At 41.2% G+C, this 70,636-nt stretch overlaps 6 protein-coding genes across 13 annotated transcripts in view; 2 read left to right on the forward strand and 4 right to left on the reverse strand.

Annotated features, from left to right (window-relative positions):
• Positions 1–24,352: 24,352 nt before the first annotated feature.
• On the reverse strand, positions 24,353–29,940 carry cbx5 (chromobox homolog 5 (HP1 alpha homolog, Drosophila)). The gene is made up of 5 exons (XM_056384514.1): positions 29,385–29,940; positions 28,689–28,869; positions 27,853–28,078; positions 27,105–27,205; positions 24,353–26,036 (listed from the first exon to the last, which is right to left on the reverse strand). The coding sequence occupies exons 2-5, from the start codon at positions 28,817–28,819 to the stop codon at positions 25,895–25,897; spliced, it is 600 nt and encodes a 199-aa protein (XP_056240489.1). The 5' UTR covers positions 28,820–28,869; positions 29,385–29,940; the 3' UTR covers positions 24,353–25,894.
• Positions 29,941–30,081: 141 nt separating this feature from the next.
• hnrnpa1b (heterogeneous nuclear ribonucleoprotein A1b) lies at positions 30,082–34,278 on the forward strand. 4 transcript variants are annotated; one of them, XR_008828603.1, is made up of 12 exons: positions 30,082–30,197; positions 30,746–30,862; positions 31,296–31,442; positions 31,549–31,759; positions 31,852–31,944; positions 32,064–32,114; positions 32,203–32,256; positions 32,338–32,469; positions 32,553–32,690; positions 32,782–32,845; positions 33,013–34,106; positions 34,191–34,278. XR_008828603.1 is itself a non-coding variant. In XM_056384513.1 (11 exons), exons 1-10 carry the CDS (start codon positions 30,186–30,188, stop codon positions 32,832–32,834), a joined length of 1,008 nt encoding a protein of 335 aa, XP_056240488.1. In that variant the 5' UTR covers positions 30,082–30,185; the 3' UTR covers positions 32,835–32,845; positions 34,048–34,278. The 4 variants fall into 4 exon arrangements, 1 of the variants encoding a protein (XP_056240488.1); XR_008828604.1 differs by having other exon boundaries at positions 34,048–34,106; XR_008828605.1 differs by having other exon boundaries at positions 31,852–31,935.
• On the reverse strand, positions 33,167–37,573 carry nfe2 (nuclear factor, erythroid 2). Its single transcript, XM_056384512.1, is given in 4 exon segments — positions 33,167–35,617; positions 35,620–35,724; positions 36,504–36,641; positions 36,746–37,573. Coding segments are annotated over 4 exon segments (1,473 nt in total). The 5' UTR covers positions 36,794–37,573; the 3' UTR covers positions 33,167–34,435.
• Positions 37,574–44,153: 6,580 nt separating this feature from the next.
• On the forward strand, positions 44,154–49,104 carry copz1 (COPI coat complex subunit zeta 1). Its single transcript, XM_056385642.1, has 9 exons — positions 44,154–44,242; positions 44,717–44,785; positions 45,833–45,914; positions 46,001–46,092; positions 47,086–47,141; positions 47,249–47,326; positions 47,458–47,509; positions 47,785–47,823; positions 48,511–49,104. The coding sequence occupies exons 1-9, from the start codon at positions 44,225–44,227 to the stop codon at positions 48,556–48,558; spliced, it is 534 nt and encodes a 177-aa protein (XP_056241617.1). The 5' UTR covers positions 44,154–44,224; the 3' UTR covers positions 48,559–49,104.
• A 10,861-nt stretch (positions 49,105–59,965) lies between these two features.
• znf740b (zinc finger protein 740b) lies at positions 59,966–67,485 on the reverse strand. Of its 4 annotated transcripts, none has more exons than XM_056385523.1 (7): positions 67,359–67,475; positions 64,343–64,493; positions 63,929–64,156; positions 63,251–63,385; positions 63,034–63,163; positions 62,492–62,610; positions 59,966–62,237 (listed from the first exon to the last, which is right to left on the reverse strand). In XM_056385523.1, the coding sequence occupies exons 2-7, from the start codon at positions 64,385–64,387 to the stop codon at positions 62,088–62,090; spliced, it is 807 nt and encodes a 268-aa protein (XP_056241498.1). In that variant the 5' UTR covers positions 64,388–64,493; positions 67,359–67,475; the 3' UTR covers positions 59,966–62,087. The 4 variants fall into 4 exon arrangements, with proteins under 4 accessions (XP_056241498.1, XP_056241499.1, XP_056241501.1 ...); XM_056385524.1 differs by lacking the exon at positions 67,359–67,475 and adding an exon at positions 66,981–67,339; XM_056385526.1 differs by lacking the exon at positions 64,343–64,493 and having other exon boundaries at positions 67,359–67,485.
• A 944-nt stretch (positions 67,486–68,429) lies between these two features.
• Positions 68,430–70,636, reverse strand: part of csad (cysteine sulfinic acid decarboxylase) — a 4,531-nt gene continuing 2,324 nt past the window's right edge. For both annotated transcript variants that reach the window (XM_056386161.1, XM_056386162.1), the window contains exons 8-14: positions 70,568–70,636; positions 70,378–70,442; positions 70,159–70,240; positions 69,869–70,068; positions 69,333–69,384; positions 69,163–69,252; positions 68,430–68,975 (exon numbers count right to left, since the gene is read on the reverse strand). The exon at positions 70,568–70,636 is cut by the window's right edge and continues 48 nt beyond it. In XM_056386161.1, coding sequence (XP_056242136.1) covers positions 68,802–68,975; positions 69,163–69,252; positions 69,333–69,384; positions 69,869–70,068; positions 70,159–70,240; positions 70,378–70,442; positions 70,568–70,636 — 732 coding nt within the window. In that variant the 3' untranslated portion in view covers positions 68,430–68,801. The remainder of the gene's footprint in view (positions 68,976–69,162; positions 69,253–69,332; positions 69,385–69,868; positions 70,069–70,158; positions 70,241–70,377; positions 70,443–70,567) is intronic.

The raw sequence follows: 70,636 nt of genomic DNA on the forward strand, positions 1-70,636 counted from the left end.
ATTTGTTTGGTGAAGGTGTGATTGACAGGTTGAGACCGGAAGTGTGAGCATGTGTTGTGGGGGAAAACTTGACAGAGAAAAAAGCGGGACGACGACAAGAAAAAGCACAGCGGACACGCATGGCTGCGAGCGTGAAAGTATACAGAGATAACAGTTAAGTGTAGTTTTCAGTGTCCAAGAGATTGTCTGCTCGACTCTCGGAACCCGGACATAGAAGCTACTGCTATTTAGTGTACAGCTTGAGAAGATACAGCTCGGAACTCCTGTCGAAGCTGCACTGTTATTAGCTTAGCCCAGCTACTGAGCTAACTCGTAGTGTGTTAGCATTCGCTATCAAAGCGAACGGACCTAGCCGTGAGGAGCTAAACCAGCTTCTGCTATCGGCTGTGCCTGTGGTCTCAGCCCGGGAGCACGAGGATTCGGATCAATCGCTGCCAGTGTGTGTGACTTGTCATCGTTGGAGGCTGCCAGTGTGTGTGACTCGTCGTCGGTGGTCATCGTCCCGGGCTGCCAGGGAGTCTCCATCGCCTGCTCACCGGCCTGTCTTCAATCCACCTGCAGTGTCGTCTTCAGGACTCGGACCGGGTAAACTGCTGTTCTTTGGATTGGAGGTAACACTTTTCCTTTACTGTTCCTGGATCGTTGGGAATAAAGTTGGATTTCCTCGCACTCAAAAGTCACCATATCAGGCCTGCAACGGGGTTATTTTGTTTTGCCGGCTGTGTGTATATGTGTGTGTGAGTGTGGGCCCACTGAGTTGTGTTTGAGTTTACTACTGAAAGTAACTAAAATCTAAATATTTGGGATTTGAATGTAATTTGAGTAACGTGAAATTAACTTTGCATCTTAAAAGGTTTTTTGAGACTTAAAGAGTAGTGTTGTTGAAACTTAAAGGAGTAGGCTATACATTTTGGGGAACTTAAAAGTGTTCTATTTCACTGAAAAGGTATTTTTTAATTTCATGATCTAGCCTAGGTGTTGGGATAAAAAAAGAAGACAACAAAGAATTTACTCAGTTAAAATGTATTGGTGGTTTGTTTAATGCATTTAAAATTGAAGTAAATCATTGATTTGTTTATTTTTCTAAAAGAGTCTCGTGATATTTCCTTCGCTAGAGTTAAAATTGAGCATAGTGACTGCTTAAGGTGAGTTATCATATATATTGTTATTTGGAGAGTGTGAAGCAACACAAAATAATTCAAAGTTATTATATTTCATGTTGTAAGAGACAGACAGCCAGGTAAAAAACACTTTATTCAGAGTTCTAAGATTACGAGGGTGAATTCATCTAGGTGTATTAGTTGATTGTGTATTAAAAACGAAATCCAAATTATTTTCAGAGAAATTACTTAAAAAAATTAGGGTTAAAATACAATAAATGAACCCAGAAACCTGCCCTTAGTAAAAGGTCTATTGAGGGGAGTGCTACACTGATGTTAGGCCTCTGGGACTCGTCTAATGTTTCCAATGTTACCGTATTGCAGACAATTACAACATAAGTTGAGCTCCTCAACCAACTTAACATTAACGTTAGCCCTCTGATGGTTCCATCTTCTTTATGCTAAGATAATATTAGGAAGGTTAATGCTGTGATAACCACAACGTAATTAATATGCTTTGTAACATAAGACTACTTCATGAAACAATGGCATGGCAATTTAGCTAAAATGGGCCTATGTTACTTATGATTATAGTAGTAATTATGTCGCTTGAGAAGGCGGAAAATACCAAGCTCACTGAAAACGACAGAAATTACCTTGAGAAACATTTTCTTGTAGTTGTATTGGCTGTATATAGTATATTATCGTCACCTTCCTAAAATAATGGCCTAAGTCATGTTTTGACAAAAATGTTTTTTTTGCCTAAATCACCCCCTCATGATGCTGGCCACCTCTGGTAAAATCGCCTGAATCCTCAGTTGAGGGGAACATGCAATTCTACCCCCGGTTGTATAATGGCCTATGTCAAAAGTGTGACTCTTTTGTTGAGTTTTTTGTGTTTCCTGAAAAACCTGAAAAAATGACTTAGGCCATTATTTTAAGAGGGTGTCGTTATACAGTATAACTATATATACACATACACACACACACACATATATATATATATATATGAATATTCTACATTATGTATATATTACTCAATTATTATTAATGATGGTTGGAAGAGCGTATATTAATAGTTGTATATAATATGGGGGAGTTTATTCTATCATATTGTTTCATATCTTACAAGATTATCATGTTTTTATGCAAAGTCTGAATCTGAAGAGTCATTTGTGCACACCTGTCAAAAAAATGTAGTGCTTGCAAAAAGTAATTGGTAAAGAATAAAGACCTCAAAATTGTGTCAAGCACTGAAATGATGTCAGTTGACAGAGAACTAATCGGCAGATATTTTGATAATTGATTCATTGTTTCGTTTTTTAAACAAAAATGCCAAGCACTTCTTTGTTCCAACTTCTCAATTGTGAGCATTTCCGTATTTTCTCTGGTTTACATACCAGTAACCGCAAATTTAACATCTTTGGATTTTGGACTGCTGGTCCAAAAAAACAAGCAATTTGAAGAGATCACGTTGGACTATAAGACTTTGTGAAGGACTTTTTTTTTTACCCTTTTCTGACACTTTATGGACCAAATAATTAATTGATATACTGAGAATATAATCTCCAGGGATGCTACAATGTGACCCTGTGCTCTGCCTGTGAAATGAAAAATTTCTGATATGACTTAAAAAGTATCACATTTTTATTATCATTATTCCTTCTTTACTGTCAGTGACGACAGGAAGCAGGATATTGGCTTATTCTGCTCTTAGTGCTTAAAAGTTGCATTACTTAACAGCATCAGCAAAATGCCAAAACTGTGAGGCAAACTGAATACCTCAAGACTGTATTTCAAAAGGGATTCCACATGGACATGCATTTTGAGCTCACAGTGGAGCTTAATCTGGACCTAAGAGACTTATTCCATCATTTATGATTCAGAAAATTGGGGGGGAACACGACATTCATCACCTACTTCAGCTACATTTCTGATTTAGTGGTCAAATGGATGGATATTGCCTCTATTAGTCCTCATTATTACTGTAAATTCTGCAATACCGCCAGGTCGGCTCGGTAGGGATTATGGACCGTTATGAGCAGAGTGGAGACAGAGACAGAGATACCTTCTCTACCAGATGCAGAGCAGGCAAAGTGGAGGGGCAGGAAAGAGGAATACGACCAGGCTCCATATAATGGTAATACAGGAGACAGAGCTCTGATTGGGGTGTAACACTGTCCCATTCAGCTATACTTAACAGTATTATCCATAACAGCATCCCTTGCTTCAGAGAGCCAAATGTCTGGATGCTGGACATTGCGCACACGCACACACACACACAACACATGCACGCACGCACACACACACACTGCCTACCTTCCAAATACCAGTGCATTACTGCCCTGGTGCTCATTGACAGAGCTGCCACTCACCACAAAGATGGATGCTCCTCCTGGGACGATTCCAACCCTCCTTCACTGACTCATTTGTTTTGCTGATCTAACTACCTTTGAACACAATGCTGAGGTGAGTGTGTGTGTTCTCAAAGAGGGGGGCATCCGTGTTTTTGTGTGTGTTGTGCCAAAAAGTGATCACAGTTCCCACTCCCTTGGCACTGGTAAAACACCCTCATGGGGACTGCTAACAGTCGGCAGAGAATTAAAGGGCCTGCCACCAATCTTTCCTCTTCTAACTTTAAACTACAAGTGATGCTCTCCCTCATGAGATGCTGCACAAATACATCCTGTTGCTCATTTATGCACATTTCCTTCCAAGTTCCTTGATTAAAAACATGTAAATGACTGTTTTAAGATCCCAGCTTCCCTGAGCATTATATTAACCCTAAACAAGCCTTTAAAATTTGCATTTTCATTTGATCTGAGGAGACTCAAGGATCCTGCAGCCACCAGTCTCTCTTCCGCTTCACACCTCCAAAAACATCTCTTATCAGTCTCCCATTGGAGTTTGTCATGACCATGGACTATGCACACACTCCAGCAGACAGCCCTGCATTCATCACACACTCCCAGCCTTGTCAATAGTCACCAGGCTGAGCAGGCTCATAATGAATCTGAAGAGTTGCACACCTATAGCAAAGTCATTTACTTTATCAGTCCGATAAAAGGAAGTGATAAGATAGTGGCTCGGCACTGTAAGAGTATCAGCCTTACTCCGCTATTCATCTCACCAAGATCTACAAATGGTGAAACTCATCACTCAAGGCAGCCGCACTGAGCCTTTATCTATGGAATTTAAAAAAGGCCTAATATCTCATAAGAATGTGTGCTTATGAAAAGCATCATTTCCATATCATTATCAACCTGAATATCTGACTGCCATGTTAAGAGGCTCCTCTGGCCTCTCTGTATCTATTCTGCTTCTGGTTCAGGGACTGCTGGGAGAATACAGGTGCAAATATGATTTGGGCCTATTCCTCTTATGAAGTTGACCCCCTGTAATTGACACAGACACACTGGCAATTTGATTAGCTCTTCCTGCTGCTTGAGGGCATTTGACCATAGCAACCTCATGGCCTGTTTTATGTACATAGCTCCACCTATTGGTGAAGTCGAGGAACAGCGCACTGAGCAGAACAGACCTGAGTTCCCTGACTCACATTGTGTTTGGAATCGAGCCACTGGGGCCAAATCCAAGAATATTTAACAAGCCAGGCCACGGCTGAACCACACACCTAAACAAATTAATGCTACAGGATCATCTCTGCAGGAGCAAGGCTACATAATACATTTGGGAATTATTGAAATGCATTGCAATTTTGTCATGTGTTGCATTATCAAACAATATGCATTTTTATATTTTGATATTTCTCTCTCATGCATCTCCAGATATATGTATTTGTGTCTGTATGTAAGTGAGCATGCAGACATGACATGATTCGATGGCAGATACGGGTGTGCGGGTGGGCAAGTGTGTGTGTGTGTGTGTGTGTGTGTGTGTGTGTGTGTGTGTGTGTGTGTGTGTGTGTCTGTCTGTGTCTGTGTCTGTGTCTACAGCCAGCCTGTGGATATGTGCATGTGCCACTAAAAGTAGTTCATCCTGTTATTAAAAAGAGAGCCTCTTGAAACACTTGAGATAAGCTCGCTGGCTTAAGTGCATTGACATTGTCACCAAACACGTAATGCGTAGGAATGCAAGTAAAGAAAAATGGGCAAAACACACACACATACACACACACACACACACACACACTTCAATAGCAGTTTTATTCATAGCGTTGAACAAGAATGTGCCTAATAGCAAAACAGTGTGTCACATGAAGTGAAAATTACTGTACATCTATTCATCAAGATACATCATTAGGGCTGTCAAACATCAAAGGCTCTCTGATCACAGCTCATTCTTGAGAGACACCAATAGCCTCATTTATCATATTTGTTTGAGCAAGGAGAAACAGTGAGGCAAGACAAGAGGAAGAGAGAGGAAAAGACGAAAGAGAGTGCTGAGGGTAAAAGTCAGGAAAAGTAAAGGAAATTAAAGTTTATAGGAATGAAAATTAAAAAAAAAAATATAGAGTGGAATATGGGAAAAAACAGAGACAGCAAAAACAGAAAAGAAAGATATTGGGAAAGAGTGTGAATAAATAAAGGCGCAGTGCCAAATGAGGGATAATTAATAGCAAGTGGCAACAGAGTTTTGTAACACCTCTGTTTGTAGTGGGACGCCACCTGGACGGAGCCCTAACCCCCGAGGCTCTCCGACCTAAGCATACTGGTTCAGAGCTTCACACACCTGCATGCACCGAAAATGTGCACTAAACTCTACAGCTCCCTCCTTCATATTATTTTTATTATCTGCATCGCTCACCCTCACCTTTATTTGACCTCATAAGACTTCCAGCACATCCCTCACTTCAGTCAAGATTTATTGTCATTTATCATTTTATTAACATGGGAAACATTTTGGGGGGAGGCTGTATTGCTAATTTCTATCCAAATAATGCTTGTAAGAGGACATCTTTAAAGTTTACGCGGCTCGTGATCAAATGGTTTTTATATATCCCCAGGCTCTTGTATTCTCCAAATTGCTTCAATAAATAACTTGTAAGTCTAATTATGCAGCAATTAATTGCAGCCAACATGGAATGCCCATCAATCTTGTAACTTGAAAAAGTCTTTTCCAGCACAGCCTGGCAGTCCAAATAAGAAATTTGATTAGATTTTGCAAGCACGTATGGGATTATGTGTGTGTGCCAGTTCGTCATTATGTGTGTATGTGTGTGTGTGTGTGTGTGTGTGTGTGTGTGTGTGTGTGTGTGTGTGTGTGTGTGTGTTTGTGTGTGTGAACATGTGCGAGTGCCCGTTGAGGTTACAGCCAGATCACAGTAGCAAGAGCTCCATCCCAGCAGCTCTCTCTGCAGTCTGCTCTCTCTCTCTCTCTCTCTCTCTCTATCTCTGTCTCTCTCTCTGCCGTCTCGTCCAGTTGCTATGGCAGCGGTAGTGAAGGCTGTATCCATGGCCAAAGGAGGAAGCTGGCATCCCCCAATAAACAGACCTCCCACCCCTCCTCTCTCTCTGTCTCCCCCCACCAGGCTCCTGACCCGCTGGTGAACCTGCCTGGGGGTCGGAGGTCAATGGCTCAGAGCTGCCGAGTGACAGTGAGGGATGATGAGGGAGAGAATGAGAAAGAGAGGAGTTACACCACACAGATGGGGAGGAGAGATGAGAAAATGAAAAGATGAGACCAAATTTGATTACTATCAAGAGGTGGGGGGGTGTGGGTGGCGATTCCGCATTTTAGAAAATGGCTGCTGTTTTGCCCGGTGATTTTAAAATGGAGGTGGAATTCGGATTCTCTTGGCTTTTTTTGTTCTTTCTATTTTGTGTTTGTTAACTATGTGTTTTCTCATGTAAGCGTAGGCTGAGCTGAGGGGTTTTAAGAGGCAAGGGACAAGGAAAGAGACAGGCTATTTGAGATGGGGTCGGGGGGGGTTGGGGGGGTGTGGCTACTGTCAATCACATCACATCCACTTTTTTGTTTATTGATTCTGTGCATCTGTGTGTGTGTGTGTGTGTGTGCTGCATGGGACACAAGAGAAAGTGTTTCTCTCCTTGACTGTGTGCAACCCGTCCAGGGAGAGTAAAGGTATGTGTGAAGGGAGTTGTGTGTTTAGTATGCAGTCAAAGAGGTTGATATGGTCGAGGGGGGGTCAAGTGAGTTGACCCCTGACCTCTCTGCCTCTGAGAGGTCAGACAGTCTTAGGTTAGCTCAGAACACGACTTCCTCACCTTGAAGAGATTTGTGTGCTTTCATACCTAGGGGTCTTTAAAAATATGCAGTTGTTCATCAGCATTTGTCAGTCGCAATTTCCCAAAGCAAAGATTTGCTGACATCCAACAATGAAATGTGGCTTTAATTTAATTGAGTTTACCTGAACGTAGATGTGGAAGAATTATTTTCAAATATCGTTCCAATTCAGCATGCATACACTTACACAAATGGTTTGGTAAAATCTCTTGGAATGATCAGAAAAAAGAAGGAGGTGGGGGAGTGTGGATCCAGGAAGGAGGGGCAGAGGAGATGACCCCCCCCCATACAGACACACACCACCAACACCACCACCTGCATTGTTACAACCTGTGATAATACATTATCATCAACCCTTCTGCCAATATGAACCAGGAAATCACCCACTGCTGCCCGAGATAAGCACCACAGTTTCTTTGGAGAGCACAGTGGCACCTTTGAATACTGTGAGGATAACATTACCCCCTAGTGGCTAATCTTTGCAACTGCACCCTGAAACTTGTGTATGAGTGAATGTCAACAGCCACTCATACAATCAATCTCCATCCGTAACACTCTGTGGTCCATACAGTAGCTATGGAAAAGGGGCTCTAACACTCTGCCTGTTCCATCTGATACATGCAACATGTCAGCACTATCAGCCCTAACTACAGATTTTCTAATTATTATCATTGGCTGGTGTAGGAGTGCAGGAGCCAGGAAGTTAAGATTGACAACCAGAAAGCCACACAGTAGCCCAGAAGGCAGAGCAGAGGGTGTATGTTGCTTCACACACACACACACACACACACACACACACACACACACACACACACTCACACTCACACTCAGGGCGCTATGCAGACACTTTACGCAGTCCCTCTTTCTGCTGCATTCTTTTTCTTCTGCGTGCTCTTCAGATGTCGTGTCCTCTTCGTCACCCCGTTCCTTTGCTCCGCTCTGCTCGGTTCCCCCCCGCCCGGAGACTTGTCACAGCCCCTAACCGCATCAGGAGCACTGCTAGATTGGATATACATGATCTGTCCATCCATCAACAGGAAGAGGGAGAGCGAGAGACGGAGAGAGAAATGGTAGTCTATCTGTGAAGAGTGAGATATAGACGCGAGGAGAAGGAGAAAAATTGTCATTTGCAAGCATAAACCTCACACACCAAAGAAAAATGATTAAAAGACAGACATAAACAGAAACATATTAAACTGCTTTCTTACACAACACACGCATGTGTGCTTCCAAAGCTTACGATCAAGTTCACACAGGAATAAAGAGAACTGTATGTAGTGCCCGTGATGCTTGGATGCATGATCCTTATCACTATCATTGGTCAGTAATGGGATTAGTGATAATGTACTTCTATGGAGATGTGGACTGGCTGGCAGACCTGGCACGTCTGTGTTGCCATCGAAAGGTGTGCACACCCTTCCCTGAAAAGTGAGAGACAAAAGTTTCCGACTTCATCTGTTGTGTCTCTGTCCCTCATCTTCTGTCTCTCCACTGAGGGTTCACCTGGTGATGCTGGTTCACCTGGTGATGCTGAATCACCTCGCCACTTTTGCTCATTCCATTCCGTGAACTGAATGAGCTGGAACACGTGTGTTATGGCCCCTGTAAAATGTGTAACAACGTGGGCACACGTTGTGGAAACCTCTGGGAGCTGAGCTAACACTTGGCTCTACGCATTTTTATCTGCAGGTGTTCCAGCCAGGCAAGATTATTCCCCCGTTGAAGACCCCGTTAATCACGCGCATTCAGATTCTGCACAGAATGATGAGCTGATCTGTGTGATATTTGCCTTGTGGTTCCAACTGCGTTTTGCATGCCAGCTATTTATGACAACTGTAACCATGTTTGAAACATTATATGTTAATGATCTAATCTAAGGTATGATATTTGTACATAATTATAGACTATTAAGGTTTTTCCACAAGTCTTCAATACCAAACGATAATTCTGGAGGTGCATCTGTGTCAGTGTGGGTTTAAAAGACAGACCCCCCCCCCCCCCAACTGTCAAATAAATAAATCTAAATGCAAAACACTACATCTGACTGCAATAAAAACACAACTGCTCCTTCCATTTCTACTTGTGGTATTGCTTCTTATAGCCACAGACAACGTAGTGTCATATATTTGTTTGATGTTGAGCGTACAGTATAAGCAGGGTTCAATCTGAGGTTGCCCTAACACTCCATCGTTTTATCTTGTGATATTCATCTATGTCTGCTCCTCTATCTTTTCCATACATTTCCAGGTGATGCGTTATCACGAGCACATCTGCACAACTCCTCCTTCTCCCCTGTCTCCATCTTGCTCTCCTTATTCTCCCTCTCTCCTCTCCCTCTGTTTTTCCTCCCACCTTTACCTCTGCCTTCTCCTATCTTTCCTTCCATTTTCATACTGTCGCCCCCCACGCCTCTCTCTCCCTCCATCCCTCTCTCCCTTTCTCTCTGTCCCCTCTCTCCTCTCTCTCTCGCTCTCTCTCTCTCCGCTGTGCTCTGATGAATTGCCTTCCCCTCCCGGTGAACTCGACCGATAATCCTGGGGAAGCAGTAAAAGACCATCGATCAGCCCTGCAGACAGGCCCACAAGCCACAGCACAGGAACAACACGCTAACAACAAGCCTCTGCACTTGGCTCTCACTGTATATATATATATATATATACATACATACACACACATACATATACACATATATATGTGCATGTAGGTATGCATGAGCATGCATGTGTGTTTACATACGCATGTGTTTGTATACATGCAGGCATGTGCATACGTGTACAATCTGAGGTGGCATGTCCAACTTAAAACAGGACATGGTCTCGTTTTAGTATGTTTATTAATATGCTCCTTCACACATGTGAGCCACATAAAATACTAATGAGTTGAGGAGAGTACTCTAGGACAGTCTATCACTGCTGGTTGTATTTCATATGCTATGTTTAGCTGCATGTGTCACCAGCATGCTTAGCATACACTGAAGAGTTCCCCCTGTGCTCATCCTGTTTCCACACGTGAGCCGTCCCCCGCTGTGTGTCATCCACTTGAATGTGCACATATATGTGCTAACATGCATCTGCATATACAGTATGTGTGTGTGTGTGTGTGTGTGTGAGTGTGAGTGAGGCTCTGTTGGTGTCTGTGTGTCTGCCTATTAAGTGTGTATGCTTGTCAGCATGCGTGTATAGTATTTGTATATGTATGCAGCACACACAGAGGCCATAAATCATCTGGCATTCTCCGAGCCCATCCTGAAGGAGAAGGGTAGAGAAGGCACATGATCTTGGGCATAGCTTGATGGCTATGAAATTGACCAATTGATTGATTGAAACAATTAATTTTGCACCATGCTTTTATGGCAGAGAAGCCAAGCGATCATTAGTTTGCAACAAGCAACTGAAGACAGCTGGACTGTTTTATAATTTCCACTGAAACATAGCAAAAGACTAGCTACTGCTCCAGGCAGATAATGATATGCTACCATCTATTGGTTTAAGTTATACGACATGATATGATAGCTTGGACTGTGCAAAATCATGTATGAAGTCCATTCATCTTCATCCTCCATTTTGCACACAAAAATAAGCCAACTTGAGCGATTCAAGCCCAAGACAGCCAATGGTCATTATTCTATCCCCTTAAATATGACAAATGGAAGACTGCTTCTATTGAATCCCATTCTTTACATGCCATATTACAAAGCACTGTTGTTCGCCAGTGTGGAGGAGCTTGACCATAAAAAGCCAGTTGCTTGGAAAATAAATCTCCACTTTGACAACTGGTGAACTGCTTTTCATTGAGGAGGCTCACCATTCATACTTTATCTCCATTTTTATTTTGGAACTGTTTGTGAGTTGTCCTTCAATGCCTTTCTCTCTGCTGCCTTTGTTCCTAATGTACTGGCAAGGCTGACTTCATTAAGCCCTGTATGCAGCAAACACATTTATGCCCTATTTTCATTTTTCCTATTTCGTTTTGCAGTGATACACCACAGCACTGCCACCAAAGCGGAAAATAAAGCCCCTGTCAGGCTTGAAGCCATGTTCTCTTTGTGAACAAGGTGACACCTTGTGGTCACAGCAGAGAACCGCGGCACACGCTGAACTCAAGCAAGCACAAAAGGAGAACCAGCTGACATGCAGTAAAGTACAATGCAGAGAACCAGCCTGCAATTATTAGTTATTTTGAAGAGAGAGAATGAGCCTTACACAGAACAAGAGCAAAGCACGCACACCACCCCACAGACCTCAAGAGACACCTGCAACAGGTATCCGAGGCATTTCACAAGTATGAGTAGGCGTTTCGTGCCCCGATTCTTCTAATACTTGGGGAATGACTTAATGTGAGGGTGTGTGTGAAGGTGCATGTGTCCGTGTGTGTTTTCCTGAGAGTGAAACGCCACCACGGACATTGACAGATCGCAAGGGAATGTTCAATTGCAGGTTGTTGCGTCCTGCTGTCATTGGGCTCATCTGTCACAGGGCAAGGCTAGCTGGGAGGCAGGAGCAGGCAGGAGTGAGGGGCGTCACTCCTCCCATAGATGATGATCACACCGGGGCTCCTGCCAAGCAGGCGGCTGGCCCTGTCTTGCTCCTGTGGTCCCTTGGAATTCCTCTAATTCACAGTCAGTTCCAGAGCAATAATATTAAAGCTTTGATAGAACACACTGTAGACAGCAGCATGAAGCAGAGAGGGATTTTCCCACTAGAATACACTACAGCTCTGTGTCTATATCTCTCTATCTTTTGGCCATGGCGCTGAGTTGACTGCATCGAATCTTTGTTGAGATTAATTTTGCATCTTGGGGGATTATTTAGGCTAGATGATAAGATATTTCTTTCTACAAATGCCACACACAGATGCTTTGTTTCAGAGATGAGTCAATACAGAGCCCTGCAGGAATATAACTGATCTGACCTGCTTTCTCTCTCTCTCTCTCTCTCTCTCTCTCTCTCTCTCTCTCCCTGTTTCTCTTGCCCATTTTGCACTCCAGTAACCTTTCTTGTGTCTTTCCCATCTAACCATTGCTTCCTCATCCTTCCTTTCTCGCCTTTGTTTCTTCTTCCTGTAAAGAATCTGTTGTTGTCATACTGGCACAAGGCTGCACTTTCACATGTGCACCCTCTACAGTCAAGGCCGGGAAGTGCCTTTGTTGTTACATGAGAAAGGATACAAACAGGAAGGCCAATTACAGCCCAGCAGTCATCTATCTGTCAACCATTTGACAGGAACATAGCACAGCCAAATATATGACTCCCCCATAAATCACAGCATCTCACTCTAACTAGCCTGTCTTGAGTGAGTAATTAGTAGTATCATGCAGAAGCATTTCGGTGTCCCGAAATACCATTAGATCATTTTACTTTTGATTTTCAGTCACTTTTCTCCAAAACCCACATACTCAAATAGCCAAATGTTCCTGAAAATTATATGCATAAAACTGATTTAGGAGGCACTCAGGAAATCGATCATGCAACAGAATCGTTTAATGTTCAAGGAAGGGCCTTATGATTTGTGGATGTTGAAACAGAGTTCATATTCCACACTTAAAGATTAGAAAGAGGACCTTGTATTTTCATAGTGAGCCCTAACCGCCTCGTACCCCCTTGGAGCAGTCCCACCCTGAGAGCTCCATTGCTATTGCAGATGCTTTATGACGGGCAATTTAGCTTCAGCTGCTATCTGAGCCATCTCAGGAATGGACGCGCTTAGAATCAAGTGCAATAAAGCAGAGAGGGAAGTGGAGAAAAAGACGGGGGGAAGAGAGAAAATAAAGGGAGACAACAAGCTCGTCTGGACAACCCCTCTGGACAAAACGTTTGGGGGTAGGGTCTCCTGTGGACACACACACACACATACACACACACACACACACACACAAACACAAACACTGGTTTCCCAGGCACTCGGCTAGACAAGGAAGAAGCATACCTGTTTGTTTTCACAAGAGCTTCCAAACAAGGCCAAGCGTGGGTGAATGACTGAATGAACACATGCTGGCTTTATCTGTATGTGTAATGTGCTCTATAAGTTTTTTTCTCCGTCTATACATTTTCTGTGTGTGTGTGTGTGTGTGCGCGTGTGTGTTCGTGCGTGTGTGTGAAACATTTGGTCCTCCACACCGGCTAGGCTTTGTTGAGTCTGCTGAGCTCCAGGAAATCTCCTGAGACGGGGAGACAGATTTACACCCTTCCCCCTGAGAGGGCTTTACAGCCTGGGACCCAGCAGAGCAATGGAGGGGCCAAGAGCGCCAAGTGAAGAGCAGGGTGATGAGACAGAGAGGGAGAGAGGAGGAGAGAAGGGAAGGATAAAGGGAGAGAGGGAGCATGAAATATCGCAGAGGAGGGCGGGGGCTGTGATATCAATGGAATGCAACATGGCTGCTATTTGCTTGCCGCCCTTTGCCTCTGCTCTCATATACTCTTTCTCCTGTACCTTGTGTGTCTCTCTCTCTCAATTTATCCCTCCTTCTCCTGCACACACATGCATAGACACACATGCACAAAGTAAGGCCATAAATCTGCCAGTGAGTGCTGCTGGGATAGAGACACCTAAGACAGGCCTATGCTGTGTTTGGAGAGAATGCAGATGTACCTGCCTCCAACACATCATCCTCTGTCCATCTTCCTCGTCCTCATTCTCCTCCTCTCCGCCCCTTCATTTTATCCTCTCGATCTCTCTCCAGAGTTTTCTGTCTCATGTTCTTAACCTCTTTCAACCTCAACTCAGCTCGTCTCCTCTCCACTCTGTACTCCCTTTTTCTCTTTGGTCTCACTTTAAGGACCGAGGCTCTCCCACTTAGGGGGAACAAAATGCTCCAGCCGAGTCCCATGCCATTGTTGCGCCGAGACAAGGACAAGCCAGGGGACAGGACAATAGGGCAAACAGAAGGGGAGACACAGCTCGCGCCATAGGCGGCACCTTGTGGGGGTATAATGGTAACAAATACAACGTCTATGGAACCTGTTTGCTGCAGTTCCTCTGTCTGAGAGCCAGTATCCATCATCTAGTGACAGGTCTAACTACCTACTGAGTGATACCTGATGTCCTCAGATGGGCTACATTCAAAGCCATCCACATCTACATGATATGTCTGGGATAAAGAAAGACAGGGACATCACAAAAGAATCAGGAAAAGTCTTGAGTAGGTTTCATGTTAGCTCATAATGCAGAATGGTGACGGCAGGTGTAGGTATTGAGGGGATCTATAAAAAACATCTTTGTTAGTCAGACAGCACAATAACTATGACTATAGCTAGTGTTTCAACCCATCTGTACCAGCCGTGATGTGCCTCCAGACAAAACAGACCCACAAGTGTTATGCGCACGCCCTGACATTCACGACAAAACATCGACATCTATGCCTTGACATTATCACAAGCCAGCCTCACATAGTCTTCCAGCGAAAAACAAGGTCTCAAACACAGGCACACACGCGTAAACATACCCCATCCAAACAGACGTGGCCCGTATGACCTGATTTACAACGAAGTAAACGGTTTAAGCCGCACATCTCACTCCAACACCTAAACACCTGACAGGCCTCTCATAAATAAGGCTGGCCAGAGACTCCCACATAATTTACACCTTGGCTATCTCCTAAGCTAACATGTAACAGGTCTCCACTCCATATTTCACCACCCAGAGCTCACCACTCACTGGAAAAGATAGACGTGCAAAAGTTAGTCCAGCAGAAGGGGGCAGGGGAACTTCAAAAGCTTAAGAGAAAGGTTTGGATTTTGGGGTGATGTGGTGTGAGGATTGAAGCTCTCTGGGCCTGGAGTAATGTATATGCGTGTGTGCTTGTGTGTGTGTGGAGGAGAGTGCATGTGAATGACCCTGGCCTGGGGCGTAGCCTAGCCTGGCCTAGCCACAGCCCAGCTCAGATCAAGGCCCACAGCCAGGAGTTCCACTTCTACGTCTGCCATAAATCGTCCAGCCTTTGTCTGTTCTCTCTTTCACTGGCTGAAACTTATCCTCTTCCATTAAGAGTGATGGATCAGCAGCTCTCAGGGCATAAGAGACTCTGGGGTTACAGGTCCTTGCAAAGATTGTACTTTACACTGCAAATGTTAAAGAAATGTACACATGGGCATACATCCACAAATGGCCCCACACCAAACAGACAGCATGAGCCATAAAATAAGATGATCAAAAAGGAAAAAAGAACTGGAGCTTGTTTGATGTTAATGATAATATCACAGCAGCTGATATGCATCTGCAATTGTAATTATTTCTAGCATGTGTAAGAACAATGGTGTATTTTCCTTAAAGTCCTTTTAGCTGCAGCCTAATGGTTTCTAATTGTCAGGTACTTCCCGTGGATTTGACAGCATCTGTGCTCCCTCTGGTGGCTGCTTCCTGCCATGACCACTTCATATGTTTATCTACTATAACTGTGTGTTCATTCGGTCTTAAATAATAATAATCATAAATTTATTACGTTCTGTGTCAGTCATACATGTAATATCACATTCACACACAAGGAAAGCTATAATTACTGCTTTTTGTAATTGACAGATCTGAAATTATAGGCCACTGTTAAAATAACATACATTATATCTGCACAGGTAAACAGAATGCAAACCAAGAGTTGATTCTTTTTCAGCCAAAGGAGTTGGCTGTAGGTATAAGGTTGATTTTCCCACAGCACAAGAAAGATAATAGCTTGGCAAGAGATGTTACAAAACTTCTCCACATGTTGCAACAACGACCTGAGATCAGCAGCTGTGTGTGGTGTGTGGGTGGGTGTGTTTACTTTAAAACTATGTAACAGTAACACGTGAAATATGTCTTGCTATGTTTTTAAGTGTTAAAATGATGGTTGTTGAAAAGATTAATAGCTTTAATATCATCTCAGAATATTTTGCATTTAAAATGCCAAAGTTAATATACATTGGACTGTTCTGTCATGAAAACAAAGCAGTCCTCGCCCAGAACCGAGGCTGTGGGATTTATGGCAAAGTAAGGGCATTGCAGTAACCCTTATATCTGCATGCAAATGCAAAGTGAGAAAACTCTGTAGTTTAAATGTTGTAATCCTCGAGCACAGAACACATCTAGACAGCAGAAGCAAATAAATATTCTGACACAGTATATTATTTGAAGACCTAGTGCTGTTGCATCAGGCTGCAGCTGCGGGCCAGCTGAGTGATGTTGCCCTCAGGTGGTGAGAGTGTAAAACAGCAGCAGTGAATGTGAAGTCCATCAGCCAGCTGAAAGATTCACTACTGATGCTTTCATCTGCTCGCTTGTATAGTACCCCATTTGTGTTTGAATGAATCGTGTTTTTGATTTAGACTGTGTGCGTGTGTGTGTGTGTGTGTGTGTGTGTGTGTGTGTGTGTGTGTGTGTGTGTGTGTGTGTGTGTGTGTGAGTGAGTGAGAGAAAGAGAGAGAGAGAATATGTTTGGGTGTGAGACGAGCGCGCATGCGCAGTGGTCGGGTGAGCGGTGGCCTTTTGTCTAGGAATGTCGGCCTCATGCGCTTGCGCGTTTCTCCACCGGACAGCGGAGGCACATAAAGCCTGGTAAATTGCACCAGGGCAATAAAATGGCAATAAAATGACAACAACAGTGCATTAATCCATCACCAGGGAGCGCTGAAGGTACTGTAAAGAGCTCTGGCTGGAGTCGGGAATGATTTCTTGGGTTTATCAGCTCAGCGGCTGCAGCGCCCATTCAGCATGCCAGGGGGCAGTGAGGAGCTGGGAAGAGCTGAGATCCTCCATCCCAGTGGACTAGGTTTATATTAATATCAGCCAGGTAGGACACGGTAATAAAAAGATGCAGCAACTTTATATTGATCGAGCTTCTTTTAATTAGAAGACAGAATTAATATAATGAAGGGATGGAGCTTTGAACAAGCAGGGGGTTGGTGGAAATCCCCAGCTCTCTGCCTCTTTTACCTTAGCTGTATTTGGAGCAGTACTTTCCAAAACATGTTCTCACAAGGAGGCAGAGCTTCACTCTTGTAGCAGTACAGCCCTTCGGGCGTGCAGCCTCCCCTCTGGCTCCCCGTGGCTCCTGGAGAAAGAGAGCTTTATTCAGGAGCACCTGGATTTATGTGGGGGAACCAGAAGCAGCAGGTGATGGAAACTGCCGGCCCAGTAGGTTGGCCGTTGCCCAGGGGGTTCTGGCAAAGTAGTAAGTGGGCCCAGTGGGTCACACTGTCATTTCCTGTTTCTCTACCCTTTTACTCTCTTTTTACCGTTCCTCTATCCCAGCCTGGCTTCCTGCCAGAATCACTTCCTCCAATAGGAAACAGATGAGTAGCTCCGAATCTGAGGTGGCCGTGCTTTGCCCTTCCTATCATCAAGGCAACACATCTGACATACATTTTCACATAGGTAGTTGGGGCTAATATCTGCCTCTTAAAGACAAAAACTATTAAAGGCTATTTTCTTGGCCTGCTGACATCTACGTGAAACTTTACTGTTTTTAACAAGATTATTGATGTTGCCTAAAGAGGACAGCATTCTCTTCAGGTTTCAATATGGACACTAAGCACTGGTTACCTGGCTTACCACTGATAATGAATCTTTGATTCTGTGCCTGAATCGCAGCGTTTTTCACTGCTGACGTGACAACAAATTTAAGAACACACACAGAATAACGTTTGAGAGAGAGAGTCTGCGGTGTAAACATGTAGACCTCCTCTCCCCAGATGAAACCACTAGTTGGTTTGCCGTCAGCTATTCCACAGAAACAGCATTCTAAACTGAACCAGGTGTGTACATGCCACAGAGGAGAGGTCAAAAGTGGAAACACATGATCCATTCTTTCTTCTTCTCCTCTTCCTGCTCTTCTTCCTCTAATAACTGTTGCCTGCTTTAAAAAAAAAAAAAAAAAAAAACTGTGCTAAAATGGCCCATTAAATCTTCAAGTAATGTTTATGTAATGTGTAGCTCAGTTCATGGTGAACAGATTTCAAACCAGTGCAACATGAGTGCAGTGAAATTGCAGGGTTAGTTAGTAAGTTAGTTAGAAATCAAGATCTCCTTTGCAAGAGTGATTACACAAGACATTTTATTCACTCAAAACAACCATCACACACACACACACACACACACACACACACACACACACACACACACGGCTGCATTAATTGAAACAATCACAAACATTATTAGAAACATGAGCAGGAAAAACTTTAAAGTCTCTCAGAGGAAGCTGTGTTGAAGTTAATACCAATAATAAGGTGCTAGAAAACCAGTCTTCAAACAAGTTCAGAGCTGGTATGTGGAACCTTTAAGGCAAATCTGTCCTGTGAGCTGGTGTCATGATTATTAGCTCTGAACTCAACTGAGGATGTTGAATAACTCGGCGGCTCAGGTAGCACGGCCGTATATAGAGCTGCAAACACAGGTATGCTGATGCCTTCTGTGGATTGACTGAGAGAAAGAGAGAGGGAAAATCAGACAGATGGAGGGTCAGGTAAAGCGGAGAGACGCAGCACAGAGCAGAGGGATAGGCAGGGGTAGGAGGGAAGTGGGAGGTGTCTGTGTGGTGGAAAGACATCTGTTTTGTCTGCTCTGCTTCCCAGATTCTCTCACGTTTACTGGACCCCTGCCACGCTGCTTCGCCTGGGTTTATTTCTGGCCAACAGTTGAGATGAAGGACTCAATGTTTAGACATGAGCTGTTTGGATGAATTGGTTCGTATGTGTTACAGATCCTTTAAGCGAAGCTCTGTATCACTTCTGCGCCCTCAGAAGTTTGACACCTAAGACACATTATATTTCACCAAGATTCGACCGTGAATCAGCGAGCAGACCATTTGCCTCTATTTCACTAAGTTTTATTACAAATGTGTTTACTGCTAATCAGTGTAATGGACTAGACTGTGAGCACTTTAAATGTGTGTTTAACGTATATATCCTGTGGGCCTCGGGAGGATGACGGGGGCCTTACAAGGATGGTGGTTGTAATATTGAATTATAAAACCTATTCAAGAACCTGTCAAGAGCCCCTTTATCCTGCGTGGAGTAACATCTATGCCTTCTTTTATGTGTTAGATTTGTTATGCAACATGGCTTTATAAAGTATTTATCAAGGCTTTATAAGCCACTAAAATTATAATCAGTCCGGGAGCCGCCTCCAGCAGCAGACCAGCCCATGTTGTTGAAAGCTCTCTGTTCCGAGGCCTGGGCAAGCCTGCAGGATTTTAAGTTCTGCCAGAACTATTCCTTGCGGATCAGTTAATATGAACTCCAACATCTCCCGCTGAAATAAATACCATGACAGAAAATCCGAGGGATTTCATGGCCTCTCTGAACTCTAATCCTTGATGGAAATAGAAAGGACTGAAACTTTATGTTCATTTGACATCCTACGATTAAAATGTAAGATGTGTAGTGTTATACAGTAGACAGATGTGATTTTTTTTTTCCCTCTCTGCCAAAAGGAGGCTGTTGCAGCTGGACTTTTCTCGCTCAGTTATAAGCCTTGCATATTGGACCTCAAGAGTATAATACTTCACATTCATATACAGTGTAACATTAGATAGTTTATGGCGCTGTATTATGTCGAGGCTGGCTATAGCTGGTAGCGGAGGCAGGAGAATGTTGTGGTCAGCGATGGGTCAAAGAAAGTCAGGGCTCAGGGCTGGCAGAAAGCCAGCCCCGGGTACGTGTCTGCTCTGAATGTTAATGGATTAACGCTCGCCACACATACAGCTAGACTGGGAAACTCAAGATGACTTTTAACGTGAAAGGCCGCCAATAAGTCGCCATCATAAATTCAGGGACACATGCTGTCTGTAGCAGCGTGGCAGTCAGGCGTGTTTCCTCCGGGAGGCCAGGGGCTGAGGGACTGTGTGATAGAGAATGGGGGAGCAGGTGGGCTCTGCGTTGGCTGACCTTGCCTCTCAAGCCCCACAAGATATGATCAGAGTATGCTGGCAGCTGCGGCCTTGCTTAATAACACCCAAGGTATCATATAGAGCAGGTACACCGATGCAGTTTTCCACCTACAGACAGCTGTGCTAGTCTTACTGTCATTTCACCCCACAGTGTATACAGTGTTTTAAACTCAGACCCTGCTGATTTAGCATTTTCTACCACAAGAGAAGCTCATTCTGTTCCATCATTTTTCCCTTAATTGCTTTAAGTGAGTAACTTAGGCTTGTCTAATGTGAATTTCCACATGGCAAAGAGAGCTGCAGTTGTCGTGCTCAGACACTGCAGCGACAGCCCCAATCACTATGTGTAATTTATCAGCAGGGGACAATGAGCTAATCTTGCAGGAGAGCATATACTCCCAATTTAAAATCAATCAAGATGCATTTGGATTTTTAGGACCTCCACTTGAGCTGTGCTGTAAATAAGAGCTAGGTTCGAAGCACACAATTGTTGTCTGCCTACGTGGGGGGTCATTTAAAATCCACTGATGGATTCACAGCACATTTCACTGCAAAGTTTCACACACATTTTGACACTAATATGCTCCATTTTTCCTAATCATTTTGCTGCTGCACTGCAAGTAATTAGGTATAATTATGTCAGTGGATGATTTCTAGCCATTTATTGAAGAACTGACTTACAAGTAATCATTAGTAGCAGAATGGTTTTAAATACTTGAAAGAAAAACAAGTGACACATGCAGGAACAGAAAAGTTATGGTGCTGGAATTTGTAATCCAATTATCTTATTCGCGTGAATAAAACACTGTGCTGTGGTTTCCTATGATTTTCTGTCTCTAACCACCGAGGGCTTACTTAATGCCTTCAATCTTTTCTGCTTTCTCTCTTCTCCGCAAATTAATTTATGGTCTAATTACAGGACAAGCCTCCAGATATGAAGGAACACAAATCACTAGTCCTTACCAGATGGCAGAAAAACGGCACAGGATAATTGAAAATCTAGAAGTGGATCAATATTTAGAAGCCCAAGGTTACACGAAGTATGACACTACTATTAACATGGAAAAATGATGCATTGCATCCACAGGCAAATTGGCCCCTGTTATTTGATGGTGAATGAGTACTGACTGAAATGCTGTTAGTGCTGGCTTCTCGATTACGAAGGTAACACACCAGCTTTAAACGATCACAGGTTAACTACTACTACTCAAACGCATACACCCCCAGTTTATTAAAAATGTACTGTTGCAGTCTCATGCACACATACCTACAACCATATGTGCACACTTACACGCATGCAGTGTGTCGGCCAGTGGTGTGTGGATCAGGTCTGGAGGTCTCCTTTCCGACAGAATGTACCATAAAGGCTCACCGTGTCACAGACTACCTCTGGCCCACCCCACCCTTCTCTAGCATTTACCTCTGGCCTGTTAAAAATGATATCAGCTCATGGAGGGCAAGCATTAGCATTTGCATTTTATTGGAAGCACAGAGATTTAGAGCAGAGGATATATCAGCTCTGAGCAGACAGAATTAGTTAACAATGCATTACCTGCCTTTTATGGCAGCTATAACTCTTTCCCCTGGTGGGGAGAGGAGATGAAGGGAGGAGTGTGTGTGTGTGTGTGTGTGTGTATGTGTGTGTGTGTGTGTGTGGGGGGGGGGGGGGGGGGGTGAAGGGGAAACACAGCCAGCAGAGGGTTGGCGGTGAGAGCCATGGCGCAGTGGGGGGGGGGGGGGTTTAGAGGGAAGAAGCTTTGTCTATGGTGCTTTACTGCACATTAAGTGTGATAGCCACCCAAATTAGAGCATCACATCGCAATCACCTTCACACAGATCAGTGCACTGTGCTGGGAGATGATGCGCCAGTCATCACTGCAGACCTTTTCGTCTGGTTGCAGTGAGGAAATGGAGTCTGAGACACAGCTGTTGGGCAGCTGTGCCTATATGATCACAGCACGAGAAAGGCCACATCGAATTACACCAGCCTCTGTGATACTCATGACTTACAACACTTTGGGAAATTTTTCACAGTTTCTCTGAGACACTAACCAAAGACTATGACATTTCTTTTTCATATAGAGTGCGATGGGCCGTGTGTTAGTGTTATCTGTATGAGTGCACATTTATTTGTTTGTTGTTTTAGTGGTACCCTTGAACAAGCTGCACTGATGAGGCCCACTGCAGCAGTGCCTTCCCTTACCACAGCTGCACAGTAGCTCCCCTGACACTCATTCTGTGTAATGTGTTGCAAGACGACCCACCTCTGCCATGGGCAATACCCACTGGAACTCATTTGCACTAGAAGTTACTGGGAAAGGAGGGAGTGTGTTTGAAGTACATGGAGGCTGCTTTGAATAAATAAATGAATATATAAATAAATACTTTTACACCAAAATTGTACTTATATTTTAACACATGGTCCCCATTAAAAAAAAAGGACACTTTGCAAGTCAGACTTGGCTAAAAAAGCAGCATTCTTGAGTTAAAGGAAAATAAGTTGAAATGTGTCATTAAAAATATCAAATCATGTTCAAGTGCATTGTCAAACATCTGTAACTGTGCCCTGAAAAGCACTCAGCTAAACAAGGCACAGACAGCTCCCTACTCCCCCTCCCAGACGCTGGTTCACGCTGATTTCTAGCAAAAGGCTTGAGTGTGATTTTCCTCATTTAGATGTTTAGTGTCAATGAAGCTTCAGTCTGTGTGCCTGTAGACCAAACCCCAGCACTGCCTCTACATCTGTATATGCCACACACATCACAGGCAGAGCTCCCATGAGTGCCACTGTGGCTTTCCCAACCAAACCCTCTGGCCTGGGTTTGTCAGCGGACAGCTCCAGGCTCCATAAAACAGCCTGCTGCTCGCTCCCTTTGCCCAGCTTAATGGTCCCAGGGGCTAGAAATTTACTAGTGACCTTTGCATTCCATTTGGAGTGTAAAAGCCTTTTTGCTTGGAAAATTCCATCACTTTAGACGTAGCTGAGCAGCACTTTGTGTGTGTGTGTGTGTGTGTGTGTGTGTGTGTGTGTGTGTGAGTCACTATAAAAGGCAAGCAAGGAAGAAAAAGGTGGTGGTGAGAGAAGAACAAGGATTAGACTCAACCTTCACTATAGTTTATTACTGATATTGCAGTTGTTCGCTGTAGCAGAGACACTATTCTTAATCTACATTTTTTTTTCTTTAATATAGTAAACAAGAAACAATATTTTCATAAATAACTGACATCCCATTTTTTTGTCACAGTGGCCAGATTGTGATAAAATGGGGGCTCCTCCTCACATCTCTAGCTGTAATAAAAATTAGTTGGTGAACTTTCTCCATCCTTGTCATCAGCAAGTTTCAAATTGCGAAAAAAAAAAAAAAAGATTTTCCTCACACTGCAATGTGTGAAGAAAATCTTTTTTTTTTTCTATTACATATTCTGTATATATGGTTTGTCATTGAAGCTATGTAATGCTTACACTGACACTTTTATGATGGCAAAATTACATCAAACTGAACTGGGGTACCACAGTAAGTGGTTTAGTCATATTTCAGCCAGCTATATTGTATATGGCACTTCTAGAAACTTATTTAAATAAATCTGAGTTTAAACACTGCATAACATGAGTTTGCAGACCCACAGGTTGATGTAAAAGTCAGAGAACATTACATGAATCTATGTCCCTCTAAAAATTGGATAATAATCCATAAAGGCTGATCAGAAAAGCCTAATTTATGAGTTGCTGTAGTGAGCAACTATAAGTTTTTGGATTGTGAATGACTTGCACAAAAAGTAGTTATGACTTTTACATCAGTGTTATTTAACAGCTCCATCTGCTGGTTTAGAGCAGCTGGTGCTCTTCTTCAACAATGAAGAAAAATGGTCCGTTTGACAGAGACCAAATTAAACAGCTTTGGTCTCATTGTAACTTATATATTTTTTTAATTCCCATAAAACTCAGACAGTTTATAACTGTTGTTTCATCCAAAACAATTCATTTCATTCTGCAGTGCGAGTTAATTCAAATTCAAGTAACATGTTTACCTCCAGTGACATGCTGAAATAACAGCCAACTGACACCCACTTTAACATTGAAATTGTTTATTAAAGAGTGCTACTGTACACATTTTTGTTATATTTAATTCACACAAGAAATAGTCTACTTTTTAAAAATTCTGCCCGAGCAAAAACTGACAAAACTCAAGGATCCGAAAGGACAAAATACTTTTAATCAAAGTAAATGACAATGAAATCATGACCTAATAGATATCAAGGGTAATGTACTGCATGTCAAGGGGAGACGGTCAGAGCCTTCATTCATGATGCTGAATAAAGGCAAAAAATTATGACAAAACAAAAACAGCTGATCTCAGTCTGTTGACACTGAACATTTGGTCCTAAGAGTCCATGTTGGAGCACAGCAGATCAAACTACAAAATTGGCATCCATCATGTGTATAAGAACTGACCACCACTTGCCTGGTAGTTACATTGTCCCAGAAAAAATGTAATACTTACAGTCAAGAACAACCATTACAATAAACCATGGGATACACATAACCCGATCAGAAACAGCTTTTAATGTTTGAAATTATCATGACAACATCAAGTATACTCCAATTGATAAGTGGATTAAAAGAAAAAAAAAAAAATTATATCAATGTATCACTAACTGATCATAAAGAGTGGTCACACAGTCCAAACGATCTTCATCTTTTAGCCACAAGGTGGCAGACCCCAACGGCTGGTGTGGATGCTGGTTTAATTTTATCTGGATACAGTGAAGATTGTCTAACCTGTGAGAATGAGACTGATCCAATGATAACACTACTGTTAAAAAGGAAGGGGAAAAAAAAAAAAAAAAAGAAAAAGAAAAAAGGGGGGGTACAGAAGTCAGTAAAATTTGTTTTATTGTCCTTTTCTTCAAATGGTGATAGCATAAAGAAATTAAAAAAAAAAAAAAAAAAAAAAAACACACCACACAACATTTACATGTTAAAAACCTGGAAATAAGAGATAAAAAAATTACAGTTTAAAAAAAAAAAAAAAAAAATCACTACATTATAAAGACATAATTGGCCGGTGTCCTCTGCAAGTTTGCAAATTGAGTAGTTTTACCCCAATAGACAGGACAAACACAAATCTACAAGAGATAAAAAAGTTCTAAAAAAAAGGAAGTGATCATGCAACCAGGGAAGTGCTGTTGTGGTTGCTTCCTGAATATCAATACTACGTTCTTATCATTGGGTTATTAAAAAAAATAAAGGGGGGGGGCACTGCTTACATCAGGATGGGGGTTGTGCACCCAACTTGGGACAAGCTCATGGTTAGCAGCTTGTACAAACTCTGGCTTTATATTCTGAGTTTTAACAGATGACCATCAGTGCACATGCACTGATGGTCATCTGCAAAATTTCTTAATGACATAACTGTATCCTGTAAGCACTAAAACATGATGTGTTCAGAAAAAAAGACAGTAAAGAATACAAAGACAAAACAGCAGAAACCCTCCCCAGTAGCATATCACCCATGTCCGCTACAGCTTCTCCTCCTGTCTGATGGATCCTTCTCAGCAGTCTGGGCCCTTGTGCTCCAACGGGGCATGGATGGAGATAACACAACTGTGTCCGCTGTCTCTGTTGTTGTTGGACATGGTAAAGAGGAAAAATGGGAGGTTTGGTGTGAAAAATGTCTGAATCAAACTTGTCCCTGCAGTGGAGGAGGTCCCGTTTCCTCCTGAGGTGATGCACTCACGCGCTTACAGCATCCTTCTCCTTCTTGTCAGTGTCTTCATGCCAGGTGAGACGTTCCTCATAGAAGGCTATGACAATCTGTGGGCACTTATGATTGGCCTCCTTGGCAAGCACGAGATCAGCCTCATCAGAGTCTTTCCTGCAAGACGTAAACCAAAACGCCTTTAAAATTAGTTCAGGATTGTGCATTTGTCATAGCTGCAAAAGGCAAAGCGATAGGAAAAGTATGTAATAGTATAAAAATAAAGATCTGCTTTCAGTGGAATTTCTGTAACAGAAAGGTGATTTGAACATTTTTCTGTGCCATTTATTATTTGAACACCTTTTTATTATTAAAGTCGGATAATATTTTAAGACCAAATCACCGGCACTTTCTTTTAAATTATACAGTTGGATTATAAATCATAGCCAATGCTTCTTATAGGCAGTAGACAGATGGAGCTTGTGATCTGAATATGTTTACATTTATTTTTCCTCTAAATATTGCTGTAGAGCTTTTTTTTTTTTTTTTTTTTTTTTTTTTTTTTTTTTTTTTTTTACAAAACAGCACCATGGTACAACTGTTACCTCATTTTGAGCCAGCAAACACCCTGAAATGGGCTTTGACCCACCACAAGCGATGAGGTACAACATATATAGATCTAGTTGATGTGTAATAACATCAAATTTTATGATGTGGCCTACTGTTTGTATATGAACGGACAGCTAGACTATTAGTGCTGCTAATGGGTAATTTGCCAGTAGCAATCTGGCACATTGAAAGCTGCCGTTTCATAGAATCATTACAAGTTGCATGCAGAAGTACTACAGATGGCAGCCACTGCAGGAAACACCTAGCAGAGGTTGACACCCAGAAACCACAAGAACGCCAAAACTAGTTTTTTATTCATTACTGTGAATACTTAGTATCTGATTAAGGAGAATGACCAATGCATTCATTGGCCATGAAAAAAAATGTACAATTGTAGCTTATAGTATCTCCATCCTGACTTTGGCATACTACATTTTTCAGATGATCTTTGATGTTTAATAAATAAATAAATAGAAAATGTTAATACCTAAGCTCATGTTTTTTTTAATCACTTGTGGTATCTGAAATATTTCTTTGTATTTGAACATTTAAATAGTGATTAAACTTCCCATAATGCTGACACAAAACGAAAGCTCCACATGCAAATTTTGAGATGACTGTATCAACAAAACCCACCACTTCATAAGAAACATTAGGTCTCCACATGAATCAGTTGCTCCAATGATCTTCTCTGGCTCAAGTCCTCTCTCAAAGCCCCGAGCAACTAGAATGTCATCCTGAAAGACAAGAAAGTGAAATAAGGTTTTAGCCAAATTAATTAGTAAAATATCTTTGGTTCATTATGAAACCGGGGTAGGACTAATTATTAGACTGTGGCACAGGACATCAGTTGAGTAGGCGGTCCTTCAATGTGGCCCAGGACACATTTGTGTACATGCTGCAGATAGAATGTGGCCACATGTGGTGCAGACCACCTCTGGCCCTGTTCAGACATGGCATTAACATGGGTCTGAGTACATCAGCTCACACCTAGCATTAAATTGCATCTCCACGTGTTTGAGTGACCACTTATATGCTAATAAACATGTGTGCATTGTTGTTTTTAGCCAGTCCGATGGGTCCATTGTCATGAGAAATAGGGGATGGGCTGAACAAATCTGCATAGCGCACAACTCTAAGGTGAGAGACCCATCACCTGTTAATTACCATATACACAATGACTTTTTAATCAAGGGCGTAGCAATTGTTTCTCCCAAGAGTGGAAAACTTCTGGAGTTCCCACTGTGCAGCACACAAAGCTTGAAACAAGGTGTTAATCTCACACATGCAAATAATCGCAATAATTGCAGACTTCTATGTTTTGTTTTTTTAATTTTGGTTGAAATAGATTTTGAAATTTGAAACACACCAACATATTATGTACCTCTTTTTTCTTTTTGGGTTTACTTCCACCCTCCTCATCATCATCCGAGCTTCTCTTCTTTGAGCTACTCGAGTCTTTGGAGCGTCCCAAGGGGCCTGCGCTTGATTTGCTGCCCCCGCTGCTAGGTGTGGAGCTTCCACCACTGCTTTTCTTGTAGGTCTTCATGAACTCAGATATAAGCTCAGGGCAATCCAGATTCTTTTCTGGCTCCCAGGTGTTGTGCTTACTGAGAAAGATCACAATGCAGGAAGTCAGTGCTAGTACAGCCATAACTCTTGATCAACAGTACCGATAAGAGATGGATGATCTATTGAAATCAATATTATGATATCAAACTTGAATTACAATTTTATGAACATCACTATATCATTGGATATACTGTTCTTTTCCAGGATCTTTAAAAAGGCATTACAGTAGATTATTTTGATTTATGTGAACCCATCTCACAAAGGCAATGAATGCCCCTGCATACCTGGCAAAATATATCAGGGGTTCAACTAGTGATTGTTTACAACATAACATAGCTTCGTTCTTTCCTCGTTTAGTCACAATTGACAGGAAGTAGTAAAATGCTTATTACAGTTCCTCACAGACCAAGGTGATATTCATATGGCTTGTTTTATTCCACCAAAGTTTCCAAAACCCAAGACACATTCAGATTATTACTATATATTAATGGCTGTTGTCCCATTTTGTTTCTGCGTGGAAACATCGAGCAATACACATATATCATAATATTTTTGTGATATTTAAGCTTATCTATAGCCCAGCATAGTGTTGCTTAATACTGCAGTGGAGTTTGTGCAGGCACTAGTTAGCACACTGGTACAACTTACTCTGAGTATCCTTTCCACTTGAGAAAGAACTCGACCCTGCCTTTCACCACCCTCCTGTCCAGCACCTTCTCCACAACATATTCTTCCTCATCAGAGGATGAGGACTCCTCGTCGCGAGACTTTTTGCCCATAGCAAAGTTTGTTGTTGAACACCACGCTGTTGCAGGCCAAAGGTACTTCCCTGTACGAGAAGAAACGATGGAGAGGCTAATGTTTTTGAGCATATGAATTAATCCCTAATCGATATATTCGACGCAAAGTAACAAGATAGCGTTAAGCACGAAGGAGAAACTTATAGTCGGCGCTGGTCTGCTAAGCTACCTGCTACCACATATCAACCAACGGGATCGTTTCATTGTCGTTAACCAAGCTGCAACATGCACAGCCAAATGAAAAAAATCTTCTCTGATTAGCTGATCGAACACCCGTCGATAACGGTCCAATCGCTTAAACACTTACAAATTAAATAGCCTTACCGATAAACTTAATTATAAGTGCACAAAGCAATGTAGATATGATGTTGTGTCTGCTAAGCGACTAGCTAACCACTGGGCATGAAAAGCAAACATGCCAAAGCAGGTAGCCTGCAAGCTAACGCTTCAACGAGCTAACGCTAGCTAACTGATACCAAATCGCACACGCACAACGATTATTGCAGCAACACTATGCTGCTTTGACGTGTAAACAATTTCTTACCCTTTGGAAGTGTAGACCGCCGGTTTGCACCACTTAACTGCAAGGACGACGCTTGTCTTTTGTGGACATGTAAGGCCAGCGCTGAGGCTACTTTAGCGTCTTCCTTGGTTCACAAAAAGGTGCTGTGCGCTCGTCTGTGCGTAAAAAGCGCGGGTTAAAGGCGCACAATGAACGTACCCGCCCCTCGGTCAGCTGATGACCTACATACACACACCGTGAATGTTGTCCTACCACGATCACAACTCCAGTCTGCAAGACTTAGGGACGGAGTTAATGCAACATGTTTGCATAGTGCGTCTCAACAGAACGTGCACATGAGCGTGTGTATATAATATTATCGACCATTAAAACTACTATAGATGTTGCTACACTACTCCACCCACAAGTCATGAGTCAGAGTCATTTAGGATTGGTGATCTGTCGTTGAATTCGCTATTTTTCCATGCCCTCCCTCTTTACATCCATTGTAGCAACACTGCTGCGTGCATTGTGTGTTTACTTACCTTACACCTTCTTAGAAATACCATTTTACACAATATTCTTTGCTCATTTTTCATCGTCGTGAAATGCCCGCCTACAACCAGGTTATTGGATGCTGGTAGTGATTGATTGAATTCGATCCAATCAGGATTTAATCACTGCTGACGACAGACTGCAGCGGGAACTACAGACCAATCACAGTGTGAAAGAGGTGTATACGTTACTATTTATTGTACTGTTGAGAAGCAGGCTGTGCTCGTCTGACGCAGATCACCTCTGTCCGGGCAGTTCACAAGGAGTCTTCAAGGGTTTAGTCTTAATATGGCGAAAGACGTGAGTAATACAATCTGAGAACATTGCATGTGTCCTTTCCTGCAAATTTGGTGTCGTAACACACATGTTATTAAAAGCCATCATGGACACTCGATGCTTAATGCAGACTGCGTTTTCATCCGTCCTGCCGCAGCTATCAAGCCTTGTAAAGCCGCCATTTTATAGCAGCTGGGCCTCGTGGCCTATTGTTCATGCAGTTAGCTGTGTACAGATATAAGCCTTTCACCAAACGCTCATAGTCTTTAATTACATACAAACGACAAAGAGCAGCACATTGTAACATTCATTTGACGTTTGCATGTAATTGTAGCGAAAAGTATTCAACATAATCTGACCGGTCTGCTAACGTTAATGGCGGCGACGTCTCCCTCCTCCACCATGGCCTGATTTTTGATATGTGACGCAGGGCTGGATTAATGGAAGAATAGTACGATGATAATGCTGATACAATTTGATGTGACCACCATTATTGCAGAAATGGCATTCCGGTGCCTCTTACAAATATTTGTTATTGTATCCTGATGTTTGTGTCTTTGTCCATTGTCCAGGTCCCACGTGAGCCGGAGCAGCTCCGCAAGCTGTTCATCGGAGGTTTGAGCTTCGAGACCACAGATGAGAGTCTGCGGGCTCATTTTGAACAATGGGGGAGCCTTACAGATTGTGTGGTAAGTGGGAGTTTATGAAGCACTGCGACGATTAGTCTAAAGCAACTGTTTTGATGAGCAGTTTTCATATTGGCCACCCTTTCATGCAAAAACATTAAGCATTTGCTGTTTTTTAAGCTTCACAAAATTGGCAACATGTCCCTTTGGGCTGTGGGAAGTTCAAATGGATGTTTTCACTCACATTCCAAATAAACAAAATAACTTGCTTACTGTTTGCACACTGTGTACAATACAACAGTCCTGCAGTCAGTGCTCCCCTCCTGAGGCTTAAAATGTTTTCTAAATTGTTTTTAGAGAGATGCTGTTTCAATTATATTATCAATTTGGAGATGTAATTTGTGATGCTGTTGAACTGGTTTGAATGGTAGTATCAAGTGATTTGTAAGTAAGGTTTATGGGTAAGACTGGGAGTAATTGAAGATTCTTCCTTCAGGTCATGAGGGACCCAAACAGCAAGAGATCCAGGGGATTCGGCTTTGTTACATACTCATCAGTAAATGAAGTTGATGCTGCCATGTCTGCTCGCCCCCATAAGGTCGACGGTAGGGTGGTAGAGCCTAAGCGAGCTGTTTCTAGGGAGGTATGTAAAGCTTAATATGGTACACAATTCAATAATTTACACTAACATGACTTGCATGTAAAGGAAGGGAACACTTGTTTACAGCAACAAATGTCTTTGATCACAGGACTCAAACCGGCCGGGTGCCCATGTAACGGTTAAAAAGATCTTTGTTGGAGGCATCAAGGAAGATACAGAGGAGTCACACCTGCGAGATTACTTCCAGCAGTTTGGCAAAATTGAAGTCATTGATATCATGACTGACCGTAATACCGGAAAGAAGAGGGGCTTTGCCTTTGTCACTTTTGATGACCATGATTCAGTTGACAGGATTGTCAGTAAGTAATAACCTTCAGTTGCAGATTTGATCAAATTTAACTACATCATTGTCTTGACTGGTTACTTACTGGATACATTGTCTATCCCACAGTCCAGAAATACCACACAATCAACTCCCACAACTGTGAAGTGAGGAAGGCCCTGACAAGGCAGGAGATGCAGAGTGCAGGAATGGGTATGAGGGGTAGGCTCCCTTTTAAGCCATAAATTTATATTGATATGCAACAAAAATTTATATTGATATGCAACAAACACAGTTCACGTTGGCAGTGTTCCAGAGCCAATGAGTTGTTTTGTTTTCAGGTCGTAGCAGTGGTGGAAGGCCCTATGACTACGACAGAGGCTTCAATCAGGGTAAGAATTCTCTGATGGAGGTTTATTTGTTTTTAATTGTACTAGTGTAATGTCTGAAACCTAACTTTGCATGTTGGCTTGTTTTTAGGTGGCAGGGGTAGATACGGAGATGGTCCTTACAATTGCAATGGAGGTGATGGTGGTGAGTAGGCAGTTTTTGTCAGATGACAGTATTTTCATCATTGAAGCTCGGCAATGTACTCAAAGGTCATTTATGTTGTAGGCTATGGAGGTGGTCCTAGTGGTCCTGGGGGATATAATAACGGTGGCAACCGTGGTTATAACCAAGGTTACAACCAGGGTGGAGGAGGAGGCGGAGGCTATGGAGGAAATGGTTATGACAGCAACGGTTATGGTAAGTATTTTGGCTCATCTTAACATAACTGTTGTTTTGTGTTCTAGCTGTGGTTAATGGATTTGTAAATTATCTATTTGTAGGCAACTGTGGTGGTGGCGGCGGAGGCGGCGGCAGCAACTACAATAACATGGGCCACTACGATCCTCAGGCCTCTAACTTTGGCCCCATGAAGAACAACTTTGGTGGGGGAGGCGGTGGTGGCGGCAGGAACTTTGGTGGTAAGAGTCAATAGATGGACAGCAGGTGTACTAATGTGCTGTCACTCTGCCTAGTGCATGTAAACTGACTGTTAATTGTTTTTGCTTCCAGGTGGCTATGGAGGTGGCTCAAACAACGGATATGGCCGTCCTGGACGATTTTGAAATGTGAAGCGGTAAGAACTTGAAGGCATGCTTGCACTGTTAATTTTTGTATCATAAAACCAGAGTTTGTGGTTGCAGGGAATCGTTAAGTGCAGTTAACATTTAAAAATTCACTCTGGATCTCAGGTCATACAAAGTCAGTGCACAGTTAACAATGTTGTTCCGTATTGTTCAACAGGACTGAGTACTTAGGAGAGGAGAGCAAGGAGAGGAGAGCAAGCGAAGTGACAGGGCAGCTGCAGGTTTACCTCCTAAATCTGCTCAGCCAAACAGTTGTGGCAGGTTACAGCTGCTGCAAGAAGAGATGTACAGTAGATAAATCATGGAGGGTCTTCATTTAAACGTTTTATTTTTCTTTGTTTTGTTTTTTTTCATCAAAATGTGTTTCTGGAAAGCAAGCATTCCAATGAGGTTTTATGTAGATTTTTTTCTTTAAGGTCTGGTTTTTATTTGTAACTGCATCAAATCAAGCTGAAATAAACCATCTTTCAGTTTTTTTTAAAAAGTCTTGTTAGCCTCTTCAGTGATTTGGGAAAGGGAGGGTTCACTATTAGACACTGCACAAAGTGGGGGAGAGGGTCATATTTTACATGTCATGAGGTGTCTGGAAAAGCTCATTTCCTTGATGTGCAAGAAGCCCCACACTAGGCATCACGTTCTCATAAGTCAATGCATTTAAAATACCAATACAATAGGGGGTGAGGAATGACAAGTGCAAATGCAGTCATCATAAAGAGCCCATCACTTGGTAAAGACTCTACACTGAGTTCTGCAAAGATCTTCTGGAGGATGCTAGCTTACATGCAAAGTCTTTGAGGCTAGCCATGGAAGCCAGCTGAGGGAGAGAAGTAGCAAAACCATCGCCAGGATCATTGAAGCAGGGGAGAGTGAGAACAGAAGCCTGAGGCTAGCAGGCAGCAGCTACCAAAAGGCTTAAATGCTGTCTGTAGGTAAGACCAGACTTCTCAACTACTGATAGTATATCTTGATTTTTGTCATGTAGCTGGTAGAAAGTTGTGTAGCCCAATAATGACGTAACATTTTTTTTTTCTTTTTTTTGTGCAAACAAGTTTTTATTATGACATTACACCATTGACTGGTAAAATTGGCCTCTTAATTGTGCATAGAGGTCCTACAACAAATTGCATGCTGTTTAATAGAACAGTTCTTTTGAAAGATTGCCTGTTACTTATTTGGTATTTCTGCTTTCTAGGTAACTCTACACATGGACTCCAAAACCTGATCTCATTTCAGTGACAATGGCTCAATCAGGTACAAGTTATTAAAATGTTGCACATCACATTTTTCAGTTAAAATTATTTTAACTGGATTCTGTTTTTTGTTTTTCCTCCTCAGGTTTACTTGAACAATGATGCAGGTGCAGAAGACTTATCTTTTTTTAACTTGTTTTTTACTTTTTTAAATAAAATATTTTTATACAAAGTACTTGTGTGGTTTCAGTCAATTTTTAAGAACTTGACAAATGCCCATTGGTGCAGGCATGGTGTTATACATATGAAGGTTAGTTCAGAACCACATGAACTAAATTTGTAACTTCAGTTGGCATGAGCATAAAGAAGTATGGAGACTATCCCAGTTCTTCAGCATTGTTCTCTCTTTTGCATAGCTGTGTGAGGTACCAAATAAATTTTACCATCAGGTGTCTGTTGCAGGGAGTATTCATCTATGGAGTATGGTTGTCCATCTTGATCCCTTAAGTGAGAAAATACTTCTGTATAGAGGTCTGTAAGGCGACATTTAATGAATGCCAAGCTGCGTTGGAACTCGAGCCTTTCCTGTGCGAGGTGCTCTCTTTGGGTCTGCAGCTGGTTCAGTTCTCGTTCAAGGTGTATTATGCTCTCGAGCTTCCTCTTCCTGCAGTTCTGAGCTGCCACCTTGTTTTTCCCTCTCCTCCTAATATCCCTGACCAGTGCTAGTTGAGTATCTGTCAGAGTGTACTGTGTCAGAAGCTCATTGAAGTCGTCTACAGGTAAATTGATAATCTTTTCCATGGGGAAAGGAATCTTCAAAGCCACTGCCCGCCGCTCATCCCTGCTCAGAGGACTGGGAGTGGAGGTGCTTCCTTGTGGTTTCATGTACATATTATGCTGAGAGCTCCCTCTGCTGGCCACTCCACAGTCACTGTACAGGTCATTCATAAGAGCAGCCTGGCCCTGCTGTTTCACTGACCGTGGAGTCGGAGCATTAGGTTGTGCATGAGATAAAGTGGGTTGGGGTGAGAAATAAGATGAATGTGCACCTGAGTGTAAATATGATTGAGACTGATTCTCGTAATCCATTGTGTAATGGATGTGTGCTCTTCTGGCTTGCTCAGTCATGCTGTCTGGTTCACCATCACTGTATGTTATGCCCATGTCTACACTTTGGTAACCTGGTGCACCACCAGCAGGGTTATCTGGAGAAGCCAAAGGTGGACTAGAACCCAGAGACAGACCAGAGTCTGACTCCAGATCATCAACTGAGCGAACATGTGAAATTTGTCCATGTGTAGTCCATAGCATGTGCCGATTTAGACCCTGAGAAGAACAAGCGTTGACTCTCCTGTGCCCTTGACTGGTACCTGACATGATCATCTGTTCCCTAAGAGCCATGAGCGAGGGCTGTGTTTGAGAAGAGATGGGGAGCATTCTTTGGTTGAGCAGAGATTCAGAGTGTCCGTACATTGCCTCTGCATTGCTTCCTGGACGATGACAGACAGGCACCTCTTCAGAGTAACAACCATTGTAAGTGTCGGTAGTGCTGAGCTCACAGGCAGCAGGAGATGCTCAGAATGAGACTGAGCCATCCCGTACCCTCCCACAGGGACCATGGGCTCCATGGTTTGGTACTGCATTGTCTCATAGGAGCCTTCACCGGGGACTTCAAACTCCTGTAACGGAAACAAAAGGGGCTCACCTGGTTATGATTGACAGGCATGTGCATATGTGTGACTTCAACAAGAACAAAATGATTGATTTAAATTCACAAGACCTCTGAGGTAATTAGTGCGTTTTTTCCAAAATACATCTCATTTGCCATAGACACAGTTTGCCCCCACTTCAGCATGCCACCCCGAGCCTCATAGATGTGATCAGGTTTCACCTGGAAACAGGTGTCCATTGTGCAGTGCAGGGGGGCCGCTAGCAACATACAGCACTTGCCCCCTCTCACAATCTCTTCATACTACCATCACTCAAACAGGCCATTGTTGCCCATATCACCTGAGTATGTATTAGTTTTTCAGAAGTAGGCATCACATGAAAATTGATTAATATGTATCTATTCCACTGGAATGAACCAATCATATTCAGTTTAGTTTTTATTTATGAACCACATTGTAGCTGGTGTTTCATACTTTATGTTCAATATGACACTGAAACACTCCATTCACTCATTAACTAATAAAATATATTCAAATCTGCTTACGTTGCAATATACCTCAGTGAGTTCAGGCCCCCACAGAAGCACAGAAATGTGCATTTCATACATCGTTGTCACATGCATTTATTAAATATGATATAACCTGCACCTCCATGATTGTGAAGCATGGTGTGTTGTGAAAACCTACAGTAAATGGCATATCTGGCATAAGACTCGCTACATATAGTAACATTTTGCAATAAAGTTGACTCTTACAGTGCCCTTAGTGTGTCGGTGTTTAAGAGTTACCTGCAGCTCTGAGATGGCCATCAGCTCCTGCCAAGCCACATCTATCTCTGTGTCCGGAGGAGCTCCATGAGACCGGGCTCCAGGGAAATTAGTTGGCATGGACACTCCTCCACACAGCCTGCCTGGAGTAGCTAATACCTTGTAATAGAAAGGAAAATGACTTCTGTTAAAAAACCTCATTCATACGTCTATTCTAGGCTTGATTGTGTGTTGTGGTTTCCCCATTTGATAATCTGACTTACCTCACAGGTTCTCCTCAGTGGGAGAACATAGTTGGCTGTTGAACACATTCAGGACAGGCTCTTGCTGCTAAAAGTCAACCTGGTAAAGACACAAAATAGCGAGATATTATCACCCACGCAGCCTCTGCACTTTGACATACAATAAAGAATAAGTATAAATAAATAAAAACATTCAAGCAAGCTAAGTATCTGTGAACTGTTGGGTCACAGCACGCCTTCAAACACATACATACAGTACATGATATATCTGCTGCTGGTGCTAAATAAATGACTGTTTGGGTGTTGTTTAAGTTTTTTTGGAGCACACGAAGGATTAAGTTCAGTTGAGTTGACTCCTCCCATCAGCTGTCCCGGGGTGCAGCTATGCCAACGCCTGATAAGACAATCTGCGGGAAAACAGCAAGACAGACTGGGGCCTGATGACTGCTTTGGAAAACTTGGTGTATTTCATTAGTAAGCATTAGGCTCTTTTAGCTAACCTAGGCAGTATTCTAGTTTTAGCATTTCCAACTTGTATTTCTGAATTTCTCAGTTTTTAAAGACCTGCAATTATGGAACATCTTACTGCCTGAATCAAAAATAACAGTCAGAATTCAAAGTTTTCAGTACACAGATGAAACGGTGACTTAAACAACTACAGAGGTGTGAACACTGAATGAGTTCTGACACAAACACATACGAGTACATACTGTACATGCATGCTATATCTATATCATGTAGCTATATAGCTGGATATCTTTTCTAATTTGTTTAACCTGTTGTTGTATCACCCTGTTTAGTTGTTTTAACCTGAATTTAAAAGCCTACCCAGGGATGCGGTGACAAATTAGCTTCCCCTTATGTAACAATGTTTTTCTGTGTTAAATAAACTAACTAATAAATAAATGGTAAAAGTCCTTACACTTTGCTGTGGGTTTTTTTTTTTTTTTAAATTCATCTCTTGTGTTATAACAATTTTATTCTCATCCATTACAGTGGACAGGTCACTTTAATAACTTGTCTGTGTTATTCCTAATACTGTGTTGATTCAATAAATATTTGTTGAATAAGCAAGACTCTTCCCATTAATAAATGCATAAAGTGTTGTCAGCAAGCGGGAGCCTCAGGCTACTCCACTGACAATAACAAGATTATTTCAAATTAAAAAGTTGACAAAAAAAGTTATCACAGTCAGGCAGAGGTGTCACAGATTACGGTTTAGCTCTATGGGTGTCACCTCTGAAGAGACTTTAATGGTCTCCATCAAATAAACGGTCTCAGATTTGAGGGAAAAAAAACATACTTGCAAAATTTGGTAAATTCCAGTATAATTTTCGAATGTCATCCATTACCAGATAATATTTCCATGACCTTTTAAAAATTTAAATACACATCAAATTTCCACTTACTGGACTGCAAAACCAGTTGTGGGCATCACATCTGTAATACTGATGATAACTTCAGTGGGAGGCTATTTGCTATCACCTGCTACATGTGAATTATTTTGTTATGTTTAAAGGTTCTGAAACATGTGGTTATAACTACTATATCCTGTTATAACCGGGGTCATGTTGGTGGTGAGTTTTCTTTTTTCCTTTTCTTTGCGGCTGTTTCCTTTACTGTAAGGAATCATAATTCACTGTCAACACGTAAAGTTCTATTCACCAGTTCATTTAGTGAAATAAAGAAAACAAAGAGTCAAATTAAGATTATATTTCACATAGATAACATTTAATTAGTGGAAACCTTATTGTTTGAATACAAAGGAAATCTGTGTTAATACTGAAAGTCTATAATTTGCAACTTAGAGAAAGTTTCCGCAACAACATAATTAAATTGTTCAATAGTCTCACCTTGTTCAATGCTGATGTGTAATGTCACACTATCTGAGAAGTTACATCAACATAAATGTAATGGAACAAACATGGGAAAGTTGTAACCTCTCGGCATTCAGTAGTCAAAGTGAAAAGATCTAACAAATGAGTGGAAGTAAGGTGTGAGTAAACATACCTGAGCAACATTCTCTCCGTCTTCAACAGGTGATGAGTTAAAAAAAAAAAAAAAAAATCCTGGTGGTAAGAGTAAAAGGAAATTCTATTCTTCTTTTGAACATATGTTGAGCTGTTGCTTGCTTTTAACAGTTCACAACAAGTAAAACGCAGGAGTCCTCTTGCTCTATATCTCATTCAACTGTCTGTCTCTCTCTGTTCAGCTACACATACAGCCACCGGCATAAATGGGATGGCCCTGTGCAGACAAACGCAACCTTCCTGTAAAGCACCCACACCACAATTTTTTGCACTCATGTATCCTTAATAGCACACTTGCACCCCAACCTCCAAATTTCCCTTTTGCCCACATGACAAACCACAAACCAACAGTTTGGCATTCACCATGGCAATCATTCTGTCAGTCTATACTGAAGTAGGTAGATGTTTACAAATCCAGAAAAAAAGACTGTAAGCAACTTTGATTCTAATTATGAAATGACAATACACATAAAACGATCAGGATAAAGACTTAAAATCGATTGAAAATTAGCCGGATTGGTTGTTTCTGTCCTGGCCAAACCGTACACGAACTGTGTCCTTTCAAATCCTCCCAAACGAAAGGTATGAGGAGTGTGATGTGGAGCACCTGGAGTCAGAGCCGGCACTGCGGTGAGGGCCCTGTTCAAGCAGGGGTGGGTTGGAGGCTGGATTGAGACTTAGTTTAGTAGAGATGGAATGTACACCCTTCGCCAGGTAAGAAAGACTACATTGTTCCCCTATCTGGCAGAGCAACCACCAAGGGAGCGAGAGGAGCAGGGGGAGAATGGAGGGGAGCGTGTCTTACATAGCAAGTGACCATTAAAATCCTTCACAAAAAATCCCCTCATTGCCCTGATCTGAAACACTGTGAACGGTGAGCTCACAAAGGCTATGTGTTAGGTAGAACTGCCTTATTGTGCAACAGCTTTTCACACAGTTACTGATAGTGGAGATATATTTATTGTTTTGTACAGCAATGCATGTTTTTTCTATTCACTGTGAGAAATGACAGTGGCAATCTGTCTCACAGTGACCTTTCATGCTCTGGAAAAGACCCCTTACTCTGTATATGTGCACAGCAGAGTGGGTAGATTTATATTTGTCTCTTAATTCACCTTCTGTTTCACCTTTAACATATGTTGCGGCCTTGTGTATATTTTAAATAATCCCCGCAAAGTCTTTGTAAAATAAGAAGATGCAAACTCATGTAAAGTTGCCTCTATATAAGAAAACCATGGTCCATTTTCTGAAAAGTAAAAAATCTGCATGTCGTTTGCACATAGAAAAGCTGCAGGGTGCAACAACTGCATGCAGCGTATTCATATAAGCATGGAACTATGCAAAGATAAAAACAGATGTCACAATCACTTCCCGTGAATTATAGTGAGTGAATTAACTTTTAATACGGTCACACAGAAACAAAATAAATTTGAAAGTTGAAATAAATCTGCAGTAAATGGTGCACAAGTAGCCTGTACTCAAACTGCCACAAATGTTCTGAATTTAGTACAAATATACAAAAAATGTATGTACACACTCTTAACACAAGTTAAATGTATCATGTTTATTTGTTCAGCTCATTTTGGTTCTTGTAACAGCAACTGAAATTGAAATTTATTAAAGAAAAATACATAGAAACAAATGTAATGAGCGTAATAAATAATATTTTTATTTGGGGTGCATATAAACACATATCTATGTGATTCACAACAGCATTACACTTACTGCTCAAAAGATAAAGCTAATTTTGACACTTACAGTAATTCAAATAAGATTTGGGACTTTTTTTTTTGCTCTCCAAGAACAAGGAGTGTGAGGATAAATAAGTTTGGGGTATTTGCTCTAAATGCTGACCTGACTCTTTACTGTGAAATAAACATGAATTGTGGGGCCAAACAAAAATGGCGTTGAGCCTTTCAGTAAGGCAGTGTATAGCTTATTCAAAAGCCATGAGAACATGGAAGGTTTTGTCTGGCTCAATCCAATATCACATCCCACTGAGACATAAATCACAATGTTCTCCGTCATTGTTCTAAGATGGAAAAAGTAGGTGGCTGACAGAGTCAAGAAAGGTGAATGTCTACCAGGAATCAAAGAAGGGACTTCCCAACCCAAGTTCCTAGCACCCAGCCCCTGACTCAACCACCGCCACAGTATGCCAAAGAGCACCCTGTTATTACTGTGACCACAGTGGTTTTGAATCTGGACACAGTTCCCAGGTCAACGCCCACGTTCCCTGTTTGTGTTTGTTTGCTTCAATTAGACTTTGACATCTCTGCTTTCCAGCTTGCCTGAACCTCTCTGGGCTGTCAGCCTTTATTTATTGTGCACCTCAGTGCCACGAACAACTGGACTTCAAAAATAGACCCAACGTACTGGGTGGGAACTGCCCACAGTTGACTCACTCATGCTAAAAGTCTCTTAATGACCATTGAATTTTACACTAGAGTGTGTTGAATCTAATCTGAAATTAATGGTTAATGGTTTTTGTTCCCCAGCTCCTCTCTGTATCCTGGTATTTCCATTACATTTAATTTGTTCATTAAAGATGGAGGAATGTGGCATCTTTGGTTTTATCTCAACATCCAGAAGGCTGTATCAGACTTGAGTGGAAAAACCACCTCACTACTAAACAAAATGAGTGTGTGCTTTGGGTTGTGGTATCAAAAAGGAAATATTTTTGGAGTGAGTTTCTGGGAAAGGAAAAAAAATAGAGAGTGCAGATGGAGTATCATTTTTTTAAATTTTCATATTAATTATTAAAATTATGTTTTGAAAAATAAGGACATTTTACTTATTTTTCCATTGTAAACATTTGACATTTATTAAAAACATTCCAAATAAAGGAAACATAAAAATGTTAATATACTGGTACTCAAACGAAATGAGTTTGTGAATTTGAACAACCGTTTGCAAGTACACTGTCTGGTAGATATCCAATTTCACATATTTGCCTTAACCCTGTGGTGACAATATTAAGGAATTTGTACATTATTTTTCCAAAATGAGGTGGAGGTGAAATTGTCTCTGTTGTACAGAGGTCAGACCTGAGAGCAACGTTAAGTAGATAGACATTTGATTCAAAGATAACCTCTCCATGGTTGTTCCTTAAAATGTCTGTCATGATGGTCACAGATTATCACTACCTGAAAAAGAACAAATGAGGAACCTGAACATGCAGCATCATTCTTCTGAATGTCTCAATAAGGCCTGCACTTATCTCAAGATGTTTAGATAAAGATAATGTTATGCAACAGTAGTACTGACTTTCGTTATTATTTTCTGAAAGCTTTATTATAACTTTTACTATAGATTAACATATTATATAATTGGCGTTGGAAAAGGGAATTACAAAATTATTTTTATGTATTTATATATTTGTTTGTTTGTTTAGGGTGCCGTGTAAGTGTTTGTGTGCATGTGTGTTTATATGCGTAGGTAATTGTATACATTCAGTGACTGCAGACCCATGCCATGACTGGTTAATACAGACACGTAGAGGGAAGGCAGGGAAAGGAGGATGTTGACTGGCGGAAGCTCTGCTTAATGCTGATAAAAGGACCACTTGGTTCTTAGGAAGGGAACTGCTAACTGCTGTGGTTGCTGGCATTAACTGAGGAGAGGGTTACAACCCTTATTGTCACACTTCATCCTTTCTATGAATTGTTATGGTGTTAATTTCTACTTTTTTCATCTTTGTGCTATTAGACAGGACTAATAAGATATTGTAAATATTTGCTGGACTTGAACAGGAGATCTATCAGGGACATTATTAGTCTCTTTAACAATTTCCTCACATCGTGCTTTGAAGATTTTCTGAAGAAGTCTATTTATGCTTTATTCGTAAGTTATTCTTCAAGGTCCTTCAACTGTGAAGTGTAGGTGCATACATTTTTATACAGCTTATTTGAAAGAAATGATCAGTGTGATTCCATTTTCAAGTCTGCACCATCAATGCTGTGCACCATCCAGCAGAGGAACACTACTTTTTGTATGTTCTCTCATCATATTTGTTGATTCATCATTCAACTCTCATTCATCCCCACTACCAACTCTGCCAGTCATCATCACTGTGATTTTCTTTAAAAACATATAAAGGTATGACTTCTAAGATGAGATGGCATGATGACAATGACACCTTTATATGTTTTTAACCTTAAGTATGAGCTAGTTCAAGACAGTACACTGTTTCCTCTCCAGTCAGGGTAATTTTGAAATCATAGTGGCTGAATTGTGTAAACATAGTGTAGTATTGCAACATTTCATGGTTTCCTGCAGTGCTGTTATGAATGCATGTCAAAGTTTGTATCTTTTGATCGTATGCAGTTAAATAATAGCTGTACACCATTTGCTTTCAATACTCTCTGTATCCCAGTATTATTTGAAACTTGAGCCCAAAAATATCTTACAGTAAGGTCAAACTGTGATGTCATGTATGGAATGAGATAGAGGGAAATCCCCATCAGCCTGGGTTTCCAAATGCTTCCCAGAAGTGGGAACTAAGATAATTGGAGTTGGTTAAATGTAGGAGGATCCTGAAAAAAGATGTTGATGAGTACAAGCAAGCTAAAACGGTTTGTAAATGAGAGATTGTCTGTTACCATGTTATGTAGGACATTTTCTTGTAACTTGTACTTGTAGTAGGCTATTTCCACACAGTGCTGTTTCTATTTCGAGTAAATGAACTGAGTGCTTCTTTCACCACTTCATAGTTGTAATGCTACTACAGTCAGAGGCTTAACCAGTAAATTTGGGCCCTACGCGTATGTGGTTTGAGTGGATCCCCTTCACCTCTTCATACATCAGTTCTCGCACATGTACAAACAACTGAATAGCTACCAACTACTTACATCTTTGGTGGTTACTAAGATAATCAGTAAGGAGTTTTTTAATGCCACATTTAATCAAATATTACTCCAAGAAATCTGTGATCCTTTTACTGTAAGGTTTGTTTGGAAAAAGTAGGCTATTAAAGAACATTATTTATGTCTTTATGCTGTGTCCTAGACCAACAGTAGATACAAATATTTATCTTCTGGCCTCTTCACTGAAGAAGATTACTGTATTACATAATAAACAACAACTGAATATATAATATACAGGCAGGTGATTGTATTAGTTTGTCTACCCACGAGGGTAAACTAAATAACAGCAACTCCTCTCTGTATAATGCAATGCAGTTCAATGGCAACTCTCTATAACTTTCACGGTATAAGGAATTATTGCAGGACTGTTTTATTAGACTTTATTACTTTTAGCTGTGTAATGAAGTGCCAAAATGTGTGTATCAGTTTATTATTAGCATAAAGAAATGTACTTTCTCTTAGCGCCTCTCCCTGCAATGAACTGCCCTTTGCCCTCTACGCACAACGCAACTTACTGCGTCAGCCAATGGGGAAGAGACTCATTTACCTTACGTATTACGTAGGGTACAGATAGCCTGCTAGCTAGTCTGCTAACGAGAAACAAGATGGATTCTCCCATACTGGTAATGTTAATGTTTGTATCTATTTTACATATTGTCCGTGTTATCATTCAAGCGTCTGTCTATAACTGTTTCGCACAAGCGGTTTGTTCAGAATTGTTTTTCGAAACGTGGCAAAATGTGGTAATTTAATTGTCGAGTTAACTGGTGTTGGCTGTGTTGGCTAACCAGCTAGCCTCGGTGAGGTTAGCTTGTGTATATAAGTTTATCGGTGATGTGGAAGTGTCATGTCTTCCTTTTGACCTGGCGAATAATCGTTTCAAATATTGTTTATATCATTGCAGACAGGTTGGATTGTGTTTGTTTCATTCATCGTATGCTAGCGCTGGGTTGTTTTTAACCAGTTAATTTTCCGATTATGACAACATATGTCTGATTACTGCAGTCACTGATCGATTAGTTAACCGACTGACTGACTCTGTTGTAAATTAATGGTGTTGAATTAAAATGTGCGCTTCTTGTCTGCTACCTTCACAGGAACCATCCTTATACACTGTGAAAGCAGTTCTCATTCTCGACAACGATGGAGACAGGCTTTATGCCAAGGTATGATTTAGGCAATTGTGCGATAAAATTATCCTCAGTAGTTAAAGTTTCTCTAGCATTTGATCTCTGATCCTCTCATTTAGGTTCAGTGTTCAACTGTTTAACTCAGTTATCGTATCTGAGGGCAGATATATTTTTTCTAATGAGTAAGGAGCTTATGTTAATATTTATTTGTCATTAAAAAGATTCTTAAATATACTGTATACTCTGTGTTGCTAATCAAGACTTAACATATTATGCATAATTATTAGGTATCTCTGTACACAGCATGTTACAAGGTCCTATTTATTGGAATTTACACAAGCCTTGTATTTACATTTACTACATATTAATGAAAAAATGACATAAGCTAAGGCAAATATTTGTGTTGGAGGGCCAGATCTGGCCCATGGCCCATATTTTTCTTGTCAATAAATCCCACAAGAAGATTAAAATCATCAATGAATTGATCCTACCTAGTATAACCTGTGTAGTCAAAGCCTGATGCATCTTATTCCCCTTGAGCTAATGGACCCCATTGTTGTCCAAAAACTATTACTGTTATATTACAAACACCTAAGAGCCACACTATTGCTCTGGGTGACATGATCCATAATTACGATGAATATGTATTCCTCTCTTTAGGAATACTCATTAGAGCATCAAATCTACGGCTGAAAATAGTCTCCAATAAATGCACCACTTGCTCCTGACTGAGTATTGTTTACTAAAACAGTGCCCAGTTGGATTAAGAAATTATGAAGCCTTTTAAAAATACATAAATAAAACTATATTTCTGTGACCCATTTCCAATATATTTATGTCCTCAGTAGGGTAGTAGTCCTCACTTGGGGCTGAGTACCGCAGACTAACTGGGGAAGTCAGAAAGTACGGACAGACTGTGAAACACTGCTGGTTTTGATCCTTTTTTTGACAATTTGACAATAAGAAAAATATAGGATATCAGCAGCCTTATCCTTTTAATGGAAATTCAAACGACTTACAGTGTTATGTGGGTTTTGATTAACATGTCGAAATATCACATCTTTAATTTAAATGTATCTGCAGTATTACGACGACACATACCCGACAGTGAAGGAGCAGAAAGCGTTTGAGAAGAACATATTCAACAAAACACACAGAACAGACAGTAAGATATGTTCATCATTTTAAAGAAAGTCACTATTCTTTCCTCAGTACATGTCTAATAACATGGCATGATTTTTTTATCCTTAGGTGAGATAGCGTTACTCGAGGGCCTCACTGTTGTCTACAAGAGCAACATAGACCTCTTCTTTTATGTGATTGGAAGTTCCCATGAAAATGAGGTAAGTTTAATATTTTCATCAGAAGATCAAGAAGCAACCTTTGAGCACTGATATTTACCCTAATGTAGTATAAGCCTGTGTATATTCTCATTTGTCCAGGTCATAGTATCCTAAAGGAGTTTTTTAAATCGAAAACAACTGGACTAGGCTAATGTAGTATAATATTTCAAAGTACTGAAAAACTTACAGGCCTGTACAATTTCATCTGTCTCTTTATAATGAGTTTTAATTTTTACACTTTTCATTCTGAAGTCTATGTTTTGTAGTAATTTATGTTTTTCTTCTTTTTTCTTTTTACTTTTCACCAACTGAAACTTGGTTTTAAAATTAATTGTGTAGCCAGCTATGCATTTTAACTGTTCATTTCTACTTCCACATGTCACTATTTTTTTCTCTTACTTGTCAGATGCAATTACATAGCCAACAAATATATAGATGTATATTCAGACTGAAAATAAACTTTGCACTTGTTATACCGAATGTCATTTCGGACAAATTTTGGGAATGCAAAATACACCAGTTAAACTGAAGACTTGGCCATGATTTATCTAGCAAACTTATTGTCTTCCGAGCTGCGCAACAGTTTCAACTCTCGATTGTGCAGTGTCCACAGTATTATGACATATAGTATATGACGCTTTAGATATTATATCAGAATGATTATCAATTTCAGATTAATTACAAATTAAAATTTGTTTGTTTTGTTGTTTTACAAGTGTTGAATATAAATTTTGTAATTATTGAAGTAATTTTATCCTTTATAAAATGGGGTTTTATTTTTACACTTTGTGTTTAGTTTAGAACCTCAAACACCAAATACAGAGTTTGACATAGCTAGAAATATAAAGAAATTGTGTGCCTTCCCAATTAAAATTTTGTTAACACCATATAAAGTGATTACACACATTATTTCTTGAGTATTTTTTTTCCAGATGTTGACTGTTGACACATTAGACAAGAACAGATTCTGATATATTGTTTTATTCCCAACAGCTTATGCTTATGGCTGTTCTAAATTGCCTTTTTGATTCGCTCAGTCAGATGCTGAGGTACGTTTTAGCAGATGTTATTTATTCCAAAAAATATTTTTGTACAAATCTTTTTCTGATGTCTAGAAAGTTAAACTTGATTTATATATTTTTGTCTTATTCTGTAGAAAAAATGTTGAGAGGAGGGCTTTGTTGGAGAACATGGAGGGACTCTTCTTGGCTGTGGATGAGATTGTGGATGGAGGGTAAGTAAGAACTGAGCGGCTTGAAACTTTTGATTTAAAGTCATCTATTGTTAAAACAACTACAGTGTTAGTGCAGCCCGTTTTCTCTGGGGTTACTAACGTTTAATCTGTCTCTTTGCTGCCTCCTGCAGGGTGATCCTAGAGAGTGACCCGCAACAAGTTGTGCACCGTGTGGCGCTCAGAGTAAGCTCCTCTCCTCTCCTCTCCTCTCCTCTCCTCTCCTCTCCTCTCCTCTCGTCTCCTCTCCTCTCCTCTCCTCTCCTCTCCTCTCCTCTCCTCTCCTCTCCTCTCCTCTCGTCTCCTCTTGTCTCCTCTCCTCTCGTCTCGTCTCCTCTCCTCTCCTCTCCTCTCCTCTCCTCTCCTCTCGTCTCGTCTCGTCTCGTCTCCTCTCAGAAATATTCAGCAAAGTTTGATGTTGCTTTTGTCAGCTTGTAAACATAACATAATCGTTCCTGCAGGGGGATGATGTGCCTTTGACAGAGCAGACAGTCACCCAGGTGAGAAAAACATCCCCGTCTTGATCTTCTCTCTCCTATAAAGTTTAAAAGCTCCATTAGTTTATTGACATTACTTCAGAACCTGTGAATGCAAGGACGTTGTTATTGCATCATTCTCCTCTACCAATACTTTGTCACTCGCCTCTGGGTTGTCATATATTGCATTCTCTTATATACATGACAGCGTACATGATTACTAATTATTTTGTGGTAAGGTGGTAGGTAGCCAACGGTGATTCCTGCGCTTAACTTGGTACATGAGTCTGCCTGTGTGAGTGAGCCCCTCTTGATTAATGTTGTCATTTAAGAGGCCTGAGACTGGCTACCACCATCCCTCCTCTGGTCGTGATTAATGGCTGTCCCCAATCCCCATACTTTATGGTTATGATTCAGCTTTCATTCAATGAATTAAGATGATTAATTAGATCTTGCATATTTTTCCTCATTTTCATCACGAGTTCATCCTTCTTTGTTCATTTTTTATTTAAAAAACCCCCCCAAAAAACGGGTATCTGGAACTTTTTTTTCCGTTCTTTCCTTTTTACCCCCCCCCCCCCCCAATAAGATGACACTTGTTTTTCATTTTGTATTATTGATACTTTTTCTCCTTAGGGTTTGTCACATTTTTACAGGTAAAGTTTTGTTGCTGGGTTGATCCGCTTGGTCTAACCTAGTTTTCCTCCACAGGTTCTTCAGTCTGCCAAAGAACAGATCAAGTGGTCGCTTCTACGATAGAGTCACTCCTGTCTACCAGAGTCACCAGTCAACCAGTGAGCCGCTGTTCAGCCCAGTCTTCATGGCACTGATCTAAATATTCCTTTTCCTATTATTTCAACTTTCTCAATCAAAGCTGTGAGGAGTACCACTGGCAGATCCAGTTACACTCCCGGGACTACTGCTCGATAAAGTTTCTCTTTCCAGTTTTTTTTTCTTTCTTCCTTTTTGTGCAGGCGTGCATTGTATGACATAATCCTAAGGATAAGATTTGGTGTACATTCCAGTATCGGGGTTGGCTTGTTTTGTTATGTATGTTTGTTTTTTAATTACAGGATCTGGATGTTTATTAACCGAGTGTATTGGTCTATAAAACATTGATAAACCTCATCATAGCCTGTCACGACATTCCATCTGTCTCCAAGAACAAGAATTTTATTCCTGTTGACAGCATCTTATCACCTCCTTTAGATTACTGTACTAAATATTTAGGCACTATCTATCACTTCATGTACATGAATATTATGATTAAAAAGTGTACAACTAGTACTGTAGTCATACCACTGATCAGAGGTATGTTTTGCATTTTTTTTTATTTATCCAGGGAATCTATCATCAGATTAATGAGTTAATGTTTGCCGACATGGGCATGTGAACAACTGCGATACGTCCCACAATACCTACTCTGTGTTGAACATCGGAGTCAGTCACACACAGCGTATGTGAGGCTTTTTTATATCTGCAAATTTAGCAGGTTTGTAAGAGCTAGTGTTTCCTTATTTCAGAGCTGCCACACTCTTTGTTCCTCAAGACCTCAGCAAGAGCCGGAGACACTAGTGCAAGGGCTCCATCTCCTGGTGTCTGCTGCAAAGTGTCGAGGTAAAAGTACTGTAGACAATAAGGCAGAGAGGGGAGGGGGCCTATTCATGCAGCTATGATCAGGAGCTTATATTGTATTGTGTACTGTCACATGCAAATAAGTTTTATGGAGTCTTACTTGATTCATTTCTTGCCTGTAGAGAGGCACTGTGTGGATCATGAATTGTGTGCTTCCATGTATGGACCCCCACCACCACCACCTTCACACATTAACGGCACACACTCATTTTAATGCAAATGAGGGATATACTCCTGAGAGACATGGATGTGAGAAAAGGCACTACATCAAGTTGATATCTGATGCATATTACAGGAGAAGAAATGATAGATCTACTTTATTCCAGCTAGGTATCCCCATATGTTCTCATGCTGATCACATGAAAGTATTTTTTTTTTTTTTTTTCGCTAGCAGAGATTTGTGTTGGTTGCACAACAGACAGATCCATCCATGCCTAATTTGAACCACATTAGGTCATGGGTCTTGTCACAGATCTTTTTTCTGTCTTTCAGTCAGAGACTTCATCTCATCTACTGTACTATGCTGTGACATGTCTGTCTTAAAAGTCATTTAGCTACAACTTGACATATTCAGAAGGTTGCCAGTTCACTTTCTTTCTCTTATCTATATCTAAATAAGTCACTTGGCTGCATACTGTGAACCAGATAAAGTGAGTGATGTAGAGATATCTATGGCCTGGAGATGTTTGTGGAAAGGATCACAAACGTTAGTAGTAATGTTGGAATGCATACCATGTATTTGCCCTGTGGGAAATTTCTTACCTTTTCTACTGGCAACAAATCACAAAACTAAAATAGGTCAGACAATAAGTTATAAACGCCTAAAACATTTTTTAAAATCTTCTCTGCATGTTATGTATCAACCACATTTAACTGCTGGGAAATGGCAGATGATAACAAAACAAGGTAACAGTGTGTGTGTTGATGTTTTTACATACAGAGAGAGCTGTGTAGTCAATGAAACTGTTATTGGCTCTGACCTGTGAACCTATTGTCTTGGCTTTGCTCCAGTTTCATTCAGCCTCTTGAGTCTGTGGCTCTTTATTGCTGCAGATATAGCATGAATGGAGGTTGCGTTGTTGCTACTTTCTAAGTGTTTTTACTGGAGACAGAGCAGTAAGAAAGGGAGAGGTAATCACTATAAATGGACTCCATTATCACACCAGTTTACTGTGATCGCACCAGTTTGCTGGTATAATGAGGACAGCCTCTGTCTCAGCGTGTGGTTTCAGCGAGAGGGGGAAACATGAAGGTTAAATAGGACACGGCTTGCAGAAGTAGACGGCAGTAAATGTGATTAGATGAGATTCCAGCGAGGGCACGGCGGGGAACAGTAAGGGTTAAAACAGATTCCACCCAAGGTGCCTGTCCAGACCCTCACTCTTCATCTAGATAGCCTGCAGCACCACCAGTAGCTCAGTGACTTGCTTTCATCCACTAATTACAGTTGCACCATCATAAAAAACCAGTGAGGTAATTTATATTAATTGTACGGGAATGAGTATAACAGTTTGAAACGCCATGGCTTGACACGCTGTACATAACATGCAGTAAAATTGTCAGAGATGTGTGGGCTAGAGCTTTGTAATTGATCGATGCATACGGTGAAAGAGTCGCTCTCTTTCTCGTGTGTGTGTGTGCGTGTGTGTGTGTATGGGTGGACTGTGTGAATTAGAGTCAATAAATTATCATCATCTGTAAGCTTACAGAGTCTTTATGTCATAGTCAATGGGCCTGAGCACCCATCCAATGTCTTGCCCCGCTAAAGAGAAACATCGCTGGGGAAAACAATGACAGTATGTTGGATCCAATACAGTAAACATATTAAAGGAAGTGCCATTATATTGTCTGAGCAGGACAAAGGGCAAGACCCACATGATGTTTAATGACCCAGTGTATTAAAATTAATAAGGCTATTTTCCCTCTACTGCTCTCCATTTCCACCCAGGAGATGATACTAAGATTTAACATAATGATATCAAGATATGTTTGAGAAAGCAGCCTAATTTGATATGAAATCATCCCTTCCATTGTCTGTTCTTAAACTGCGTTAATTCAGTCAAAACAGACTAAACTACTATATCTACAAGATCATTGTAAACATAGTCTTTTAAAATGGATCATTAAAGGCTACTCAAATTGCTTGCAGTGGTGTGTGTGTGTGTGTGTGTGTGTGTGTGTGTGTGTGTGTGTGTGTGTGTGTGTGTGTGTGTGTGTGTGTGTGTGTGTGTGTGTGTGTGTGTGTGTGTGCGCGCACGTGTGCGTGCATGCATGCATGCATGCATGCATGCATGCAGAGAGAAGATGGTGTGGGCCCAGGCCTGCTTCCTTTGCCTGAGCAGCATCTCTGCAGCCTGATGTGGTTTATGGCCCCAGTTGCTCTCTCTGGGTCTGTTTATGGATTCCCATAGAATAGAGAATCATGGCCACTCCAGGAAAAGCCTGCCAAAAACAACACCTCCACCACTGCACTCCTGCCTGCCTTTGCCATAACTCAACACACTGTTTATGTTACTGAGGAGAAAAAAACAGTATTCATAGTAATGACATAAGATGACTGTAAATTCTGATGCTAATGTTTAATTTTTTTTTGTTGATGTAAGATAAAAATGTCACCACAAATGTGGCTGGTTTATTGGACGTCGTTACAGGTTGGTGAAAAAATTGTGGGCTTTGTTAAGGGAAAGCTTTTTTCTTGAGGTTGGAATAGCATTGCCTTTGCAGGACCAGTTATTTTATGATACCTGTAAGATTTATTACATGAAAATGTTCAACTTTGATAGGATAATGAAAGTGCACCACCAAGGGCATTGTTAATCGAGGAAATATTCTACCTGATGTGTTTTCCCTCTGCTGTTTTCCCCACAGTTCTCCTGTGCCAGTGCAGTGCATTACTCCTCACAGAAAGCATACTTTAGAAGAGTGATCGTGCAGGCGCTATGGATGTGAAAATACTCTCTGGTCAAAACTGGTACTGGTTAGATGCAGTAGGGCCATGCTGTGATTCTTTGTGCTTAGGTGGCAAAACAAAAAAATCCTCCATCGCAGTTGCTCAGGTTTGCTGTGCCGCAGGGGAAACTCCCATCATCCTCTGAAGCTGCACAACTGGGGCACATCTGGTTAGTGGATGGGCTCAAGTGGACCCTGGCCGACCCCTCCTCCAGACCCTGACAGGCTGGCTGTAATCCTGAGGGCAGTGTGTAGCTGGGCGCCTGCCGCTGCTACTGACGGTGCTGTGTCATGACAGTCAGAGGTTACTGGGTTACTGCTGTTATCAAACAGTCAACACTAAGTTTTGGTCTCGCAATGATGCAAAAGAGCAGTAAAGGAAGGCCATCAGTCATTTTCACTGTAGACAGTCAACATCAGACACAGCTCTGCTGGCCGTAAAGCTTTATGAGCTTTGCTGTTGGTGTTATTCAACTCCCACTGCATCCATCAGTATGTTTCTTCTTTTTTTTTTCTGGCCATGTTTAGTCTTGTTTGGCTGGAAAAAAAATTTCTCGGCCTGCCTTGCACTGTTTTACTACAGTATGTGTGTGTGTGTGTTTTCTGTGGCAGGGGCTAAAGAATGTAAAGAAAAGCATTTTCTGTGGCATACCTCTAAACCCTCAGTTTGTACCCTCCTCCCTCTGTCATCTACTCTTTCTCACTTTCTCCCCTCCCTCCCCGTGGATTCCCCAACCACACCACAACACCGTTAACAGACGCAGCCCTGACAGATTTACTGCCATCGTCTTTCCATTGGCCGCCAGCGTGACAGCTGAGATTTAATGCTGCCTTCTCATTGGCCAAGATTTGACAGGTAAATTTATGGGTGCACTGTGATTTGATGCCTCCTGCCTTTGAAGTGAGTTACAGCTCTGTGGCTTATAGGACACAGAAACGGTGTCAGGTTGCAATCGTAAAATCTTATCCCTGAAGGGAGGTGGCGCTGGAGTATAATAGTCCTGACGTCATGAGAGGAGAAGAGACTTTCTTGAGAGCACAGAGGAAGAACGGAGAAATTTGTGATAGGATGAGATTCTAGGGGTGAATCCAAAAAATGCTTTGAATGCTTAGCAAAATATTCTATTAATGCCAAAGACAGCAATTCAGTTGTGCTACAGAGAGAGAGAGATAAATGGAAAAGTGAGGTTGTGCATCTGATTTGGGGTTTTTCCACCTGAATGTGAATGAGCATGAGTCTAAGCTGTCTTATTTCTCCTGTCATCCCACGTCTCTTATGATCAGCAGGTTTTTGGTTGACTCAGAGGTCAGAGGATCCTAAATGGCTGAGTAAATCACTATATCGCATAGCTGATCAGCAGCAGCAAACTGCCAAAGTCACTTTGGCGTTCTGACTGCTGTATCTGCTCACTGCAGCACCAGTGTTCGTGCAACACCATCATCTGTCTGCAGCCTATCTCTTCATCAGCCTGACAGTCTATCCCGACAAGATCAAGAAGAGCGAGAATGTGGCCCTGTAACAGCCTTGACCCATGGAAATCTCTAAGGGTAAATAGCATGGCTGCCCCTGCCCCGTCTATCAACCCCTAGTGAATTCATGCACCGTTTCCCTTGGATATCAAATCCCTCTCTTTACTCTTTCACTTCACACTTGAGGTCGTCTGCTCAAGTGGAAAATTGTCTGAAAATGAAAAGACAGAGGAAAGCCCTGGACTTGCCTTGTCAAGTGGGATTGCATAATTTCATAAAAGACCTTCTCATGAACTTGATAACTTGGGGTTACACAGCATGCCCTCTGACAATCTGCCATGTAAGAGAAAGAAAACAGGTTTTACATCTTAAAGAGATATGATCCCTCTGAACTCAGGGGAATGATGGATAGTTTGGCGGTGTGTTAGAAGAGGTTGAGACAAATATGCCCGTATAGTTTACTGTTTAAATGAGGTCTTTTCTGAAGAATCGTGCTCTATTTGTGAACCTTTGTCCTTGTTGTTGTTGTTGTTGTTGTTGTTGTAATTCTGCCTCTTTTTGAACTGGTGATATCATCCTGTTAGGGAAGCTTCTTTTACCATATTTGCGGTTTTGAGGTCATGGAAAAAAGCTTTGCTGAAAGTTCATATTCTGATAAACTCATCCTAGAGAGGAAAATAATCTTTTTATATTCATTGCTCCTCAAGAGTGTTTTTTGTCTGTGGAACATAAATATCACCTCCCGACAGAGCAGTGAGCATCCAGCACCTCTGAAGCCCAAATATGGACTCTTTACAGTGGATGAGACTGATGATCTAAAACTGAAAAGAGAAATGTTTTTCACCTGGTCTCCTTTATCGTGTTATATCTATCAATACGGATTTAACAAGACTAAGAGTCTACAGTCATGCTTGTGGCTCTGTGAGACTGTGTTTATGCAGAGCAGAGCTTTGAGCTAAATCCCAATCTCAGTGTCATCCTCACAGTTTCAGGGGACCACCAAGTTATTAGTTGGGGGGGGGGGGGGGGGCATTTCTCTCAAAACTAGAACTGTCAACCTCAGGTATTTGCGATCAATCCAGTGGATCCTGAGATATTTCACAGGTTAGGTGCAAACTGAGAGCGACAATAATCAAGTTTGTTTCAGTAAATCACCTACAGAACACCCGAGTCTGTTCAAACCCGAATGAAGACTTTTCTGAATATTTCTGAAATATATATTTGTCTGAATATCACGTATCTTAACAGCAAATAAAGCCGAGGATTCGCTCATCTTAGCTCATCAGTAGATTTGTTTGCAATAACAACCATGTGGTGTTGCTAACAAGGCCTATATAATCCCACAGCTGATGATGATGAATCCTATATAAAACTTTAACAACGGTGTCTCCTCGCCTTCCATAAATGCGCAGTTCATATGAAGTTAAGTAAACCCTTCCTCCTGGCATGTTGCCCCCTTTTAAAACACTATTACATATGTCAGATTAGAGGAAGTGTGAGGTGGAGTTTACGCTTAGGGACCCACATCGCAGCTGGTGGGTTGTTCCCTGGAGAAGCAGCTCAGTCCAAACGTGTCCCAACAAGCTGTAGATTAATAGGGTGGCGTAAGGCCAAGGCATGTTAATTTATCTGTCGAGGCTAAACGCACCTCTGTTGGAAAGTGATTTTTACACAGTCGGCAGGGCGCCGGGGTGTCCGTTCTGTCAAGGGGAATGTGGATGACTCTTGGGCCAAATAAATCTTAGCAACAAGGTCCTGCACAACTGAACTTGATCTTTGTAAATGCATCTGCATGTCGTAGACCTTTAGCAAAGGTGTAGATGTTAGAGTAGGAAGCCCCCCATACATACCAGGCTCTGGGCCTCCTTTGTCCGTCCTCTCTTTGTGAGCACTAAATGTTACTGTCATTTTCGAAGTAGCAGCAGAAGATTGGGAGAATTAAGAAGCATTATTGTCAGTGATGAGATGAAATTACACATTTCTTTTAAAATCATCAGCAACCTCTCTACACTCGTGCCTCAGGAGTCTTGTCTGGTATTGTACATTAGAAACTCAGAAGTTGTGTAACAGCCCCCGTTTGTGCACAGGCGTCATTCACTAGTAACATTAACATTAGCTCACTTCTACTCAAGCGTCCCAGTAAGCCATGACACTGTGACTGTTAGCTCGCTGCATGAAAGCAGTACCAGGAAGATGGAACAGTTTAATGGAATTCAGCCATTATTTATTTTATTATTTACTCAGGTCAAACTCTCTTCCATTAAAAAAGTCACCATCGGTCACATATTCAAACAGTTTGGACCAAGCTTCAAACCTCCAATCCAATTGGTCTGTTCCTATCTCAGATCCTTTGGACTTCGCTTCATTAAGCCAAAGTGCCAAAAAAAAAGTAATTTTAAATATTCAGTTTGCAAATTTCACTGGAGGTTTATTTTCATGTATGAATATTCATGATGTGAATATATCAAAAAACGCGCAAGTGGGCTGAACTTTTCCCTTGTTACCAGTCAGTGGGTGATGGCTTTCGCATCTCCTCAGTGTTATATTTTGAGTACTGGGAATGATATGCACAGGCTAATTAATCTTGTTGAGTTACACTAATTGGAAAAGTAGTGGCAGATATCTGAATATGGGACAGATATGACACAACATTCCCCATCAGAGACACTACGTGAGGCAGGTGGCTGGCAGACCTCTCCTCTGTAACTTCCATACCTTTACCAGATTTTGGTAAGGGCAACAGTAATACCCTGGCACCCTTCGGACACTGTGTACTCCGACTTTGTGTACACTTTGGAGGCCATTTTGTCCATCTCACACTGGTGTAAAATGGCTGCCGTTTGCTAAGATGCCCTTCACTTACCTTGCTATTCTTCACTTTTGCACTGCTAAAGTTCTCATATTGGTACATGATGCCTTTTGGTTATACCGTAGACTTCAGGATTCAGTTACATACATAATTTATTCCTGAATAATAGCCCCCAGTATTAGAGAATATTACAATATTTGGTAATCATTAATAAGTAATGCTTTCACACTTTCTCTGCTCATTGTTTGACAAGAATTTTAAATTTATGGAAAATTCTTTCATGTAATATCAAATAATTATTGAGCAAGTGTGATAAGTCAAATTGATGTTTTTACACTCACGCTGCCACGGCTGGGTTGACATTAAAATGTATGTATCCAAGTAGTGCATTAACAGGGTCACGTTCACAGTTAAGTCTTTTAATTTCAGATTTCCTCTCTGGCTGGTTTTCACATTTCTGTTTCTCGTTTAGAGGAAAAACAGCCGCCGTGGTTCTCATGTACTGTTGTGTCTTGATCACCTCTTGCAGCGAACACCGTGTCTGAGTGAATGTTTGAGATCATGTTAACTTGGGTGTCCAGGAAAATGGGAGTAACCCGGACAGATGAATTGAAATTTTAATGATGAGTAGCACCACCACGCTGACGGCCATGGAACACCTCAGACAGCTTAAATATCACCGCTAATTAACACAGAGAGGTGGGCTGTCACAGGCATGATGGATGTTCGGGTGGGGGTGAGGGGTGGGGGTACAGATCGCTGCTTTCAACCAACCAGTGATTCCTTTATTAATCAAAGCCTGAGATGAAAAGGCTCTCCCACACCTCGGGGAGAGGGAGATAGCAGGAGCTATTGTTAGGAGGGTTTCAATCATTCGCCGTAAGCCTGTGATGTATTTGATCAGGGGGCATCCAAACATTTGTAGGAGACAGAATGTTTCTGCTGCTGAAGCGCTTGTTTTTGTAAACCTCTGAACCACCCATATGTTGACAGAGCCACAGTACGCACAGTCAGCTGAGATTTACTGGTTCTTGGGGAAATTTCTGTTTGGAGGACCTATTCTTTTCATCCCTCTGACAGGAGAGGTGAGCATGTAGAGAGTTGGCTATCAGTCTCAAGAGCGCTCTCCTCCATGATAGAGTGGGCCAGACTGAGCACAAGGCAGCACTCCTACACTTTACCTCTGGACCGACTCCATGATCAGTCTGTCTCACAGAGATGATTTCGAACCTAGATGATTTCAGCACTTTGTGTATGAAGATGGAGTGTTATCTCCCCCTCTCTGATCTCCTCCCCATCTACCTCACTTAAGGAGGTCCATTGTTAAGTGCCAGGGGCCTGTGGGTGCTGTAAATCAGGCTGCAGAGGGAGGGGATGTCTCCCATGGGAGGAAACGCACACTCCCAGCAGCCTTCAGGCTGATCTCATCCTGCCTATCCTAATGCTTTAATTAAAGAACTGGTCAATAGCAAAGAGGAAGGTGCTAAAGGGTATGATCTGTACCTCCAAACGTACAACTGATGTGGCAATACCCTCGCAGGCAGAATGACGGGGCAGTGTACTTGAAGAAATTCTTTCCTCCTGCTTGAAGAATGCGGATATTAACTATTACCACACACATAGTTATGTCTGTTTTATTGCCTACTTTGACAATAACAGCAACATTTTAAACAAATCATCTTCGTGCAGGCCTGACTGGCTGTTGTGTGTTTTACATTACTCCCCTGCAGATGTTTTAGCAAGTTCTGAGATCAAATTTGATCTGCAAACTCATAAAATGTGACTGTATTGACCTGGACTACTTTGACATGAATTTTTACATTTCTTTGCACGTCCCCAAGTAGTGGAATGCAACATCATATCTGGGTCATAAATTTTCAACCAAGTCCAGGACATGATATCAGTGATTGCCTTGTGGTTAAGGTGTATTGATCATCTGCTGTCTTGGCTTTAACGATTACTATAAAAGGCTCCTGAAAACTACAGAACATTTGGCTTTACACAGTGCGAGTACCATCTGTTTCTTACTGTCTCAAGGAAGGTTGTAAACAGGCAGTACCTTAGCATACACCTCCCTCTTGTGGTGCTGACGAGCCTCTGTATAACCCTACTAAAGTAACAAAAACCATTGCTATATGTAGTTGTGCTAGCTGATTGACTGATGGTGATAAAAAGAGAATTCATCACTGACAATTGTAATCATCAATTAATTGTTTTAATTCTCTTATTAATAAAATTGGAATAGAAAAAATCTTGAGAAAATTCCCTCAAGGCGGTCGTGAGACATTGCATTCAAGAGACCAAAGACATGTTTTGTGATGTCACAGTGACCTTGACCTTTGACCACCAAAATCTAATCAGTTCATCCTTGAGTTGAAGTAAATGTTGAAGAAATTCCCTCAAGGCGTTGCTGAGATATCACGTTCAGGACGGACAATCTGAAATCTGAAAACCTAATGCCTCCAGCCCTGTCGCTGGTGCAGAGGCATAAAAACAAATGTTTGCTGGTCACAGTTTATCAAATGTGAATTTTCCTCAGCTTCATACTATTGTAAATTGAATAAGTCTGGTTTTGTTGAACAGTGGTCAGAAAAAAAGACTCTGGTACGAGCAGATTTGATATAATTTTTTGGTTATTGTGTAATGTGATGTTTAGTCCGTCTGATTGCAGCATGAGACTTCTGACTAAAACTTTGTATTCAACCCAACCACGAGTGGAGATAGAAGCTGACTCCCTTTATGATATTTATCTCATAGATAATTTATGTTACACACCTGTTACAAGATTCATTTATGAGTGGAGTAACATTAGTTTTTACTTTCATTATCAAAACAGAGTCACTAACACTCATCAAAGTTTTGAGTATCTGCTTTTATGTCATTCTTGTTAATAAATTGCTGGTATTTTTCCCCAAAATGATTGTGTGATAATCTTGAATTACCACCCATTTTTGAAAAGTATTTTTTCCACATCTTCATCACTATGCTATGAAGAAAACTGACCCTCAATTGTTCATGGATGCCACCTGCTGACATGATTGGTGCATTGCATATTTCTGAAAGGTTCTGCAGTTTTGTAGTCATTTTCTATAAGAGATGTGCTGACTGAAGACAGATAATATCATGTACAATATATACAATTTTATGCTGATTAAGGTTCAGTGGTGGGCAACAGAAGGACTGAAACGAGTCACAGTAATACATGGGTATATCATGTTGCAAAATCCCCAGAGTAATCTGCGATTCCCTCTGAGTTTAGGTCTTATGAAGTGAAAGGTGGAAATCTGATGTGAACAACTCACACTTGTTTAAAAACTGTAACAGCTTTATTGAGACTTGGGGCCATAAATCTCCATTCACTACAGTATGATTGACTGAGTCTTTACTTCACACCCCTGAAATGACAAAAAAGTTGGGGCTAACATTGAAAAAAATCTCTTTACCAAAACAAAGAAAATGTATACAAGTTCCTCCAACAAATACATGCAAATAAAAAAAATATGCTGACTAATCATGGCTGCTATACTAAAAGGGAAAGAGTGTCAGCTCTTACTTTACTCCTAATAGCAAGTTGAACAATAACTCATGGCCTTTTCAGTTTTCATAAGAAATCATCAGACTAATGATTATAACTTTGTAAATACTTTGATTTGCTTTTGGAGTGTAGGTCCCATACATACTATCTTCTACCCCTACTACAATTTCAATATATATATTAACTTCATAAACAGGAGACAAGTCGGTGATGGGCCCCAAACTCCTTTCACTTGATCTAAAAGTCTGACAGCAACAGAACTACCAGTCTACTATAAAACATGTTTTAATCTAAACAGATAACAAATGTTAAAACTCCCGTCTTCCTTTTACAATTGAGCTACCATCTCCAGTCCAGTGTTTACAAACTGATTAGATTTTACAGAGGCCTGAACATACAGTAATATAATGTAGGTTATCATCATAGAAAACATCACGTGGACCTTGTGTTGCCCTGTCCACAAAGTACAATTATCATCTTCACTGAAGATGCTCAAGGTCAAACTGGAGATGAAATGACATGGCACTGTATTCAGATCACATTCAGTCAGGTCAAGACAGAGGTCAGCTCTCAAAATGTAATGGATGAGCAAAATTACACTTTAAACTGTTTGAACTGATCTGGGCCATTTTCACGAGCACTGAACTAAAACTGGTTAGCACCAAGAAAATCTTCCCAGTACCAGCAGTGAAAATGATTTTAGGTCTAGGGCTGGATTTTTGATCCACCTCTGTGGAAACAGCCTCATAAAAATCTTTTCTGATGAGATTTCACAGGGTAATGCACTGTCAGAAACTTTTAGGTAGATCTCAGCATTACAGATAATATGCTGACCCAGCCTCACTTATAAAAATACTTTTGAAAGTCTTTCAAAGTCAGAGGAATCTAACACTGAGTGGAAAGAAGTAAGACTGACAGTGGTTTCTAGGAACAGAGACGGAGACGGTAAACGCACTGAATTTATCTCGAGGGTGTTATTACAGAAGCACTTTAGGAAGCAACTCATTTTTGCCACAAGTAAGTGGTTCCTACATCCAGCTAAACATTACAAAAAAGCTCACTAAATTTGTTCAAAATCTCGGCTATTCCTACAAAACCTGTCAGCCCTCTACAGCCTTTCAACAGTGTAACCTATTAACAGTCAGGACATCACCCCTTTAAAACAAGGAACAGTAGTGAACATGTGTGCCAAAAGTCGCAACACAACTTAACTAACACCAAGATTATTTGACATTTCAGGAGAATCTAGTTAACCGTCAGTGTTATTCAACCTGTCTTTAGTGTTGTATACTGTAGTTGTTGTGTTCAGCACACAACACAGTATTGGATAGGTGGGTAATTACTTCCTCGAGGCAGCACGGACCACAAGTCTGCTGTGCTGTTTCACTTATCAGCAGAAGCTGGTCCATGATTAGTAACCTAAGGAAAATAAAATGAGAAGGAAACTAAAAAGCTACACAGTTCTGTGTTTGTGTCCTTTGAGAACTGTCCATATGAAGTAACGGGCAGCTCTGCGGCTCACAGCAGACAGTCCGTGCAGCCAAAAATACTTGCAATCTCTTGGCAGCGATACCAAAAAATACCTGCAACCTTTCAGATAAAAGGAGTTTTTCGTGAAGTTATTGCCAGAATACCATGATCTGTTGTCCAAGATTGAGAATTTGTCTTCCTCCGTTTGCATGTATCATGAATGTAATAGTAGTTAAAAAAAAGTACAAAAACCTACTATCAAGCTCTATGAATGAGCTGGTGAGAGCAAACTAAAGTTTGGTTGTGTTTAAGCTAGGCTGTTTTCAGGTTACAGTACTGTTGAGCTCCAATGTTCAACATTACTGAGCTGCAGACTGCTGTTGTCTGTAGGATCTCTGTGGGGTCCTGGGGGGCGGGAGGTCAGACAGTCAGACGGTTGTTAGAAGGCTGTAGGGGGCTCCAGGAAGCTGGATGGGCAGATGCATCCTGTGAGTACTGGTTTTCCTCTTTGCTCATCCCAACTGTGCACAGCCGACGGTGCCTGAGCAGCCGGTCTGTCCGCGAGAAGTTCTGAAGCCAGGCAGAGGAAGACATGTTTCAGTCAGAGCGACAGAACGGTGCTGACACTGCTTAAACAGCTGGATTTGTTAATAGCTGTAAGATTCTGGCTAAAATGCAGTAACCCTACAGATGTAGGGCTAGCATAAGTCACAAAATGTGCAACTTGAGTTTATTTAAGATGAATTAAAACTCACACCAGTGTCTGCTTAAGAAAAGATGAAACATACAAAAACATGGGTATAATGAAAGAAAGAATGACTGACCTGGTGGCAGCGATCACACTGGTACGGCTTCTCTCCACTGTGCACCCTCTTGTGTCTGTCCAGGTGGTAACGCTGAATGAACCGCATATCACACGCATCACAAGCAAACGGCTTTTCCCCTGTGAACAATCACACATTTATCAGTATTTATCAAGACTTAAAAGCATATTTCACTGGATACAATAATCACTTGCTTGCTCAGAGATCCTTTCAATGTTATTAGATTGATTTGTACATAAAATCCTTTGTTAAAACTTTTTGAGAGTCCCGTCCACAAAAGCTACACAATTAGGCTACATGATATGGACTAACACAGTAAACAACAAATGGTATAAATACATACAAGGTATTAAAACAAATTTAAAACATTCAATTTTGTACTTAAAGTCACTGAAGGTAGTCTGTGTGTGTTTTTTTTTTGTAGTTTAATCCACGTAGATGGAGTCTTAGAAGGGTGTGTAGGCTCACTGAGGTATAAATAGTGTTTCCCAATACTGGAGAAAGGCCACACTGAAGTGAATAAGTGAGCTGTGAGTTCTCACCTGTATGTGTAAGTATATGTCGCTTGAGGTGGTAGCTACTCCGGAAAGCTCCATAGCAGTGGTCACAGATGAAGTTCTTCTGGACCTTCAAGGAACTGTCGTCATCCATATCGACTGGTGGAAGTATATGCTACCAACCATGACAACATTTGTTAAATCTGAACTAAACATCAAGAATAGTTTTCTTTGTAAAGTGTAGCTTTGAAACAATCCTTACCTCCACTTTTTCTTTAACTTTGTTGGATGACCCTGACTTTTTGTGCTTTTTCTTGGGTTGCATGTTCTGGTTTGCCTGCATATCCTTTCCATCCATCAGTCTTGATGAGTGATAATCACCATCTTTTCGGATTAGCTTTTGGAGGAAGAAAAAGATCAGTATTAGCAGGTAAGATGCATTGCACCACAGTTTGCCACTGTGACGGCTATTAAGCAGGAAATGCTAATACAGGCTAGCTCGCAATCAAGCAGCAACATACACACACACAATAATAATACTGTCATAAGTCTTCATAGAAGTTACGGTTGTCGACAATCACAATGCATTAATAAACTTAAAATGTCCTCTTGTCTGCTTACAACTGCATTAAAGTTTATAAATGTGCATATAAATGCTAAATACGGGGATTAAATAATCACATATAGTCACATCATATATCTCCATTGCAAAAATGAATGTCCAAGGACAAAATTAGAGCTACCTGAATTTCTAGGTTTTGTTTACTTGGTCTGCATAACATCTGTGTATTAACAACTTAAATTTTGTTGATGAAAGCAAAGTTTAGACATCACAGATTTAGCAGTCTCTCTGAGTAACCCTGTACAGTTTTGTCTCCATGCAACATAAACAAAGAAGGTCCTGTAGTAATCATGGAGCTGCGGTCGGCATCTCTCTCACCAGGGGTGGACAGCTCCCGGCTGAAGGATGGCCCATGTGGCTGTTGTGTGGTTGTCCATGATGAACCTGGTGTCCATGGTGGTTGTGCTGCGAGTGGGTTTGCTGGCTCTCAGGACTGGCCCTGTGCCCCTGACCCAAGGGTGACATCATCTTCTTCTGGCCAGGGATGCTGTTGGCTTGCATCAGGGCCATGCTGGACAGCACCGCCTCACAGCCCAGCAACCCAGCCTGGCAACACAAACAACATGTCAGAGCAGAAAGAGGGGGCAATAGGACTCCTCACAGAGACAAGGAGTCAAGGAGAAGGAGGGGGGGTGGGGGGGTGGTTTGAGAAATGGGACTAACAGAAATGTACTGGCATCGGGACACACTAAAACCATGATGGTGATTCTGGAGATGAAGACTTCCACTGACCCATTTCATATGGTCTCGAACAGAGTTGTTGGAATGGTGTGTCATCGCCGTGGTTTGAATGCGTGTGTGTTTGGGGGAACAGAGGGGGCTTCACTCAGGATGAGGGGTGACAGAAGAGACCACACTCACCCAAATCATCAGGGGCCAAAGCCTGAAAGTAGAGGCATGACAACATAATATTTTTACAGTCTGGAATCAGGAACTGGAAAACCAGACCAGTCTATTTAGATTGAACAAATCGGTATGACAAGAAATTTAGGTCCAGCATTAATATCTGTAGATTATCAGGCAATAAAGCCCCAATGGTTTGGTGCACGCCACATGTCACCAGGGGTGAGAGAAAACACAATAGTCAGGTAGAAGAAAAAAAAAAGGAAATCTAATGGAAAAATCAAAACAATCTTCAAATAGAAAATACATCTGTGCAGGTATGATACATAATTCAAACAAATGCTTCGTAAATGAAGTGATAATGAAAAGTGTAAAGGACAACTTTCTAAAACTTGTATTGTGAGTTTTTCTTATACTCTTAAATTATTTTGTTCTAGACACCTTTAAAAAATGAAAGAGATTAAATGAAATACAGGCAACATGTGATATTTTATAAACTGATTGAAAGCTATAGTTTGTCTTAGTAGAACTGAGAGAATAGCTTAACCAACTCTACGTCTGAGCAAGTCATATTGCCATAGCAACTCATGTTGGTTTATGCAAAAGTCATGTTTCACAGCACAAATCCACTGATGAATCATCGGTGTTTCAGAAAGTTCAGAAACCAGTCAGTCACCACAAAGTGCACTGGATTTCAGCCAGTGGTAGTAACTGCAATGAACATCTGTTCTCAATCACCTGCAACTATAAAACACTGTCTGATAATGACTGAACACCACAAACTTATTTCCTCACAATTAATAGGTATAGTGAAGAGATAACTAATTAACTACATAAAATACAAAAAGTTGTACATGTTTTTTTTTGACTATTGTATTCTCAAGAGGAAGTGTAAATACAGTGGTATTACCTCCAGTCACTGAGCCTTTATGTTCTCTGCTGGGTATGTTTACAGACAGATCAACATTCAGCACACAGGAATGATTTTGGGATTAAAATGTGAAAATAAATATCTGAATACTTGGGTAGTTAACCACCTACTGAAATAGTTATTTGGATTATAAAGTATATTATAATCCATTTAGAGAAGTGAGTAATTATCAGAACAGTGTTTAGATTCTATCAAAATGTACATTTTCAGACAAAACTCCCCTGTACAAAAGTCCTGCTCATCATTGACTGCCTTTACATGTGAGTATCCTGGTTTATGATCAGGTTTTTGGAGTACAGTATCCTGCTGATGTGTTGCACATGTTAACGCCTTATCTCTGCCATGTTTTCAGGTGCACGCTCAACTCAAGTTACATGGTAAAAAAGATTTTTTTTAATTTTTTTTATAAATGGTAAATGGTGTAATGGCGATGAACTTGCTAGAAGGGAAAGTCTGATTTGGCAGTGCAGATCATGAACGTGTTGTTGCATTTGTTTCCAATCATTGATGATCAGATAGAGAAGCCAAATCCAGGAGAATAATAAGTGAAACATGGCTCACACAGCCAGACACCAAACTGTGTTAATTAGCTGTTGTTGAGGTAACAGTAAGGGGAATAACAGGCTGAGATTTGCAACTGCACTCAAACCAACCATCAGAAACCTGGATACAAACTTGTGATCATATAAGCAGGAATATGAATAACCAGGTTTCTCTGTGTTCTGTGTGCCTCACATGCTGTGTGCACATGCACAAGACGAAAAGGGACAGGTAGCAGTTTGTCCTAAAACCTATAAACAAATAATAAATTACCTTGCAGTAGGACATATTAACACATTACCCCCATGTTCAATGCCCCTAACTGACTGTAAAAAGAGAGTATGATTATTGCAGTGTAAAAAGTAAACTCTTAAATGATCATCATGAACGCTGTAAAGGAAAATATAAAGCACATGTAATGTGCAAAAGTTAGGTACTTTAGATGTTTAGATTCTTATCCATCACACAGCACCATCAGAGAGGCGTCTGATCGGCCCAACATTTATTCTGCAGCAAGATGACGAGCCCCAACATACAGACAGAGTCATAAAGAACCACCTCAACATCATGGAGTCACAGTCTGAAATTACACGAGGAGGCAGAATCCACAGAAGAACTGAGGCAAGTTCTCCAAGATGCTTGAAACAACCTCCCTACCAAGTTCCTTCAAAAACTGCACCAGTGTGCAGAGGAGGACTGATGCTGTTTTAAAGGCAAAGTGTGATCACACAAAATATTGATCTGATCTGATCTTTTTCTGCTTACTGCACTTTGCACTTTTAGTGGCTAAAACGTCTCCACAACACTGTATACCTTTACAGGCCATGCATGAAACCTTTAGCAGGAAGAAAAAATGATCATCCATCAATTCAAGGTGAAATGTTTGCTTTCAATCAATTCAGGTATCTTAAAGATGAAAATGACTTGGGTTGTGAGTCATCCTCATTTGTAAGCACGTGGTTTTACGCTCCTGCAAAGCAAACATGATTATAAAACAACAAACATTCATTTAAAAATGAAGCAGTCAGCACAAGTGAGCTGGCTAACGACTGATACCTTGTTGGAAAACTGACCATCCCTGCTCAGGTGAGAAATATTGGTCAAACGGGACTGTATGTGGAGCACGCTGATGGTCACATATATGGAGTACAGATGTAGAAGTATGCAGTGTGGCGAGAGTCTCTGCTGAGCGAAACAGAAAAGGCTAACCAGCTAGCCGGCCAGTAGTTGGGTTTTCGTATAACTCTTGTATGACTGCACCCCCACCCCCCGCCCCAGACAACACAACAACAGCCTGGCAGGGCGTGCGGGCTCAGTGCCGACCACAAAACAACACCTCCCTCGCCGGCTGCAGCCGTTAGAAACACACGGGTAGCACATAGTAAAACGCCTAAAGAGCCGCGAGTGAAACGTGTCGGAAACCGGACTGCTTACCTTTCGATTTTGGGAGTTTTGTAGGTTATTATTTCTTGTCGCACTTCCAATTTCTTCTCAGTTTACAAACACTGACAGGAAACGCCACCGGAAGCGCTCCGCGGGGAGAGTCGTGATTGGTCGGACGCCCAGTCACGCGGTAGAAGCGCGGTGACCTACATTTTCGGCCATGATAGTGAGGAAGAGGTGGAGGCTGTGGGGAGGTGGGAGGTCTGTAGAGGTAGTGGCGTAGCACAAAGATCCGGGCCCCGTACTTGTGCCGCGTCAGTGCCCCCTTCCCCTGAAATACATCTGTTACCATTGTTTTCATAGCCAGTCTGTTTGGGCCGGATAAAACAAATGGTTGTGAGATTTTGTGAGATTTTCTCTTTTCAAATGAGTCAGAGACTCATTATAACTTCTTGTTTGCTCCTTATGATTGATTTATAAAAAAATAAAAAAAATAAATAAAAACTGTGAGGCTTTACATTGTGAGGCTCTACTGTGGTTGCATTTCATAATTAAAGAAAATGTTTTATTTGCTAAATTATGGTCATTCAATTTCCAGCCAGAAAGTGCTCGTACGGTCTGCTGCAACATAGAAATAGCATAAAAGATTTTTATATACCTAAAGGCACAAACCATAGATATACAAAACAGACTGCGTGACCCTACAATACTCTCAGACTGACTGACAGGTGCAAATACAAGAAAATAATGTTAAGTTTTGTGTGTTGTGATGCTGCTGATGGTTTATTTCCCTCAGTAAACCTGATCACAACAATGTAGTGAACTACTCATGTTTCAAATGTTATACTTGAGAATCACTATGTATTGCATATAGGTTAGGTTAACATTAAAACATTATCTAAATACATAAATATAATAAGAAAAGTATGAGAAAATCAAACGAGAGAAGGGCAAGGTTTTTGTGAAAGTCATAGAAAGATCTGCACTCAGCATCCTGAATGCACTTGCCTACTCTATACTGCCTCCCTGAGGATAAAAGCTCAAGGTGCAAGTGCAAAGGGTGGGAAGGCTCAAAGCATCTGGGAAGCTTTACTTTTATATTTCATAATATTGTACAACAAAACAGACTACTTGGTATTATTGTTGCCAGTCCCCCTTTAATGTAACCTGCTGAAAATGACTCGCTGTCTCCCTGTAAAAAATGGTTTAAAAACAGTCTCTGGTAAACTGATTTCAGAACAGTTGTTGAAACATCTTTAAAATAAAGGCCACAGACATTTATGATAATTATAAATTATGACACTTTTTTAAAATTCTTTTATTATTCATATTTTGGCTTATGGTTTTTAAAAACTTAAAGTCTACTATCTCTTTCATGACAGCTGTCTGAAATGAGCAAATCACATCTATGAAACGGTACAGCCACTTTGAGTCTTATCATTACAATGGCAGGTGTTAAGCGCAACCTCATGGACGCTTGAGTTGTATTTTTGGTCACAAATCGTTTCCCAGTCTTTCGATTTCATTGAGAAAGAAGTCCAAGTCTCTCTGCGAAACGAGGGGGGAGAACACAATCACACGGAAAAAGTTGACTCTGTTCCCCAGAGGTTGGTAGCCGACCATCATCGTGCCTTGTTTCATCATGCGTTCCTTAATGACTGGAGCAACCTTTTAATTAAAAAAAGAAGAAGAAGGAAAACACACACACAATATTAACTTGATGAATAAGCCACAGTGAATATCTTTAAGACAAAAAAACATGGAGGCTACCAGCATATGTGAAAAAATAAAAAACCACAACAACACTTTAGTGTCTTTAGTCTTTATGTTCTACTGATGTAACACAGAAACGTACTTTTGCCAGCCTGTCCTGGTAATCTGCTGTCCCTTCCTTCCCCCTCAGACTTGGCGGTATATACCAGAAGCATACATTCACAAACTCTGGCTGCCCATGGAAACAAATACAGACACGTATGAGACAATTTTGCAAAGAAAAAAAACAGTGGGCTTGAGATATTTACTTACCTCACCCAAAAGATGGAACCCTTCTCTTTTCTTCATCTGCTCCACCATATACCTGCAGGAGCAAGTTTTTACTTTGTGCTAGTTTTCGACTTTATTTTAATCGTATCTTAACCTGCTGTACAAGATCAACCCAAATATTCCTTCTTCATCTACACAGCCAACTTACTGATGAGACATGAGGAAAGTGAAATAGCAAAACAGCAGTGAGATAATTTCATCAGATATCCTGCTGGAGGGAATATGGTGAAATTACTGTTGATCATGCTCATGTCTTCTGGACTTGTCTCTCTGTCCAGTCTTTCTGGAAGGATGAAGCAACGATCATCCCAAAAAACCATCCCTCTATCTCGGACATATTCTTGATGGACTAAGCAAAGGTGATACCCATCTCCTAAAGATTATGTTGGGAGCAAGCAAATTATCCATTAAAAATATACTGAGTTTATTTAGCCAATGAGACCGATCCTTTATGAGTATTGTATGTAACGTCATATCTCTTTTAAATGAAATGTGCTACAGCTGCATGCTTTAATTACCTTACATGGATAAAAGCTTTGTCTACACGCTCTTCCAAACCATCAGAGCCAACAGCTTTCCACATCAACCACAACTTCAGACAGTCCACTTTGCGGCTGCACTGCACGGACTTATCCCCGACGTCCAGATTGACATCGTAGAATTTGTCTTGCTGGAAGAGGTAGGTGGCGTTGGCGCTGTGGCACTGCTTCAACAAGTTCTGAGAAAAAGCAGATCAGTGTCGATCAGTACAAAACCATTAAAACATCATGATGTGGTAATTCTGTAGCTTCAAACTGTGAAGCCAAACCGTAGTATCCTTAAGCAGCAGGGCAGAACACTGCAGGCCAGCCACCAGCATCTTGTGTGGATTCCAGGCAACTGAATTTGCTCTTGTTACACACACATGCACACGCACACGCACACACACACACACACAATGAACAATAAACGATCCTCTCTATATGACCATATTTTGTAGCCTTCCTCATGTTGTAAAATGCATCTTCCTGGCCTGTATATTAAATACCTGTCAACCCCTTTCATCAGATGTCTGTGTTGCTTGGAAAAGAGCACACTCCCTCCCCAGGCAGCCTGAAACAAGTGATAAAACAGACACACTTCTGCGTGTACTTAAATTTTTAATGAATATAACACAAGCTAACACAAAACTAAGGCCTGTCAACAGTCATGGATTTTCCTTCCACCGGAGGACTCACGTCTACGTGCATCCAGAGCTCGTGTTTCTCACAGACATCAGCTATGCGGTCCAGCGGGTCAAAGGCACC

Source organism: Seriola aureovittata, chromosome 9, assembly GCF_021018895.1.
Source record: "Seriola aureovittata isolate HTS-2021-v1 ecotype China chromosome 9, ASM2101889v1, whole genome shotgun sequence".
Lineage (NCBI taxonomy): Eukaryota > Metazoa > Chordata > Actinopteri > Carangiformes > Carangidae > Seriola > Seriola aureovittata.

Coding starts and splice junctions, on each gene's coding strand:
- cbx5 (XM_056384514.1), bottom strand. CDS start 28,819: ATGGGCAAAAAGTCTCGCGACGAGGAGTCCTCATCCTCTGATGAGGAA. Junction 28,079..28,688: donor AAGTGGAAAGGATACTCAGA/GTAAGTTGTACC, acceptor GATCTTTCTCAG/TAAGCACAACACCTGGGAGC. Junction 27,206..27,852: donor AACCCAAAAAGAAAAAAGAG/GTACATAATATG, acceptor CTTGTCTTTCAG/GATGACATTCTAGTTGCTCG.
- hnrnpa1b (XM_056384513.1), top strand. Junction 31,945..32,063: donor TGCAGGAATGGGTATGAGGG/GTAGGCTCCCTT, acceptor TTTTGTTTTCAG/GTCGTAGCAGTGGTGGAAGG. Junction 32,115..32,202: donor CGACAGAGGCTTCAATCAGG/GTAAGAATTCTC, acceptor GCTTGTTTTTAG/GTGGCAGGGGTAGATACGGA.
- copz1 (XM_056385642.1), top strand. Junction 45,915..46,000: donor CAAAACACACAGAACAGACA/GTAAGATATGTT, acceptor TTTTATCCTTAG/GTGAGATAGCGTTACTCGAG. Junction 47,142..47,248: donor TCGCTCAGTCAGATGCTGAG/GTACGTTTTAGC, acceptor CTTATTCTGTAG/AAAAAATGTTGAGAGGAGGG.
- znf740b (XM_056385523.1), bottom strand. CDS start 64,387: ATGACACACCATTCCAACAACTCTGTTCGAGACCATATGAAATGG. Junction 63,164..63,250: donor AAGTTAAAGAAAAAGTGGAG/GTAAGGATTGTT, acceptor CATGGTTGGTAG/CATATACTTCCACCAGTCGA. Junction 62,611..63,033: donor ACATATACTTACACATACAG/GTGAGAACTCAC, acceptor GATTGTTCACAG/GGGAAAAGCCGTTTGCTTGT.